Source organism: Bos grunniens, chromosome 5 (genome assembly GCF_055505025.1).
Source record: "Bos grunniens cultivar Pamir isolate PY7600 chromosome 5, Bosgru_T2T1.0, whole genome shotgun sequence".
NCBI classification, from domain to species: Eukaryota; Metazoa; Chordata; class Mammalia; order Artiodactyla; family Bovidae; genus Bos; species Bos grunniens.
Window position 1 is genome coordinate 104,764,649 of NC_141169.1, and position 61,087 is coordinate 104,825,735.

General features: G+C 47.5%; 3 protein-coding genes, 1 long non-coding RNA gene and 1 other non-coding gene across 10 annotated transcripts; 3 read left to right on the top strand and 2 right to left on the bottom strand.

Moving 5' to 3' along the window:
• Nucleotides 1-12,039: 12,039 nt before the first annotated feature.
• LPCAT3 (lysophosphatidylcholine acyltransferase 3) lies at nucleotides 12,040-48,059 on the top strand. Of its 2 annotated transcripts, XM_086402166.1 has the most exons (13): nucleotides 12,040-12,268; nucleotides 42,092-42,199; nucleotides 42,957-43,063; nucleotides 43,711-43,804; nucleotides 43,925-43,962; nucleotides 44,338-44,516; nucleotides 45,320-45,428; nucleotides 45,953-46,039; nucleotides 46,210-46,376; nucleotides 46,799-46,946; nucleotides 47,024-47,182; nucleotides 47,298-47,420; nucleotides 47,657-48,059. In XM_086402166.1, exons 1-12 carry the CDS (start codon nucleotides 12,124-12,126, stop codon nucleotides 47,412-47,414), a joined length of 1,458 nt encoding a protein of 485 aa, XP_086258292.1. In that variant the 5' UTR covers nucleotides 12,040-12,123; the 3' UTR covers nucleotides 47,415-47,420; nucleotides 47,657-48,059. The 2 variants fall into 2 exon arrangements, with proteins under 2 accessions (XP_086258292.1, XP_086258291.1); XM_086402165.1 differs by having other exon boundaries at nucleotides 43,711-43,962.
• Nucleotides 48,060-48,247: 188 nt separating this feature from the next.
• On the bottom strand, nucleotides 48,248-53,953 carry EMG1 (EMG1 N1-specific pseudouridine methyltransferase). 5 transcript variants are annotated; one of them, XR_015164339.1, is made up of 6 exons: nucleotides 53,642-53,953; nucleotides 49,702-49,803; nucleotides 49,447-49,588; nucleotides 49,058-49,111; nucleotides 48,826-48,975; nucleotides 48,248-48,513 (listed from the first exon to the last, which is right to left on the bottom strand). XR_015164339.1 is itself a non-coding variant. In XM_086402174.1 (6 exons), exons 1-6 carry the CDS (start codon nucleotides 53,807-53,809, stop codon nucleotides 48,400-48,402), a joined length of 735 nt encoding a protein of 244 aa, XP_086258300.1. In that variant the 5' UTR covers nucleotides 53,810-53,953; the 3' UTR covers nucleotides 48,248-48,399. The 5 variants fall into 5 exon arrangements, 4 of the variants coding, with proteins under 4 accessions (XP_086258300.1, XP_086258302.1, XP_086258299.1 ...); XM_086402174.1 differs by having other exon boundaries at nucleotides 49,058-49,116; XM_086402176.1 differs by lacking the exon at nucleotides 49,447-49,588.
• A 101-nt stretch (nucleotides 53,954-54,054) lies between these two features.
• On the top strand, nucleotides 54,055-58,668 carry PHB2 (prohibitin 2). Its single transcript, XM_086402185.1, has 9 exons — nucleotides 54,055-54,311; nucleotides 54,475-54,559; nucleotides 54,869-54,948; nucleotides 55,835-56,019; nucleotides 56,431-56,560; nucleotides 56,654-56,757; nucleotides 57,160-57,237; nucleotides 57,566-58,136; nucleotides 58,324-58,668. Exons 1-8 carry the CDS (start codon nucleotides 54,185-54,187, stop codon nucleotides 57,644-57,646), a joined length of 870 nt encoding a protein of 289 aa, XP_086258311.1. The 5' UTR covers nucleotides 54,055-54,184; the 3' UTR covers nucleotides 57,647-58,136; nucleotides 58,324-58,668.
• On the top strand, nucleotides 56,825-57,069 carry LOC147372869 (small nucleolar RNA U89). The gene has a single exon (XR_015164990.1). It is a non-coding gene; the product is annotated as a small nucleolar RNA U89 (small nucleolar RNA).
• On the bottom strand, nucleotides 58,638-60,746 carry LOC147372870 (uncharacterized). The gene is made up of 4 exons (XR_015164340.1): nucleotides 60,607-60,746; nucleotides 59,387-59,472; nucleotides 58,971-59,077; nucleotides 58,638-58,851 (listed from the first exon to the last, which is right to left on the bottom strand). It is a non-coding gene; the product is annotated as an uncharacterized LOC147372870 (long non-coding RNA).
• Between the last annotated feature and the right edge of the window lie 341 nt (nucleotides 60,747-61,087).

A 61,087-nucleotide genomic window follows, 5' to 3' on the forward strand; every position in this document is an offset into this window, starting at 1 on the left:
ACATGACCACAGGAAAAACCATAGCTTTGACTAGATGGACCTTTGTTGGCAAAGTAATGTTTCTGCTTTTCAATATGCTATCTAGGTTGGTCATAACTCTCCTTTCAAAAGAGAGATCAAGGAGAAGAGCAAACATCACTCAAGGACTTTACTTCTTCTTCTGGGGAAGGGGTTGGTTGCATTTTCAGTTGCACACAGGATGATTGTATCATGTTTGGTGGAATGATGACCTTGTTGTTATTTTTATTTGGAGAATAAGAATGGCTTCAGGAGATGCAAAAGAGTACAAGTTGACAGGGGTAGACCCGTGATGCTCAATTTTATGTGTCAATTACCTGGGGGCCATGTGGGCCCAGATAGTTGGCTAAATATTATTCTGGTTGTGTGCCTAAGAGTTTATCTGGATGAGATAAATATTGGAATATTAAGACTGAGAAAAGCAGATCACCCTCCTCAAATTGAGTGGGCTTCATCCAATCCTTTGAAGGCCTGAACAGAATCAAAGGTTGAGTAAGGGAGAATTTGTTCTCTGCCTGCCTTTGAGCAAGAATATTGGTCCCCTGCCTTTGGACTGGAACTTAGACTATTAATAAAAATCACTCCATCAGCTTGCCTGGTTGTCGGGCCTTCAGAATTAAACTGGAACTCAACTATTTTCTCTCCTGGGCTTCCAGTTTACCAAGTATGAATATTGGGACTTCTCAACCTCCATATTCACGAGGGCCAGTGCTTTAATATATATAATATATAGTTGACCCTTGAACAACATGGGGGTTAGGGGCATCCAACCTCTTAGGCGGTTGAAAATCTGTGTGTAACTATATAGTCGATGTTCCCTATTGGTGATTCCGCATCTACTAGTTCAACCACCTGTGGATCGTGTGGCACCACAGTATGTATACAGTAAAACAAAATCTGTATAGCCATGAACCCACACAGTTCAAACATCTGTTGTTCAAGGGTTATTTAAAGAACATGCTTAAGCTTCTGTATTAGTCTAGATATATATACACTTATTAGCTCTGTTTCTCAGCAGAAGGCAGACTAATACAGAAGCTTAAGCATGTTCTTTAAAGACATAAAGTCTTCCAAAAAATAGATTATCTAAAAGTTTTTTTGTTTGTTTTTGGTCATCAGCTTATGGGATGTGGGATCTTAGTTCTCCAACCAAGGACTGAACCCTGGCCTCTTGGCAGTGAGAGCACAGAGTCCTAACCAGTGGACCACCACAGAATTCCCTAAAAGTACTTTTCCTAAGTAGACCATTAGAGGAATATTTTTAAAACAAAGAGGGGACTTCCACGGCGGTGCAGTGGATAACAATCTGCCAGCCAATGCAGGTTCAGTCCCTCATCTGGAAAGACTCCACATGTTATGAGGCAACTAATTCTGAGCCCCATAACTATTGAGCCTGTGCTCTAGAGCCCAAGAGTCACAACTACTGAGCCCGAGACTAGAGCCCGTGCTCCATAATAAGAGAAGTCACCGCCATGAGAAGCCTGAGCACATCAAGGAAGAGAAGCCCTCCCTTGCTGAAACTAGACAAAGACCCAGCACAGCCAAAAATTTTAAAGCTAATAAATAATTATTTTTTAAAAAGAAAAAAAACTTTTTGAGGAAATTTTCTCATAAAGATGGCAGATCAACTTGCCTCTTGTGCCTAAAATCCCACTAAAACATAGTAAAAGTGAAGTGAAGTTGCTCAGTCATATCCAACTCTTTGCAACCCCATGGAGCCTGCCACGTTCCTCCATCCATGGGATTTTCCAGGCAAGAATACTGGAGTGGGTTGCCATTTCCTTCTAAGGAAGGTACAAATCTATAGGAACAAAGTGAATACAAGAAAAGCAGATGAAACATTTAAATGCAGTTTTGGAAAATGGAAAGAAGACAGGGGAGTAGTGATGAGACAACCCAGGGGAGGCAGCTGACCAAGAGCCCAAACGGGAGGACTGGCCCGAAAGCCTGGACTCCAAAAAGTTGGACCCCTCAACGCTTAAGACTCCATGCTTCCACCTCAGAGGGCATGGGTTCAAAACCTGGTCAGGGAGCTAAGACCCTCTATGCCAGAGGTACAGCCAAAAAAAGAAACAAAAAGTTGGACGCTCAAGCCCCCTCCCCACCACCAAGGCCAGGTAAGTACCCAACCCCACCACTACCAGACAGAGAATTATATTCACCCAGAAAATGGACAGCAAAAACTCCAGACTTAAAAACATTAGGCATTGCAAGGAACAAAGTATTCTTGCCTGGAAAATCCCATGGACAGAGGCACCTGGTGTGCTGCAGTCCATGGGGTCGCAAGGAGTCAGACACGACTGAGCAACTAACACTATTGCAAGGAATAAGGGAGAGATGTGGACCCAAAAACTGGATGTACATCCTCCAGGCAGGAGACCAGCAGCTTCGTCTCAGTTCAGTTCAGTTCAGTCACTCAGTTGTGTCTGACTCTGAGACCCCATGGACTGCAGCACACCAGGCCTCCCTGTCCATCACCAAATCACGGAGTTTACTCAAACTCATGTCCATGGAGTTGACGATGCCATCCAACTATCTCATCCTCTGCCGTCCCCTTCTTCTCCTGCCTTCAGCCTTTCCCAGCATCAGGGTATTTCCAATAAATCAGCTCTTCACATCAGGGGACCAAAGTATTGGAGTTTCAGGTTCAACATCAGTCCTTCCAATGAACACTCAGGACTGATCTCCTTTAGGATGGACTGGTTGGATCTCCTTGCAGTTCAAAGGAATCTCAAGAGTCTTCTCCAACACCACACTTCAAAAGCATCAATTCTTCGGCACTCAGCTTTCTTTATAGTCCAAACATCACATCCACACAACTACTGGAGAAACCATAGCCTTGACTAGACAGAAGTTTATTGGCAAAGTAATGTCTCTGATTTTTAATATGCTGTCTAGGTTGGTCATAACTTTCCTGCCTAGGAGTAAGTGTCTTTTAATTTCATGGCTGCAGTCACCATCTGCAGTGATTTTGGAGCCCCAAAAAATAAAGTCAGTCACTGTTTCCACTGTTTCCCGATCTATTTGCCATAAATGATGAGACTGGATGCCATGATCTTAGTTTTCTGAATGTTGAGCTTTAAGCCAACTTTTTCACTCTCCTCTTTCACTTTCATCAAGAGGCTCTTTAGTTCTTCTTCACTTTCTGCCATAAGGGTGGTGTCATCTGCATATCTGAGGTTATTGATATTTCTCCCAGAAATCTTGATTCCATCTTGTGCTTCATCCAGCCCAGTGTTTCTCATGATGTACTCTGCATATAAGTTAAATAAGCAGGGTGACAATATACAGCCTTGACGTACTCCTTTTCCTATTTGGAACCAGTCTACTGTTCCATGTCCAGTTCTAACTGTTGCTTCCTGACCTGTATACAGGTTTCTCAAGAGGCAGGTCAGGTGGTCTGATATTCCCATCTCTTTAAGAATTTTCCAGTTTATTGTGATCCACACAGCCAAAGGCTTTGGCATAGTCAATAAAGCAGAAGTAGATGTTTTTCTGGAACTCTCTTCCTTTTTCCATGATCCAGCAGATGTTGGCAATTTGATCTCTGGTTCCTCTGCCTTTTCTAAAACCAGCTTGAACATCTGGAAGTTCACAGTTCACGTGCTGTTGAAGTCTGGCTTAGAGAATTTTGAGCATTACTTTACTAGTGTGTGAAATGAGTGCAGTTTTACAGTAGTCTGAGCATTCTTTGGCATTGCCTTTCTTTGGGATTGGAATGAAAACTGACCTTTTGCAGTTCTGTGGCCACTGTTGAGTTTTCCAAATTTGCTGGTATATTGAGTACAGCACTTTCACCGCATCATCTTTTAGGATTTGAAATAGCTCAACTGAAATTCCATCGCCTCCACTAGCTTTGTTCATAGTGATACTTCCTAAGGCCCACTTGACTTCACATTCCAGGATGTCTGGCTCTAGGTGAGTGATCACACCATTGTGATTATCTGGGTAATGAAGATCTTTTTTGTATAGTTCTGTGTATTCTTGCCATCTCTTCTTAATATCTTCTGCTTCTGTTAGGTCCATACCATTTCTGTGCTTTATTGAGCCCATCTTTGCATGTAATGTTCCCTTGGTATCTCTAATTTTCTTGAAGAGATCTCTAGTCTTTCCCATTCTATTGTTTTCCTCTATTTCTTTGCACTGATCACTGAGGAAGACTTTCTTATCTCTCCTTGCTATTCTTTGGAACTCTGCATTCAAATGGGTATATCTTTCTTTTCTCCTTTGCTTTTTGCTTCTTTTCTTTTCACAGCTATTTGTAAGGCCTCTTCAGACAGCCATTTTGCTTTTTTCCATTTCTTTTTCTTGGGGATAGTCTTGATCCCTGTCTCCTGTACAATGTCACGAACCTCTGTCCATAGTTCATCAGGCACTCTATCAGATCTAGTCCCTTAAATCTATTTCTCACTTCCACTGTATAATCATAAGGGATTTGATTTAGGTCATACCTGAATGGTCTACTGGTTTTCCCTACTTTCTTCAATTTAAGTCTGAATTTGGCAACAAGCAGTTCACGATCTGAGCCACAGTCAGCTCCTGGTCTTGTTTTCACAGACTGTATAGAGCTTCTTCATCTTTAGCTGCAAAGAATGTCTGATTTCGGTGTTGACCATCTGGTGATGTCCATGTGTAGAGTCTTTTCTTGTGTTGCTGGAAGAGGGTGTTTGCTATGACCAGTGTGTCCTCTTGGCAAAACTCTTTTAGCCTTTGCCCTGCTTCATTCTGTACTCCAAGTCCAAATTTGCCTGTTACTCCAGGTGTTTCTTGACTTCCTACCTTTGATTCCAGTCCCCCATAATGAAAAGGACATCTTTTTTGGGTGTTAGTTCAAAAAGGTCTTGTAGGTCTTCATAGAACTGTCCAACTTCAGCTTCTTCAGCATTACTGGTCAGGGCATAGTCTTGAATTACTGTGATATTGAATGATTTGCCTTGGAAATGAACAGAGATCATTCTGTCGTTTTTGAGATTGCATCCAAGTACTGCATTTTGGACTCTTGTTGACTATGATGGCTACTCCATTTCTTCTAAGGGATTCTTGCCCACAGTAATAGATATAATGGTCATCTCAGTTAAATTCACCCATTTCAGTCCATTTTAGTTCACTGATTCCTAAAATAGCAACATTCACTCTTGCCAGCTCCTGTTTGACCACTTCCAATTTGCCTTGATTCATGGACCTAACATTCCAGGTTCCTATGCAATACTGCTCTTTACAGCATAAGACCTTGCTTCCATCACCAGTCACATCCACAACTGGGTGTTGTTTTTGTTTTGGCTCCATCTCTTCATTCTTTCTGGAGTTATTTCTCCACTGATCTCCAGTAGCATATTGGGCACCTACAGACCTGAAGAGTTCATCTTTCAGTGTCCTATCTTTTTGCCTTTTCATACTGTTCATGGGGTTCTCAAGGCAAGAATACTGAAGTGGTTTGCCATTCCCTTCTCCAGCAGACCACATTTTGTCAGAACTCTCTGCCATGACCCATCCGTCTTGGGTGGCCCTACACAGCATGGCTCATAGTTTCATTGAGTTAGATAAGGCTGTGGTCCAGGTGACTATATTGGTTAGTTCTCTGTGACTGTGGTTTTCAGTCTGTTTACCCTCTGATGGAGAAGGATAAGAGGCTTATGGAAGCTTCCTGATGGGAGAGACTGACTGAGGGGGAAACTGGGTTTTGTTCTGATGGGCAGAGCCATGCTCAGTAAATCTTTAATCCAATTTTCTATTGATGGGTGGAGCTGTGTTCCCTCCCTGCTATTTACCTGGGGCCAAACTATGGTGGAGGTAATGAAGATAATGGTGATCTCCTTCAAAAGATCCCATGCATATCCTGCTACACTCAGTGCCAACCCTGCAGCAGGCCACCATCGACCCACACCTCCACTGGAGACTTCTGGACACTCACAGGCCATTCTGGGTCAGTCTCTTGTGGGGTCACTGCTCCTTTCTCTTGGGTGCTGGTGCACAAGGTTCTGTTTGTACCCTCCAAGAGTCTATGTCCCAGTACTGTGTAAGTTCTGGCAGCTCTATGGTGGGGTTAATGACAACCTCCTCCAAGAGGGCTTATGCCATACCCAAGTTCCTCTCAGAAGAGGCTGAATAATCCTAGAGAATAAACCCTCCACCTACTGACATTCGGAAGTTTCTCAGTCAAAAGGGGAACTCCCAGCCCAATCAATTTCAGGGAAATTCACCAGGCAACAAGCCCTATTCACAGCCCATACATCCAAACAACTTTGTAATGCCTTGTTTGTATATGAAAGGATGACCAGCATCTTAAAACAAACAAAGTGAAAGAAAGTGAAAGTCACTCAGTCCTGTCCGACTCTTTCAGACCCCACGGACTATACAGTCCTTGGAATTCTCCAGGCCAGAATACTGGAGTGAGTGGCCTTTCCCTTCTCCAGGGGATCTTTCCAATCCAGGAATCGAATTCAGGTCTTCCGCATAGCAAGCAGATTCTTTACCAGCTGAGCCACAAGGGAAGCCTTAGAAGACCTAAAAGAGATAACAGAAAGCAAAAACCCAGAGGGAAAAGGAAAAATACTGAGAAGAAAAGAAGAAATATAAACATTTAAAAAATCCCCCCAAATCCCTAATTCATGTTCTCAGAAGGTTAATATAACAGAGTTCATCCATGAAATCAAGAATGCTGTTGGCGGGGGCGGGGGGGCAGGGAGGGAAGAATATGAGACAGGGAATTCCCAAGCAGTAAAATGGTTAGGACTCTGAGCTTTCACTGCCAAGGCCACGGGTTCAATCCCTGGTCAGGATTCTGAGATTACACATTGTTAGGTAGGTAGAATAGGGAAAAGGAGTCCAAAATGGCGGTGGCCAAAAGACAAGGAAGGTCTGAGGACCAGAGTGAAGACTTCAGGCAGAACAAACAGAACAAACAGCACTCCTGGCTAAGCCCAATTTGCATAGGGCAAGCCCAGGTGGAGGAAAAAAAAACATATAAAAGGAGGAGCCAAAGCGCTTTCTCATGGACTCTCTCTCCCACGTGCGTGTGCTCTTTTCTCTCTTTCTCTCTCTCTCTCTCTCTCTCTCACACACACACACACTCCTGCTATCTTCTAAATAAAATAGAGCTGTAACACTGATTTGCCTAAGAGCTGTAACATGGTTTGTCCAAGACCCAAGAGCTGTGATGCACCGAGGGCTTTAATGTCTGTTGCTCCAAATCTTTGTTGTGACGAGACAAAGAACCAAGGAACATACACTCGCGTGACAACATGATGTATGGCAAGGCCAAAAAATAAAAAAGTTATTTAAAAAATATGAGACAGAGAAGCTCGGCCTCTCTGTACATTGGTGCCAAATCAATCCTGGAGGCAGAGTTCTGGGTGAAATAGAAAAGGATAGCTTTATTGTTTGTCAGGCAAAGGGAGATACACTGGGGTTCTGCCTTGAAAAACCATGTGTCTCAACTCCAGAGAAGTTGAGGAAGCTTTTTATGAAAGTGGATCAAAGATGGGGTGTCTGATAAGATTAGAATGTGAGCAGGGCTTTCACTCCCTTAATCTCACCTCAGGTGGTGGGTCTCCTAATCCTGATGAGTTTCTCTGATCCCTTTGATCTGGCCTCAGGTGGTTTCCTTAATTGCTTCTCCCTCAATCAAGAAACTGTTTGAATCCACCTTTTGGAAATCAGGGAAGGTCATGGAGGTTAGGGTCTTGCCTCCAAGAGATGGGGGACAGAGCTTCTCTGGTGGCTCAGTGGGAAAGAATCTGCCTGCCACTGCGGAAGACCTTGGATTCGATCCCTGATCCGGCAGGATCCCACATACCGCAGAGCAACTAAGCCTGTGTGCCACAATTCTTGAACCTGTGCTCTAGAGCCCGGGAGCAACCAACTATTGAGCCCATGTGCCCTATAGCCTGTGCTCCACAGCAAAAGAAGCCACTGCAATGAAAAGCACGCACACTGCAACTGGACAGTAGCCCCTGCTTGTCGCAACTAGAGAAAAGTCCTGAAAGCAACAAAGACCCCGCACAACTGAAAATAAATAAATAAAATTATGTTTAAAAAAAGAAATGGGGGACAGAAAGGCCGCCACGCCATGCCCGGGAGCCCCACAAGGTCTGGCTCGGCCTCGGGGGGAAACGTACACGTAACTACTAAGGAATAGTGGGTCTTTGAGTGAATAGTTTCATAAAAGAACACCAAGTTCTAATGGGGATAAAGACTGGTGTACTAATTCCATGTATTAGTCCAGGCAAGTTAAAGCAATAACTTTAAATCTTCAGGCTTCACAGATATTTATTTTTCATTCAAGCTAAACATTGAGCAAGAAGCAGGTTGCGTGGCTTCTTCTGTCTTGGAACACTTGTCCTCCATACGTGTTACTATCAAAAGAGAGAAATTTCGGAGTCATCCTGATCCTTCACCTCCCTGACCAGGAAATGACACTTCATTTCTGCATACAGTCCATCAGCCATAACTAGTCACAGGGTCCCAAGCTTACTGCCAAGGGTTGAGAGGTTGTAAATCCATACCTGGATATTGAGTGAACTCCAAAAAAACAGGTTTTCCACAAGTAGGTAGGGAGGGAAAGGAAAAGAGGGTAGACACCTCAGGGAAAAGGAGAGTGTTTTAAGGTGGGAGGGCTTCCCTGGTAGCTCAGAGGAAGAATCTGCCTGCGATGTGAAAGACCCCGGTTTGATCCCTGGGTTGAGACTATCCCCTGGAGGAGGAAATGGCAACCCACTCCAGTAGTCTTGCCTGGAGAATCCCATGGATAGAGGGGCCTGGCGGGCTACAGTCCACGGGACCTCAAGAGTCGGACACGACTTAGCAACTAAACCACCACCAGTATTCTTGCCTGGAGAATCCCATGGACAGAGAAGCCTGGCAGGCTGTATATAGTCCATAGGGTCGCAAAGAGTCAGACACGACTGAGCCTGAGCGGCTAACTAACTTTAAGATGGGAAGCCTTGCAGATAGTAATAGATAATAGAGGTCAAGGAGCCAGAGGGAAGGGAGTAGAAGGAAATACTGAAATTGATTAAAAAAAAAAAAAGGGAAGGGGTGGGGGGGGTGGCGCAGGGAAAAGCAGTCATAAGAAATGAGGGATTTCACTAGTACACTGCTTATTTCTACACAAACACTTCCACTCTGGTTTCTAATTATCTTTCCATGTCGAGACACAGAACTTCCTGTGGGCAGGGGCTGTCTCAGCCATCTTTGCATCAAGGGATCAGCACAGAACCTGACTTACGTACGAAGCCTCCCACAAATGTGCTTAATTATAAAGAGGTCATAGAATCCCAATCTTCTCCCAATCAGCAGCTCATCAGCCAATGTAACTGGAGGAACAGGTGCTTCCTTAGAACAGTAGGAAGAATGAAGGGAATGTGGCCAATCAAGTACCTGAAGGGGAAGGTAAACAGGCACCTGTTGTGTCAAAGGAGACACAGCCTCCTGCCACACCGCCCCTTGCCTTGGAACACCAGAGGTGTGAAAAGGGGCAGACATATTACTGAGTTGGATATAAGGAAGAAACTGACTCCTGTTTTTACACAGGGTCTAGCTGACTGGATGCTTTAACAAATATCTTTTACGTATTCAGAAAATCAAAGGTTTTAAGGGTCTTAACATTTAGCCAAACACTTCAATTAGGCAAAACTAGTAAAATTGAAGGTGAGCAAATGTTACCACTCGTGATTCCTCTCCTGGTTATAAACCCTAGAGGGGTGTTTCTAACACTGAGAATCATGAACTACTAGCAAGTAATGATATCAAGTTGGTGGATCCTGATTATTTTTTTAATGAATTAGAACAGAAAGTATCAGAGAACATATACATAGCATGGCAGTGTGTGATGTGTGCATATAGTGTGAGTACTACACGTATATGTTATGTAGTGTATGAACACGTGTGCATACTGGATAGCAACATGTTTCCTACAGTAGTTGTTGTTTAGTTGCTAAGTTGTGTTTGACTCTTATGTGATCCCGCAGACTGCAGCACACCAGGTTCCTCTGTCCGTGGGATGTCCCAGGCAAGAATGCTGGAGTGCATTGTCATCTCCTTCTCCAGGAGATCTTCCCAGCCCAGGATCAAACCTGCATCTTCTGCATTAGCAGGTGGATTCTTTACCACTGAGCAACAGATCTCAGTTAAAAAAAAAAAAAAAACTTTGGAGTTACAGTCCGAGAGAAATTTTCACTGTTGCTTAAAGGAGAATGTCCACAGCAGCAATGTTTGTAATAAAAGAAATACATCAATAGGAAACAATCCAAGTGTTCCTCAACTTGATCATGAAAAAGTGGCACAATCATACAAGGCAATGTTAAATCACAATTAAAATGACTGTATTACAGCTACCTATAAAAACATGAATCTGCCTCAATAAAGATGTTAATCATAAAAACAAGTTTCAAAATGATACATTCTGCTGTAATTATAAAGTTTAAAAGCATGCAAAACTATATTACAATTGTTTCTGGATATATACATTGTATAAAGTATAAAAATAGGCATGGGATTGATAAGTACCAAAGGAGACAGCCTCTGAAGGACAGGAAGGAATACACCCAGACTCAGCCGTGCTTATGTTTCAGATTTTTTTGACTGCACTAGGTCTTTTTTGCTCGCAGGATCTTTCATTCTCGTTGGGACACACGGGACCTTTTAGTTGTGGCAGCCAGGATCTACCTCCCTGACTGGGGATGGAACCTGGGTCCTTTGCACTGGGAGGGCAGCGTCTTAGACACTGGACCACCAGAGAAGTCCCTCTAAGGGGGAAATTATATTATTCTTGACTTCTCCGATTTTTTTTTTCTTTTATTTTGTCTCCCCCTGAAGAGGAGAGAGGTGAACTTTAACACACCTAGGTTTCCATTCTGTCTCTGCCACTTACTGGGGAAGGATCTTAGCAGGTTGCTTAATTTCTCCAAGCCTCTGTGTCTGTAAATAACCGATTTCATAATCAACTAGGTGAAATAATATGACTATTTGTGTTGCATAAAGTGCAAAGTGCTACAGAAGTATAAGTTGCACTTGTGCAAGAATGCTCCACGAATTCCAGTGATCACTAAAAACTTGGTGTTTCTTTGTTACATATTCTCACATCACAGAACATTCTTCTTTTCCTTCAGAGCTCTTGCCTTCCCTTGCAATTAATTACAGGTCATTAACACCTTATATGTCCGTGCACCATCTCCACTCCATAGCTTTGGGCTCAGAGCCCAGCACAGGCCCTAGCACATTTTTGTTTGTCTGATCCGAACACTGGAAGTAAGAATGCGAAGCAAGGTGGGACGAAAGGACTTTTGTCTCCAATTTCTATCCTCTTTGCACTTTGATCTTGAACCTGTATTACTTAGTGACAAACTAGTTTAATTTTTAATGAAAAGCCTAACGGTTAAATCAGCGTAGCTTAATATCATCGCCTCTCGGAGGAAGGCAACGTTTTAATACAGGAAGTTACACGAAATCAAAGGAGCAGGTAGAGAGTGCTGAGGGCACCGGGGTGGTCCTCTAGATCTGGGAGGGAAGGCGGCGTGTCTAACGGTTCAAGAACAGCCGCGGCGCCGTTAGGGGGCGCTCGCGAGGCCGCCGCAGGAATTCGCGCCCTCCCGTTACATGCCCCAGTAACCCCGGCGCGCCTGCGACCGAGAGTAACCTCGCGGTCGGGTGACAGCCCCCCCCCGCCCCGACTCTCGCCTGCTCCGTCTCAGCCAATAGGGAGGCAGCGCACGAGCCGGCAGGACTCTCGCCCGCCCCGACTCCTCCCCCGAGCTGTTAGAACTGAGTTGTACAGTCCTCCGCCGCCGGCTTCTTACTTTTCCAATCGCGGATCTGGTTCCCGGTTCCAAGCCCCGCCCCCGGCCTGCCCCGCGTTCTTTCTCGGGCCGAGTCACCTTTGCCTTACAAATATGAGGCCCCGCCCCCGGCCTACCTTGCCGCGTGAGGCCCCGCCCCCGGCCCGGGCTGACCAATGACCGGCTGAGCCCGGAGCCTTTGGGCGGGTCCGCAGCCAATGCGCACGCCGTGGGCGGGCTCCGGGCCGGAATTGGGGGTGAAGCTCCAGCGCTGTGCCCACATTCGGGGCGCGCGGAGCAGAGGGGTCCCTGGGGGACGCCCGGAGCTAAGATGGCGTCCGCAGCCGAGGGGGACATGGAAGCGGAGCTGACGAGGGGGCTGCTGTGGGATTTCCAAGACCTGAGCCTTAACAAGTTGGCGACGTCCCTGGGCGCGTCAGAACAGGCGCTGCGGCTCATCATCTCCATCTTCCTAGGTAAGGACCCCTCGCGGAGTCCCCGGGGGACGGGGACATGACCTCGCCCTCTTCCCGGAGCCACGGGGAGGGCTTTTTGGGGTGCGGGTGTCAATCCTCACACATACCAACCAGCTGTGAAGAGGAAGATGACACTATTCTGGAGTCTGGGGGCACTGTACCTTCTTCACCTTTCCCTTCGACCCCTCTTGTACCCTTCTGGCCCCTCATTGGGCGCCACCACCCTCATCTTGTCATGCTCTGCCCTGTGTCCCTACGACCTGTCCTTATTTGTCTCTCTCTTGAGTTCTACTCTCTGTCCATGTGTACTGCTGTTATTAATATCAACCCTCAGACACGCGCGCTTCTCATTGGCAGGTATAGGCTCCCAAACTTAGATATTTTAGTCCTATGGACCCGCTCAGCCCCATACTCCATGCTTGCATATTCTGTGTCTCTTGTGTGCATTGCCAGCTTGTATTACACTCTCATCTTTTTGTCCCGTTTCTAATTTCTTCTTTTAACCATACTGCTTTTTCTTGTCCTTAGCCACCCACCTGTCATTTACCGTGGAATATTATTTTAGTACTGGGCTTGGAAAACAGGGCTGGCAACCCCTTAAAAACTATTCACGCTACCCCAAGCATGTTTTACACACGTAGTTCAAAGGATGTGGTGTATTTGCATTTATGTCACAACAAACCGTATTGTAACTGGTTTATGGGCTTTTTTAAATGCATCCTTCCTCTATGGTTTTTTTTTAATAGATGAAGCAGCATGGCACAGTAAGAAAAAAAAAGTGTGTGGACTTGGAGGGCAAACAAATCAGTCCTGCTGCTCACAAACTAAGATGCTGGGTGAACCACTTAACTTCTCTGGGGCCTTTAGTTTCCTTACTTATGAAATGAGATAATAATGCCTATCTGATAGGATTGCTATAAAGTCTGGTAGGAATTCAAAGGTCATAAGCTGATATTAAATATTTGAGTAGTTGGAAGGCTTTATGAAGGTTATGGGACTTTAGCTAGGAGAGTAGGAGTGGTGAAGAATTAAACAAGACTTGTTGGGGAGGGTGGGTGCAGGAGCAGGTCTGAACCACAAGAAATTTGAGATAAAGTTGGGCAGATGTGGAAAGCCTTAAATACTGGTAAGAAATTTGGAATTTATGGAATAGTCGGTAGAGACACTGATATGTAATATCACCTAAAGGGTGCTAATCTGATGTAGATAATGGGAAAGGCATTAATTCATATTTAAACAACCTTGGGTAATATCATTATCATTTGCCCATCACACATCAAGCCAAGATACTCTTTCTTTCTTCCAGATAAAGATCACTTTTACCCTCCCTTGTAGAATTACAAAATTTTAGACTTGTCAGGAACCTTAGATTGTGGAACTTACTTGCTGCCACCCAGATCTAACCCAAATTTATCAGTACTTCAATCTAGGGTTCTTTGCACCACATCAGCTTTGAACTTCCTACTTCTTCTCCCTTTTTCCAGGCCTAGTTATTTGTTGGGATTATAATTGACAATTAAGAGTGTTTACATTTCATTCATTAAGAAGCCAGCTGTTGATGTCTCAACTATAAATGGAGATTGTAACACAAGGAGCAACAAATTATAAGGGACAACCTGTTAAAGGGAGCTTCGGCTAGAATTAGGCTTGGAATCTGTCTTTTTAGTGATGACATAATTAAATACAGCCTGTGCACTTGTAGTGGGCTACTGTGTACTATCATGGGGCATACACCTGTCTAGAAAGTTGTTTTCTCCATAGCTTACCCCTCTAACCTCATCCTCTCATTACCACCAAGCATCAAGGTAATAAAAACTTGGTATAATACATCCATCACACTCTTGAACCCCCTTGCCCATCCTACCATGGCCCGCATCCCCTCTTCCTAGCCCACATGTGTCGTTGCCTTCAGTAACTCATAGTATATCTCATTTTTAGGTCAATTGGGGTTCACATTGACCCCTAAATTGATCAGGGCTAAGTTTCACACATGGATATATAGGATTGTATTTTCTAGGTTTAGGTTACATACATACACAGAAACATACATTGATAAGCTTGTTGACAAGTACATGGAAGAAAGGGTGCATTTTTCTGGTTGTAAATATGCTTCTCCTACAAAAGTATCATCACTTCTGTGTATTGTAACCTAGAAACCAGTAGCCTTTCAGCAATGGAGTTCCTGAACCACCTTTCCTGGGGAACTGGGATACTGGAGGAAATCCTTGCCTGAGGTACCGAAAGGCCTGTAGTTAGAAACAATTTCTGACTCACTTTCTACTAACGAGATTAATTTTGGTTAAAAGCACTGAAATGCAGGTCCCCTGAAGAGTTGGGTATATCAGACATTCACATCTTAAGGGGATAAAATATGAATGTCTCACTGTTTTAGTTAGATAGTCTCATTACTGGTTCCCTAACATCTTTCCCTGTTTGAGTTGTGTGTGGATCTTGGTCTCTCCAGCGTTAGCCTTCAAACCTTTTGAACTGGGGCCGGTGGTGAGAAATAACATTTTACATCATGACCCAGTAAACACACAGATGTATACTTGCATTGGAAACAGAAGTTTCAGGAAACATTACTCATCCTGAGTATAGGTAGTGTGCTTAGCTATTTTCTATTTTATTTTTTAGTATCATTTACAACCTACTAAATTGATTTCAAGACCCACTAATGGGTTACAGCAAGCAGTTTTAAAACTCCTGAGTTAGAGGCTGTAATTTTTTGATATTAGGTGCTGCAAGGAAAGGGTAAGTTTATGAGCACTTTTGCACTGAAGAATTTCAAACAGGCAGAGGACGCTGTCAAGAGGGGCATGTGTGTGTCTGTCTTGCGTCTGATTGCCAGGAGTTTGGTGGAAGATAAATTTTGCTGTGAGCTCTGGTGCTGGCAGATGCCACTGGAAAACATCTCCGGTTCAACAATTCAGGTATCCTCGTTCCTTAGCATAATTAGCAACATGAATTGTTCCAAATAAATTCAGCAAAATGTACCTGTTGTGGGTGAAGCACTGTGCTTGGCCCTGCAAAGGAAAGGGCAGTGGTACAGTATGAGTAATGGGGCTGGGCACCCGAAGGTATGACCTGTGGTCTGTTGGGGGCAGGGAACAGGCAGGTGATAAGTCCTCTCGTAACCAAAATAACAGGTGGCACTCTAAGTGCCGGCAGAGATTCCCAGAGCTTTATGAGGTTTAACGACTGGACCTTTAATGAACTTTGAAAGTTGAATAGGGTTTCAGCAGACTGAGATGGTGAGGAATAGGGACCAAGGCAAGGACGTGTGGTGACACATTCCAGGAACAGGAAGTGGTCCAGTTGGACTGAAGCAGGACCTAAGTAGAGAAGTAGTAGAAAATAGGACTGGAAGGGACTTCCCTGTTGGTCTAGTGGTTAAGACTCCGCACTTCCAGTGCAAGAGGTGCGGGCTCAATCCCTGGTCAGCAAACTAAGATCCCACGTGCCCCATGGCACGGCCAAGAAAATTCAAAAAAAAAAAAAAAAAAAAGACTGGAAATGTAGGTTGTGGATCCTTGAAAGCTAGGGGAAGAAGTGTGTGCTTACTGAAGCAGGTGATCAGGAGCCATCGCAGATACTTGAAAGGAGAGGGATGGGCCAGCACTGTCCTGGGAGCGGATCCAGGAGTACAGAGTAGTTTGGAAGATAGATTCTGTGACTACTTTTCATCTACACAGCTGCACGCACCAGAAACCCAGGAACCAGCCTTATCACCTCCCCCTCTCACTCTGCTCTCACCCCAGTCACCGAGTTCTATCAGCACCACCTCTAAATTGTGCCTCAGATACACTCCTTCCCTCCATCATCACAGCCACTGACCATCTGTCACCAGAACTGCCCGAATAGCCCCTGGACAGATCTCTCTAGTTTCTTCCTGTCCACTCAGTCCGTTCTCCCCGGCGCAGCCAGGGTGACCCAACCCCATGCCTCTCTTGGCTCAGCCCCCACCAGAGGTTCCATACATCCCTGGGAATCTCCCACTCCAGCCTTGACCTGAGCAAGTTCACAGCCTTGTGGCCAAGTCCTGATGCCATCAGAAAAGGCATCAGGCCCTTCCCTCCTGAGCCATGGTACCTGCTGATCCGACTGTCAAGAGTGCTCTGTGCTCATTACCCACCTCACCGAGCCTTTTGCTCTTTCGGGCCTTGGTTCAGATTGCCACTTCCTCACAGAGTCCTCCTTTCCTGCCTCTCATTTTAAGTTAGTGCCATGTTGTACTTTCTCCTCTGGACTGAAATCCCCTTCCGAATGAGTACCCATGCCAAAGCGTGATTATATATGTGCAGATGAGGGCAGCAATCGTTTTAAGTTCTGTTCATCAGTTGAATACAGTACCTGGCTTGTGGAAGTAAAGTAGAAGTAAAGTAAGAGTAAAGTAAATGTCGCTCAGTCATGTCCGACTCTTTGCAACCCCATGGACTGTAGCCTACGAGGTTCCTCCGTCCATGGGATTTTCCAGGCAAGAATACTGGAGTGGGTTGCCATTTCCTTCTCCAGGAGATCTTCCCAACCCAGGGATCGAACCAAGGTCTCCCGTGTTGTAAGCAGACGCTTTACCGTCTGAGCCACCAGGGAAGATTTGTGGAAAGGGCCCAATAAATATTTACTGAATAAGTGAAAGTGTGGATGAATGACTTGGCAACTGATTGCCTGAGAGAGAAAGAAGTATAATAGTTGAGGGGTGGAAAAAAAAACAAGCTCAGGCCTTCTGCCAGGGGAGCTGAAAAGGTGATGGTGACTTTCACAAATGTGGAGAGGTCAAGTGAGGGTTAGATGTTGTTCAGTGCCAGGGAATGACCTAGTTTTGGGACTGGCTTTAGGTTCCAAGGGCACCTCCAGCTTGTCTTGTGAAGCCTAGTCTTGAGTTTGAAAACAGTTGATAACGATTGATAATAGCTGGTAACAGTTGATAAAGATAATGGTTTTAGAAGTCAATACTGGAGAAGGGAATGGCTACCCACTCCAGCATCCTTGCCTGGAGAATCACATGGACAGAGGAGCCTAGGGGGCTACAGTCCATGGAGTCACAAAGAGTCAGACACAACCCTGCTAACATTTTCACTTTTCAGTGGTATCATAACTGAATCAGGGAGGGACTGAAATGCCAGAGAGAATCTAGAGTGTAGTAATAATGGCATTGGTAGCTGACATTTATAAAGCGCTCAACAATACCACGCCTGGCTTGCCAATTACCCCTAAGTTATATACAGTCCTTTTATTAGCTTCCTTGTGCAGATAGGAAGCTGAGACCTCCAGCTCATACCCGTTTCTGCCCACCTCTGAAACCCCTGCTCTTTACCACCTTGGGACTGGGAGGAGCGTGTGGGATGGGAAAGACAAAGGCCCTTGGTATCATCTACTCTTTACATGACTGAACCAAGATGTAATCAGCATGTTAGGTACCTCTCAACAGCCAAAGATGGCATCAGCCAAATGGAGCAGATGGTCACCCCACCTAGTGCAAGCTCCTCCTTCAGGCTTGGCCACGACTGCGGCTTGGCTGGTAGACTCATCTAAAGTGGCACTTGCAGGTGAGGACTCATTCCTTGGAGCTTCAGAATCAGCACCACTATGGTTAGCGACCTTTAAAATCAAAGGAGGTCCCACAGTTCAGCTCCCTTTGGACCAGAGTCAGGCCTGGCCCTTCACAACTAAATCCATCATTCAGGGCAAAAAGCTTTTTTTTTTCAAGTAGCAAAATGAAGAGCCCTCAGCTAGGCACGGTGGAAACTAAGCAGCATTAATGAGACAAATGAGACTTCTGACCATAATACAAAGCATGGTCCAAAAATCCTATGACTGTGAAGTAAGGAGATTGTCCTAAAGACTTTCAAGGTCTCATCTCGTCCCAAAAGGCTAGGTCCATTCTTCATTTTAGACTTTTATCTTTATTCTAATTCATAGCCACAAATTTTATCATAACTTAAAGCTTCCTGTTGGGGATTTCTTTTAAATATATTTTTCCAACTTTTTAATCTACACTCCAATATCTTATATTGCACAAAACTTCATGTTTGAATGCCAATATAACTTTAATGTCAAACAGAACCATTTTTTTGCAGTGTGCATGAGTGCTCAGTCACTCAGTCGTGTCCAACTCTTTGCGACCCCACAGACTGTAGCCCACCAGGCTCTTCTGTCCATAGAATTTTTCAGGCAAGAATATTGAAGTCGGTTGCCATTTCCAACTCCAGGGAATCTTCCTGACCCAGGGATTGAACCTGCGTCTCTTGTGTCTCCTGCACTGGCAGGTAGATTCTTTACTCCTACACCACCTGGGAAGCCCATTTCTTTGCAGAGACGTGTAAAACAGGGCCCATGAGATTCTATCCACAGGGTAATTTAACAAAGCAATTACATGCCCACTGACATGAAATCTGTCTGGGCAGCCATGGGAATTCACTGAAGGAGTTCCATCCAGCAGCCTTTTAAAAATGGGGTTCGGTCTTGAAAAAGGAAATGGCATTTCAGCTAGACCTTAAAAGGCACGGAAGATTCTAGTCAGGTGGAGATGGAAAGGGGAACTTTTCAACAACAAAGGATAATGAGCATGTATGTGGAGAGCAGGAAAAGTGAGGAAGACCTGAGGAACAGCAGGCAGTCCAGCTTGGCTGGGACACCAGAGGTTCCATAAAGGAGCTGCAGAGGAAAGCATGATTGAGTCTTCAGGGGGCGGGGAATGGGCTGGGGGCGGGGGGATGTGGTGAGGGGGGTGCTGTGTGACAGAGTGAGCTGGCAGGACAAGCATCTTTACAGACCTGCAGGCCTAGATGCAGATTTCTAAAATTAATTAAGATTAAATTGGGGGATTTCCCTGTGCCGGGGTCCAGCCCTGGCTGATCCAGGGTATTCGAAGGAGAGACGGCATAGGCGACTTATTTATTTAAATATTTATCAAAGATATAAAGAGTAATAGAATGAGGATAGCTCAGTGAGGAAATTCAGTGGAGAAAAGAGGCTGAGTAGCTTGGTTTATGAGGGAGACCAATAAAACTTCAAGACAAGAAGTTTGCACCACTTACGTAGGCCACAGGCGTCCTTCCGTTCTCCCGAAGGAGAGGAGACACTGAGGCCTCCCCGGTCGGATCTTAGAAGCCCAGGCGTAATTAGTAAGCATGGTGGGTTCTGCGCTCCAGATGGAGATTCAGCCAGAGTGAGAGAGAGAGTGACATGGGGAGACCAAGTTTCGGTGAACAAGGCCCGCACTTTATTTTCCAAAGTATTTTTTATACCTTAAGTTGTGCATAGAGGATAATGGGGGAAGGGGTGGAGTCATGCAAGGACAGCAGTTCCTGGTTCTAATCGAAGCCAGGCTTTCAAACTTATCATATGCAAAAGTTCAGGTGATTTACATCATCTTCTGGCCAGGAGGCCTGTTAACATTTTAAGAAACTTATTTTTCTCTAAAGGTGATTATTCCAAAGTCAGGAGCCACCCTCCAAAAGCATTAGATAAAGTTGCATTCCTATAGGGTAAAGGTGTGGTGGGCTCAATCAAGAAAAGAATTAACTCAAGGGTCCAAGGTTACAAACATTAAAGCTACTACTTACACCAATTATATTAATCAATACACTGCCAGGGACACAGCAGGTAAGGGATATGGAGACTTAGCAGCAAACATTGGCCCAACAAGTGAAAAACCCTTCACCAATACAATTTCTAATCAATCTTTTAACTGCTCAAAGGACTCTGTATTTAGACAGTTTAGAACATCTCATGCCTCTCACAGTTGGGAGGCTCTGAGTGATCACATGTGGCCAGAAAAACCTATTCAGGCAGGCTAGAGGACTTCCAAAGGAGTTTGTAGGTTGAAACACTATCACACCCAGGAACTTTATTAACTGGAGCTATAAGTTAACTCTTTTTTCAGAGAGAGGTAGTGGGGGGCTCCCCCTCCCCCCCTGCCAGTAAAGTCAGAGGTGTAGGTGAGAGCACAAAGCAGAAAGTAGGCAGACTCTGGTTTTGGGGTAGATGCTCGAGAATTTCCAGGAGGACGCCTGAGGCTCGATCCCGCATTTGCGTATGCCGAGCCTCCTTCCTCATGACCTTTGCCACGGGCGGAGTTCCTCATGCTGGCTCCTGGCAGTGATAGAATTCTAGTTGAGCTATTCCAGATCCTGAAAGATGATGCTGTGGAAAGTGCTGCACTCAATATGCAATATGCACTCAATATGCAATATGCTGGCTCCCGGCATCCCTGGCCATCCAGTGATTAAGCACACATGCACAAAAATAATTGCAGCCACAAAATAATTACAATAAGATTAAATATGTGCCAACTCTTTCACCATCGACCAGTTACTGAGCTTCAGCCATCCTTTTCCTCATGTTCCCAAAGGCCAATTTGACTAAAGAATTGAGGTTAAGAGTTAAGCGCTGTGTCTGATACATATTTTTAAATTATATTTAATTAATAACAAGCAGCAATATTTTGAAACAATGCAAAGTCGACCTGCATTTTTTAAAATGATATAGTCATCGAAGAGCTTGCCTGTTTCTAGAGAACTGCCTAGGCAGACCCTTCGCTCTCATTCTGCTCTGGCCAAGTGTGAGAAAGAAGCGTTGTTCTGGGGAAGCTCTGAGGACCAGGTGAAATAGACTGTATCGATCCTTGGCCAAGCCTGACCCAGGATAGTTTTAAATAATTGTTCTCTCCCTTCCCTCAGTAGATATTCATCTCCTTCCTTTCTAAGGAGACTCCAAGTGTGGTCTTGGGACCAGCAGCATCAGACCTGCTAGGAACCTGTTAGGCAGTCAGGTTCTCAGAGGGACTAAACGAGAGACTCTCAGGATGAGGCCCAGTGATCCGTGTTTTAACAGCTGTCCATGTTATATGCTTCCCCGCATGTCTGAGGACTGCAGGCTTAATGTGTGGCTTCAGGTCCCTTTTTTGTAACAGTTGATGTCAAACTTGTATCCTGCGATCTTTGGAATAAACAAAATGCTCTCAGATTCTTTATAGCTTTCAGTTCAGTTCAGTTCAGTCGCTCAGTCATGTCCGACTCTTTGCAACCCCACAAACCGGAGCACACCAGGCCTCCCTGTCCGTCGCCAACTCCTGGAGTTCACCCAAACCCATGTCCATTGGGTCAGTGATTCCATCCAACCATCTCATCCTCTGTTGTCCTCTTCTACTCTGGCCCTCAATCTTTCCCAGCATCAGGGTCTTTTCAAATGAGTCAGCTCTCCGCATCAGGTGGCCAAAGTATTGGAGTTTCAGCTTCAACATCAGACCCTCCAGTGAACACCCAGGACTGATCTCCTTTAGGATGGACTCGTTGGGTCTCCTTGCAGTCCAAGGGACTCTCAAGAGTTTTCTCCAACACCACAGTTCAAAAGCATCAATTCTTCGGCACTCAGCTTTCTTTATAGACCAACTCACACATCCATACATGACTACTGGAAAAACCATAGCCTTGACTAGACAGACCTTTGTTGGCTTAGGTTTCCCCATTTGCTAACATCTCCAAATATTATTACTGAATCATAGGGTTAATGTGCTAATGGCATTATTATATCATTATCATCTCTTGTCAGATAGATAAGCTCAGATTTCTTATCAAATAAGAAAGCTCTTTGATGACTATATTATTTTTTAAAATGCAGTTAAATTTTGTATTGTTTCAAACTATTGCCACTTGTTATGAGTTAAATATAATTTTAAAATTTATCAGATACAGTGCTAACCTCATCTTTAATAAAATTGGTCTTTGGGAACATAAGATATCTGATAATCTATTATCAGATAGATAATAGAGATGATAATCTCTCCAGGCCTTCTGTTGTGACCTGTAGCTCTAACAAAAATTAGATGCCCTCATGCAGTTCTAGGTGAATTGTTCTCCTCAAGCAGAGAGTTTTTAAGGTAGGGGCTGAAGGGTGTTGACATTTTCCCTGAAGTTACTGAAGACAAGGGCAAGGAGACTTAGGGCCCACCTAAAGTTCTCTTGGTGAAGCAGTAATAGCTTCCTAGAGACCTCAAAGCTTAAGATCTGTGTATCCCAAAAGATGCTGTATACATCTTTATTTCTCCCTGTTTTCAAAGCTAGAATGGGGAAGGTGGCAAGTAAGAAACTAAAATTAAGGATGAGTAGTTTCTGGATAAGGATTTCCTTTTGGCTTAAAACAGATGGCTTTTTATTTTATTTATTTTTTGGCTGCATTGTGTGGCATGTGGAGCATGTGGGATCTTAGTTACCCAACCAGGGATTGAATCCACACCCCCTACATTGGGAGCATGGAGTCTTAACCACTGGACCACCAGGGAAGTCCCTGGATTGCTTTTAAAATCTAAGTTCCTCCCTGTTCAAGGAGTGGCTTTGAACATAAGTGAGATTCGTGAAACTCCGGACCCCCTGAACAAAGGATTCCATCTGAGAACCTCATGTACCATAATTGTTAGCGATAGAGACTTCTGATGGAAATGTCATTGCATTCTAATTGTAGGGACCGTTTGTCAGAAAGCAGAGAGAAGTTCAGGCCAAAAGTGGTAAGACTCAGGTTTTGTTCTTGATTCGCATGAAGTCGAGTGGACAGTTTAAATACCCCACACTAAGCACAGGCTAAGTTTAAATTAACAATAAAAAGCTTTTGTCAATTAAAGATGCTTTCAGTATCAAGTATCTATCATATTGCTATGGCATTTCGATAAGAAAAGCATACATGGTCATACCTGCTACACAAAATTATAAGTGGTAAGATAGTAATTTTGTAGACAACTAAGCTCACTATAAAAAAAAAGAAAGAACTCATGTGAGTACGTTGTGTGCAAATCTGAGGAGGATATGAGCTCCCAGAAGGCTGAGCTCTGGTCGCTGTGTATTTGTATTGCTGTAATAAGAAGTGGCTTCCATGTAGACGTGCTCAATGGCTTATAGCCCTTGAGGTTTCCAGTTTCTGCTGTGATAGCGATTCTAAACTCAGATGGGCTTGGACACCATTCTGGATTACTGTCCACAAATATAATACTTCTGTTTGCCAGCCAGCAAGCAGAGGCCAGCTGGAACAGCGCCCTTTAAGGCTCCCGTGGTGTATACCTCAGACTCTGGTGGAAAAGATTGATTATAGTTGGAATACAACATACATGGCCCCAATTAAAAATAGTGAACCAGAAGGGCTACTAGGAACCCTCAGTCTTTAGCTAAAGAATAATTTGAACCCATGTTTTAGTTCTTCTTTAGTTCTTCTGATAGAAGGAAACAAAAGTAAAGCCTAAGAATTCCTATGTAGCATGCGTGCTAAGTCACTTCAGTGTTCGACTCTGTGCAACCTTATGGACTGTAGCCCCTCAGGCTCCTCTGTCAATGGAGATTCTCCAAGCACGAATACTGGAGTGAGTATACCATGCCCTCCTCTGGGAGACCTTTCTGACCCAAGGATCGAACCCGCGTCTCCTGTGTTTCCTGCATTGGAGGCAGATTCGTTACCTCTGAGCCACCTGGGAAGCCCACCTAGACAGCATGCACTTGTATTATTTATTCTAAGAGCCTAACAGTAATTATAGGGAGCCAGGTCATCATCTCACCAGAAGCTTCAAACTTCTTCAAGTCTTAATCTCGTTTTATATTTTTAAGGTATATATGCTTTTATTATATTCTAAAATACCTAACTTGGGGACTTTGCCTTGGCGGTCCAGGGTTAAGACTCCATACGTCCAATGCAGGGAGTGTGGGTTTGATCCCTGGTTGGGGAACTAAGATCCTGGCATGCCGCAGGGTGCGGCCAGAATAAATAAATAAAATACAAAATTTTAAATAGTTTTTAAAGTTCTTCCCAAATCTTCACGTAATACTGAGATGCTGATAAAGAAATTGGATTTTTTTCAGCATGGATGGTCAGGGATAATGTGAACTTCATCAGAATTTTAAACTTTTTTGCATGAAAGGATACTATAAAGCAAGTGAAAAGAAGTGAGAAACAGAAAAGAAAAAGAGAGAGACAGAAAATACTTGTAAATCATTTATCTGGTAAGGGTCTAGTATCCAGAATATATCAAGAATTCTTATAACTGAACAATGAAAAGACAACTCAGTTTAAAAATGGGCAAAGAATACGAATAGACATTTGTCTAAAGAAGACATGCAAATGGCCAATAAGCACATGGAAAGATGTTCAGCATCTTTAGTCTTTGGAAATGGAGATCAAAGTCATAAGGACATACCACTTCACACCCACCAGGATGGCTGTAACCAAAAAAAGGAGTAAACAAATGTTGGTGAAGATATGGGGAAATTGGAATCCTCATGGGTGGTTGGTGGGTACATCAAACAGCACAGCCCCTGAAGAAAGCAGTTTGGCAGTTTCTCAAAGTTAAGCACGTATTATAGTAGGACCCAGCAGTTCCGCCCCTAATTATGTTACCAAAAGAGTTGATGTATATGTTCACACAAAAACCTGTACACACATATTCATCACATTATTATCATTGACAAACAATGGATGACCCAACTGACAAATGGATAAACAAAATATTAATATTCATAAAATGGAATATTCAGCCATAAAAAGGAATGAAGTACTGATACTTCCTATAGCGTGGATGAACTTTGAAAACATGGTGCTGAGCGAAAGAAGCCAGACACAAATGGCCACGTAACGTCTGCTCCCGTTTATGTGAGATGCCCAGAAGAGGCAAATCCATAAAGACAGAAAGTAGATTGGTGGCTGGTGGGGATGAGAGGAGGGTTGAATTGGGGGTGACGGCTGAGAGGTGTGGGGTTTCTGGTTAGCGTGATGGAGGTATTGGGGCGTTAGTAGTGGGTGTGGTTGCACAACATTGTGAATGTACTAAAATTCACCAAATCCGCAGACTTGAAGAATAAAGAGTGAGTAGGTATGCTCACAAAGGTAGAGAAACAGAACCCAACAAATATCCACAGCCGCTCGGATTCATAGGTTCAGTTAGAGGGTGTGATGCCATTGTCTTTTCTCCTGTTAGAATCCCAGCTGGTTCAGGAAGAGTTTATTGTTTCATTTGCTGGAATACTTGTTGCGAAAAAGAAGTCTCACCTGCTTTGTTTGTACTTACAAGCCTAGATTTGGCAACTCTTCACAGGAGGGAGGGAGGAAAATTACCAAGACAAGTTATTCGAAAGGGTTGTTAAAGCTAATTAGCCACTTGGCAGCCTTGGGGCAACCCCTGGCCAGATCAAGTCACAACAGGAATGAAGAACTCCAGTTTCTCCACTGAAAACCAGCGCCAGGAATCAAAAGGGGAAAAAACTCAGGCTGCCGCACACTAATTCAAGATTTTTGAGAGAGAACCATGAAGTGTAAAAGCTGAGAAGCGGGGAATAGAAGACTTCAGGCCGTTATAACAGGGAAAGAAGAGGAGGAAGCAGTAACACAAGACACGAAAGATAAGAAGTAAGAGGAGGGGCAGACTGGACAGAGCAGAGAAGATGAGGCTGGGAACTCTGCAGGCCTGGCCAGCCCTCCGCCTCTCTCTCTGACCTGTGCTGAGCCTGTGCTCCCAGCTGATAGACCTCTCTGGTAGGTGACTTCAGCACTCCTTCCCTTCCTGGACTTAAACAGGCTTCCTGGGTCTGAAATACTGAGTTGGCTCGAATGTTCATTCAGGACTTTTTGTAAGATCTTATGGCAGAGGATGAGATAATCGGACGGCATCACAGACTCAATGGGCATGAATTTGAACAAACTCCAGGAGATGGTGAAGGACAGGGAACCCTGGCGTGCTGCAGCCCATGGGGTTGCAAAGAGTCAGACACCACTTAGCAACTAACTGACAATGACAACAAATGCCTAGTTTTGTTGTAGTGGCTGATTTTTTTTTTTTTTTTAATAATCCAGGGTTTGTAGAACCTGAAAATTCTATAATCTTGGTGACTTTCTTTAAGAAAAAGAATATAAAAATATCTTACATGTTTTATAACAATGTATGACCACATGAGCATGTTGCTAGTTCCCACCTCCACACCTACACACACATACACACCCAGGCCTCAAACAGACCCTTGCAGAGGAAGGGCCTCAGACTGAATGAAGCTGGGTGAACTTAGTGGCAAATCGCCTTCTTCCTGGGAGTTCTGGGGGCAACTCAGAGCTTTATTTTTGAAACTTGCTATAGACTTAATTTAGTTAAAATAGGATCAAGATGGGCAAAGGCCAAAATTTCCCACCCCTAGCTCAAGGCTAGAGGCTTGAGCCCGAGAGTGTATGTCTTAAAACTGGTTAAAAGAGCTTACTCAGATTTTAAGAAGTTAAGTATAGATAGGCTTGTATAAAATATTTGCTCAAAAAAAAAAATAAAATAAAATATTTGCTCATATGTAAATATTTCTTAAGTGGCCTCAAGGAAGTACATGTTTGATGCTTTTTTATGGATATTTTCTCTTATAATCTGCACAACAGCCTGCAAGATGGCTAGTATTTTGCCTCTTGACTAAAAGAAAAACACACAACCTAGAAATGGCAAGTGCAGTTTTATTCAGGGCCTTAACTGAGGAACATAGCCTGGAAGACCGCCTCTCGGGTGGCTCTGAGGAAGGCTCCAAAGAGATCAGGGACGTATTAATATGTGAATGTTTCTTGCTTGGAAAAAAGCATGTAGTTGAGCCTCAGAGAGGCTTCCCTGGTGACTCAGACAGTAAAGAATCTGCCTGCAGTGCAGGAGACCGGATTCAACCCCTGGGTCAGGAAGATTCCTCTGGAGAATGCCATGGGCAGGGCAGCCTGTAGGCTGCAGTAGGTAGAGTCACAAAGAGGTGAACACGACTAAGTAGCTAACACATACTTTGAGCATCAAAAGATTACTGCCAGTCACAAAGAGCAGACGTCTCAAGTTAATGATTTTAGTGCCTTTCTGTGTATGTGAAGACGCAAGAATCTGGACTCATTGCATCTGTCCCTTAGATATACATCTGAACTATCTAGGCCAGTATCCAAAGCACAGAAGCCTTCAAGTTTTTCTCCATCCTGAATTCCCCGCTAGGTACACCGTTGGTGGGCAGCTGCAGTGGCTGCTGGCATGGTCCTTGAAAAACTGGAATGGGGGGGGGGGCGTGCCTTTCTTTACATCCCTACCTTAGACGTGAAGAAATCAAGGTACAAAGAATCTTAAGTGATTTGCCCAAGCGGCAAAGCTGAATTTCTCAACCAGATTACTCTTCATTCCTGAGTCTAGCTCCAATCAGATAATCTGGCTAGAAGTTGCCATCAAGTGGTTCGCTAATTTACAAAGATTTATAATATGATTTAAAAAACCACTCTCTGAATGTAAGCCTCAGGCTGGTATCTGCTAGGAAAGGCGTTTCGGTGTGTTCAAGTGCCTGAGGGTCGGCCAACATCTGTTGTCCTGTTCCACTAGTCAGCAGTGACTAGCAACTAGCCTGCGAGTCAACAGCCTTAACAGTCTTTCAGTCTATAAATTTTTGTCATAACAAAAGAACTATGTGACCATTTGCACAATCTGTAATAGTACAGAAAAGACTGTAATTGTGCAGACAAACATTCACAAATAGTTCTGAGCATCTGATCAGGCTTGAGATAGTCCTGAGGGCTGGCCCCTGACCCAGGATGGTGGGGTAGGGTGGTGGGGTGCTGACTTTTCCTAGGCTCAGAAGCCAGTGAGTATCTCTTCCCGGTGGGGTCATACAAGGGAACGTGGCTTCAGGGTCAGTCTGTTGTCTCATCATAACATCATAACTTCTCAGCCTTAGCACCAGTTTGCACACACGATTGCCAGCTTGTATCGTTGGCGCTAATCTTAACATGGCCTTGCCTGTTAACTGCTAAGAGCCCCTGGCTTGAGTGCAACAATAAAAAACTGACTTTTGATGGGACTTTGGGTGCAGTTCAGGTTTAGGTTGTTTGGGTTAAGTGACTAAAAAAACTAATATTTCCTTTTTTTTTTTTTTTGGTCACACCATTCCACTCGGCTTATGAGATTTTAGTTCCCCAGCCAAGGTTTGAACTTGGGTCTCAACATTGAGAGCACCAAGTCCTAACCACTGGACCTCCAGGGAATTCCCATTAAAAGAAAAAAAAACTTTGCAACCTTCATAAGAGCCTTTTTCCTTTCTCACAGATAACAGCCATTTACTAGTTTACCCTTAAAACGCCCCCTCTGTTCTTATTCTGAGGACATTTTCATCATTTATCCCTGAATTCTATTCTACAGTCATCAAAACGTTCAAGATACTCAGCTGGAGGTCCCTTTCAGAAATGAATTGCACCCTAAGAAGATAGGCAGGGAGCATCCCCAAGAACTGATGAAGAAAGAAAGAACAAGGAGTACCTAAATTTAGCAGAGATGAAGTTTTCAAATGGTTTTAGATAGGATGATAAGCAGACGTGGGCATGCATGTGTCTGTGAACAGATAATCAGAGATTAACATAGCCATAGCTTTAAAAGTGCACAGCTAGTGACCAGTGAGGCTTCCCTGGTGGCTCAGTGGTAACAAATCCACCCGCAATGCAGGAGATGCAGGTTCAGTCCCTGGGTCGGGCAGATCCCCTGGAAAAGGAAATGGCAATCCATTCCAGTGTTCTTGTCTGGAGAATTCCGTGACAGAAGGGCCTAGCGGGCTACAGCCCATGGGGTCAAAACAAGTCGGACATGACTGAGTGACTGAACAACAGCAGTGACTAGTGATGTATTTGCTGGCCTCCGCCAGGTGCCAAAGCATGAGACAGGAGTATCAGCATAGAAATCAAGTGATATGGGTTCTAACTGGGGCTCTGCTCTATTAACCTGAAGCAAGCCAGTTAGTCCCTTTGGGCTTTGCTTTCTTCTATCTCTAATAAAGGGTTTGGAGTCAGTGATTTATAAGGTTTCATGGGTTCAAAGAATCTGAATCCTATGAATAACCATTCAGCATGTGACTCAGCCTGAGCCATAGAGGACTGTTGGAGTGGGGCAGGTGTGTTATCACCTTGGCCATACCATCAATAAGGCTTAATCTGCTGAATAGAGACAGGACCATTGTGAACAAATTCCAGAGGTGAGCGTCACCCCACCTCCAGGTCCATAATGTCCCAGTGTTCCCCCGTCTGACAGTGTGGTCAGTAACCAATCAGTTACCTATCACCACAAAGAGCCAGAGTCACACAGGGCTTCACTCTCCTTCCTATCTCCATCCGTCTTGCTTTCCTCTGTATAGTTCTTCAGTATGAGGAATCTCCACTTTGGTGAAAGAAAACAAATGTGAATGGCAGTTCTTCACAGTGGAAATAATCATGATAAAGCTAGCATGTGGAAATATGTGATAAAAAATAAACTGTCAATACCAAATAAGCCGTTAGATGGCCACTTCCCTGGCCATCTAGTGGTTAAGACTCTGCACTTCCAATTAAGGGAGCGCGGGCACTATCCCTGGTTGGGGAGGTAAGATCCCACATGCCACGTGGCCAAAGATAAATAATACAAATAAGCCATGTTCAAAAGCAGTCCTGTTTTATATTCTAGTCTGTGATTCTTAGGAAAATTGAACTGAAACTTGATCCTGAAAGTGGCCTTCCATTGTGCAAAGCAAAATACCCATTATCTGTGGGAACATTACATGATTTAGGAAAATTTCAGCATCCAGATGATATAAGGCTGACACAGGTTTTTTCATCCATCTTTTTCAGCTAGAAATTCCAGAGTTGCCATAATTTTGTCAGTGAACTATCCCTAAGAGCAGTGATGGACAGACATAGCCTTTTGGGGGGGATCCGCTGTCTCCTATCCCTTTACCTCCGACAATAAGCATGAATTTTGAGTTTGAGATCAGTTTCAGTCATTTGACTCTAAGGAGCCCATTGACCCTGTGAACCAGATCTTCTTACAAGAGGTGAGGGTGAGTTGGCCTGGGCTGGGGGTATGTTACCCCATTGCTGAGGGCCAAGGCAGAAATGAGTAGACCGGAAACAGAGGTGATGAGCTCAGTTTATTTTTGGCTGCATTGGGTCTTCATTGCTGCATGGGCTTTTCTCTCATTGCAGTGAGCGGGGGCTACTCTCTAGTTGCATTTCTCAGTTTCTCACTGCAGTGGCTTCTTTTGTGCAGAGCTTGGGTTCTGGGGCTTTCAGGCTTCAGGAGTTGTGACACATAGACGCAGGAGTTGTGGCTCCAGGGCTCTAGAGCACAGGCTCAGTAGTTGTGGCCCATGGGCTTAGTTGCTCCATAGCATGTGGGATCTTCCTAGCCCAGGAATCAAACCCATATTTCCTGCATTGGCACAGGCAGATTCTTTACCTCTGAGCCACCAGGGAAGTCCAATCCTCTTGATTTTTTTTCCCTATTATATAAAATTCTGACTCTGTCTGGTTTTCCAAACCTTCCTGCCCCGTCTTGTAGTCAGCCCGGTCTTGTGACATGACTGCTCCATGCCCTCTCCTACCTCTGGGTCTTTAGTACATAATTCTGCCTTGGAACTCCCTTCCCTTGTTTCTTCTCTGCTCATCCTGACTTATCTGTTCATTACTGACCTCTTGTCTTCTCCGACCTCTACAACATTGCCATTTCCATCACTTAGCATTTACACAACATCATTACTTGGTATTCTTTTCTCTCTAAAATGCTCCTTCAGAGTCTGAAAGCATCTCTTACAACTCTACCATAGTCTCCTTTTGCCTAATGCATTGCTGACCACATAATGGATGCTCAATACATATTTTATTCACTCCCTAGGATACAGAGTATTTGTTCATTCATTCTTTTATTCTCTCATCCAGTCAACAAATATTTTTGAGAACTTTTTTGTACCAGGAACTCTACAAGGCACTTGCGGTACAGTGAGGTGGGGGGAAGAGACAAAAATCTTGCCTTCAAAGACCAATAAGTAGAATATACAGCATGTGGAAAAGTAGTAAGTGCCAAGGGAAAATAGGAAAGATAAGATAGGAAAGAAAAACAGGAAGTGTGTGTTGGTGACATACAGGGTGGGGCAACGTGTGCAATCTCAAGATACCATGGTCAGGGAAGGCCCCACCGATAAGGTGACATTTCAGTAAAAACCTGAAGCGCTGGAGGTACTTGAGCTCATGGGTGAAAGAGCATCCCAGGCCAGGAACATGTTAATGTGAAGGCTCTAAGGTTTGCACAAGTCTGCCATTCCAGGAAGGGCGGCCCAGAGTCAGAGATGAGTCAGAGAGCAGTGGGGGAGGGGTGAGCAGCTCAGTTTGGCATTCTGGTTGGACTTCAGCTCCTGCTGAGCAGAGCGTGACTGAATGCACTGGGGGAGATGAGTCAGGAGATGACAATTATAACACAAGCCACGGATGGTGCCAACATGGACCAGGGGCAGAAGTGGTCAGATTCTGGGTTCACTTTGCAGATAGAATAAACAGGGTTTGCTGACAGATAGGGTTGCCTGGGGGAGGGGTGGGGGTTAGGAGCAGGGGAAGGTGGCAGGGCCTCAGCCTTGTGTGAGCAGAAGGGCTGAGCAGAAGGCTTTGCTAAAATGAGGAAGCCAGGGGAGGAGCAGGCTAGCTGAGAGAAGGACATCAGCAGTTGAGTTTGGGGCCTGTTACGTCTGAGGTGTCCCGTTAGGCGGGTACCCACTCCACATGGCACACGAGTGTGAAGTTCAGGGGAGAGCCTCAATGGGAGGTGGACGTGCAAGAGCCGTCGGCATTCACAGTGTTAGAAGCCAGTCGGTTGAGGTTGCTGGGCAGGCCTCTGTTAAAGGAGAGGTTGATGCCATCTCACGCTCACTGAGCATCTGATATGGACCAGGTTGAAATATGAGCCAGGACCTAGATACTCTACTAGTGAAACTGAGGACCAAAAGCAGTAACTCATCAACCAGCCTAAGGGGACAGCTAGTAAGTAGCAGAACTGGGATTCAGGCTGTCAAATCTCATCTTAACCTCAGAGTTGGTGTGCTTCTAACCATCCAGTGCTTTAATTTAACCGTACGTTGCATTTTAGAAAAAGTGCTCTTGGCAAGCCAGAGTCAGTATCTTTAAAATAAATACACAATGACTCTTCTTTTAAAGTTAAGATGGGAAGAAAATCCCTCAGTCATTTGATTGTCACGTGGAAAGAAGATTAGATTTGGAACCCCTGATACCACTTGCATCAGAATTTCTCAGATAAGACCTAGTTTACAGACTCCCTCTATGTGAATCTGCATGTGTGTGTGTGAGACTTTGTGACTGCTTACAATATGTTAGGCTGTGCTGACTATTTTATATGCATTATCCCCTTTCAGTTCAGTTCAGTCACTCAGTCGTGTCCAACTCTGCGACCCCATGAATTGCAGCACTCCAGGCCTCCCTGTCCATCACCAACTCCCGGAGTTCACTCAGACTCATGTCCATCGAGTCAGTGATGCCATCCAGCCATCTCATCCTCTGTCGTCCCCTTCTCCTCCTGCCCCCAATCCCTCCCAGCATCAGAGTCTTTTCCAATGAGTCAACTCTTCACATGAGGTGGCCAAAGTACTGGAGTTTCAGCTTTAGCATCATTTCTTCCAAAGAACACCCAGGACCGATCTCCTTTAGAATGGACTGGTTGGATCTCCTTGCAGTCCCAGGGACTCTCAAGAGTCTTCTCCAACACCACAGTTCAAAAGCATCAATTCTTTGGCGCTCAGCTTTCTTCACAATCCAAGTCTCACATCCATACATGACCACTGGAAAAACCATAGCCTTGACTAAACCGACCTTTGTCGGCAAAGTAATGTCTCTGCTTTTGAATATGCTATCTAGGTTGGTCATAACTTTCCTTCCAAGGAGTAAGCGTCTTTTAATTTCATGGCTGCAGTCACCATCTGCAGTGATTTTGGAACCCAAAAAAATAAAGTCTGACACTGTTTCCCCATCCCCTTTAGCCCTTACAATAATCACTGGAGCAGGTCCTGTCCCCATTTTACAGATGAGGAAACTGACACTCAAACCACTATTAAGTGTCAATTACTGTAGGTCAACCCATCAGAAAATGAAGTATGCAGGGATAGCATGCTATGGGAGATCCAAAGACACAGAAGAACTTTAGGAAAGGAGATTGTGAACTTGTGATAGTTTTAATACAGAACACTAGTGTAAGGAATGGCAACTTGTATTACATAATGATTTTTCCAAATAAGTCTTTGTCCTAAGCACCATGTATTTAAGGCAGGAGTCCATAATGTGCAGGGTCATGAATTAATTGTGGTCTATAGTAACCCTAAAGAAGGAGACACTTGAACTGAGTGTTTTTCAAGAATGGGTAGGACTTCACTTGGTTAGAGGGGCAGTTGAAGAAGATCCCACCCAAAGGGACCGGCGTGAGTGAAGGTCTAGAGATTAAAGACATAAGACATGTTTTGTTTGGATTTGGGGGGAGGGGGGCATTGTTGTGGTTTGTGTGTTTGGTTGGGTTTTTCTTTTTTTGGCCACACCACATTCCATGTGGAATCTTAGTTCCCTGACCAGGGATTGAACCCTGAAGGGCCCTTGGCAGTGAGCGCGCAGAGTCCTAACCTGTGGACCACCATGGAATTCCCGACACAAGGCATGCTTGAGAAGAAACTAGCATAGCAGTTAGCTAGAGGAGGAGGGTGGAGGCTTTGCCCAGAAATGTAGTTTAGAAGGTAGACCTTGAATCTTGGACTTGGGGGCTGATGCTGTGTGGAGTGGTCAGGTAGAGTCACTGATGGCTTCTGAGCAGGAATGGCAGGGAGAGCCCCCTGGTGGAGGATGTCAGGGGATGCAGCTACAGGCAGAGATGAGGTTGTGGCAAGACTTGAAGGGGGAGCATTTGAGGGCCTTCCCTGCAGATGTAGCATGGGAAAGAAGGGGATGCGATGGTGGCGCGAGACATTGGAAAGGAGGGATGGACAGGATTTGGTGGGGGAAATCCCTGGCGGTCCTTATGGCTGAGAACTCTGGACTTCCACTGCAGGGAGCATGGGTTCAGTCCCTAGTTGGGGAACTAAGATCCTGCAAGCCTTGTGGTGTGGCCAAAACAAAAACAAACCAGGATTTGGTGACTAGATATGGGCACTGAGGAAAAAGGGAAGAGGCGGAGACAACTTAAAGCCTTTGAATGTCGCTGTGTGGCCCGGAGTGCAGTAACATCATTAATCAACCAAAGAAGCTGAGAGAAGCCTGATTCAGGGGAAAGCCCATGTCTTATTTACACAGAGTTAGAGATGGTGCAAGATATCAAACTGAAAATGCCCCACCAGGAAGTAGGAAATGTGGAACTGAAACCTGAGAGGTCAGGATTAAAGATGTGAGGTTGTCTTTGGCATAAAGATCACGTTAAATTACATGAGAGTAGATGGGGTTTCCAACGAGACGGTGTGGACAGCATAGCAGAGGGTCGGGACTGACTCTGGAGGTCAGCCATGTTTAGGAGTCAGAAGAAAAAGCCTTCAGTGAAAGAGGCAAAGGAGAGGTTGGTGCAATTTGTCACCACCCTTTGCCAAGTCAAAGCTCAAAGCGAGCGGAGAGTAAGAGTGAACATTTAGGGATTTTCACAGGAGTTCCATAGTGCCACATCATCCAAGCCCAGGACTTTGTACTTTACTGAAGTATGGTCCACGGCAGATGGGAAATTTTAAAAACTGATCTGCACCACCAACTGAGAAGTGCTGCTCAGCCAGTAAGTGAGCCAAACAGTCTGCTCCGAGGTACATACCCAAGAGAACGGAAAACATACGCCTCGGGAATGTTCACAGCAGCCTTCTTCTTAATACCCCCAAAGTGGAAACAACCAAGATGTCCATCAACTGATGGTTGAATAAATGACGTATGATCTGTCCAAACGAAGGAATGTTATTCAGCCATAAAAAAATAACGGAGTGCTGCTACATGGTACAACATAAACGAGCCTCAAAAACATGACACTCAGTGAAAGAAGCTAGATACAAAAGTCCACATGCGGCATGACTCCGTTTTTATGAAATAGCCAGAACAGGCAAATCTGTAGAGTCAGAAAGTGACTTTGTCACCAGGGCCTGGAGAGTGACCACTAACACAGATAGGGTTTCTTGGTGGGGGGGGGCGGGCGGGGGATAAAAACATGCTGGAATTATAGACACTCCAGTGGGGACATTATACAACCTTATGAATATACTAAAAACCACTGCATCCTACACTCTGATGAATTTGATGGTATGTGAAATACATCTCAATAGAATAAGAAAAAAAGAGGGAAACTGATATCTCAAAACCAAGGACAGAGAAACTTTCCAAAACAGAAAAAGAATATATACAAGGAGGGACTTCCCTAGTGGTCCAGTGGCTGAGACTCGCCCTCCTGGTCAGGGGGCCCGGGTTCAATCCCTTGTCAGGGAACTAGATCCCACATGTTGAAACTGAGACTCAGTGCCACCAAATAAATAAATTAAAAAAAAAAAAATACAGAAGGAGCAGTTGAGGAAAGGAGGGAGGAAGAAAAGCCTGTTGATTTAGAGTGCTTTAACCAGGAAAATTAAGCCAAAACACCATTCTGTGTCAGCATTTCTCCAAGTGTAGTCCATGAACTCCTATGGGTCCCTGAGAACTTTAAAGTTATTTTTCAGAATAAAATTAAAATGTTATTTGCTTTTGTCATTGGCACTTGACAGGGCAGAAGCGATGGTAAAAACTCTGCTGGTCCCCAAGCATGAGTGAAGGTGTGGACACCAAACTGAACCAGCATACCCTACATTCTTCACCATGCAGTCGGTCAAGAAAGGGCAGAGCCAGGACTTCCCTGGCAATGCAGTGGTTAAGAATCCGCCTTCCAGTGCAGGGCACATGGGCTTGATCTCTGGTCCGGAAACTGAGATCCCACATGCCTGGGGGCAGCTAAGCCCATGTGCCGCAAGCAGAGAAGGACTCGAGCCCCAACTACTAAGTCCAAGTGCCACAGCACAGATCCAACGCTGCCAAAAAATAAATGCTAAAAAAAACAAGGCGGGGGGTGCACAGATCCATCCACTGCCCACTCATTGGAAAAGACCCTGATGCTGGGAAAGATTGAGGGCAGGAGGAGAAGGGGGGCAACAGAGGATGAGATGGTTGGACGGCATCACTGACTCAATGGACATGACTTTGAACAAACTCCAGAAGATAGTGAAGGACAGGGAAGCCTGGCGTGCTGCAGTCCATGGGGTCACCAAGAGTCAGCTACGACTGAGCAACTGAACGACAACCGAAGAGTGTCCTGGATGAAACATAAAATCTCAACCCTGAGTACATGTCTTTTTAACATTCTGTTTGAAGAAATGAGACACATGCATGGAACACCCTCTGTCCCAAAGCAGAAGTGTGTCAAGGCAAAGCACCTGTGCACTGGCTCAAACTGCACAATGAGCTGACAGCTTCTCTTTCACAGAACACCATTTTCACGTGAAAGAACGACTGACAGACATGCTGGTTATTTAGACCGGGCATTTGGCAGAGAGTTTCTTGGAAATGCGCAAAGTAAGCCTGTCACTTCAAGGAACATAACTGACAGTGTTTGTAATCAATGATAAATTTCAAGCTTTCAAGTGAAAATTTGAATTTTCCAAAACTTGTGTTTGCTACCATGAGCTAGACAACTTCCCATTTTATAAAGACTTCTCTGCTGAAAATCAATGGTAATACTAAGAAATGTGATTTTTTTTTTATATTATATTATAAGGATGTCTCAAGATTGAAAGATCTCCCTAACTCAGTGAACCAATATTTTACCAATGACCAATGCACACTGTTAAAAAACCAGACCTGGCTAAAAGATCTATTCATAGTTCACGAGAAACCTGTGGATTTTAATGTAACAGTGTGAAAAGCTCATTGATAGGATTTCAAATTCCATATTACAACTAGCCTTTAAGAAACTACTTATTTGCTGAGTTTTGATTTTCTGTATGTTATCAAAGACGGAATATCCAAAATTATCTGAAAAGGCTATTAAGATTCTCTTTCCAGCTGTATATCTTTGTGAAGCCAGATTTTTTTTTTCATATATTTTGGCCTAAATGACATATTACAACAAACTGAATTCAGAAGCAGTTTTGAGCATCCAGCCTTCTTCTATTTGGCAAATGCCAGATATCTGTTTAAAAAAAAAAAAAAATCCCATTCTTTTCATTAAATGGTTTTGTTTTTATGTAAATGGTTGACTTAGAAAATATAGCTGTTTTCATTAACAGTACATTATTTGTATTAACATGTAATAGGTTTATTTTTTTTTTCATGAATTAATAATTTTAAAACTTTTAATTTTCTTTTCTTTTGCCTGTGCCTCATGGCATATGGGATCTTAGTTCCCCAAACAGGGATCAAACCTATGGCCCCTGCAGCAGAAGGCTTTTAAGAGTGTAAAGTGATGCTAATTAACAAGGACCACCTGTATAGCACAGGAAGATATATTTAATGTCTTACATTAATAATAACCTATAATGGGAAAGAATCTAAAAAAGAATATATACACACACACACACACACACACACATATAACTGAATCAGTTTGTGTATACCTGAAGCTAACACAACATTGTAAATTAACTCTATTTCAGTTTTTTTTTTTTTTTCCATGATTTTTAAAACAGCAGTGCTGAGACCAAAACGTTTGGCAGCGGCTACTGTATATATGCTGAGGGTGTTCTCTGAACTCTTGGTGTGGTGTTGGAGGTGGTTGTCATCTTTTTGGTACAAACCAGTGTCAATGCCTGGCTAAGACAACACGTAGCAGTTCTAGTTCTGTCTTCTTCCTCACACCTGCCAAAACATGCTCTGTTTTCTGTTCATCAAGGTCACATGAACCATTGCCTGATCAAACAGGGTCGTATCATATTCCCAGAGAGCCCAGAAATAGCAAAACAGGATGAGAGGCAAAGAAATTCATCAGACATGAATGAAAGCAGTCCATTTCTATTTCTTCACGTGGAACTTCAGGACCTTTTAGGATTAATGAGTAATTTCACAACTCTTAGATCTCAGAGAGGGAGGAACTCCACTAGCGATCTCAGTTAATAGATCCGAGTTTCTGACTCAGACGGCAGTGGGGCCTGAGGAGACGACCGGCGACAAGCTGGGGAGGCCAGCTGGGTACATAGGTTCCATATACCGGGATCCTTGAAGCCAGCGGTCCCCAACTTTTTTGACACCAGGGAGCAGTTTCGTGGAAGACAGTTTTCTCCAAAGACCAAGGCAGTAAGGGGTAGAGGGTGGTTTCAGGCTGACTCAAGCACATTTATTGTGTGTTTTATTTCTATTAATATTATTATTACATCAGCTACACCTCAGATCATTGGATCCCGGACGTTGGGGACCCCTGCCTGAAGGGGCCAAGTTCAGTGCCTCCCAGCAGTCTGCTGTAGGGTCACAGCATAGTGAGTGCCTTCCAGTCTGCTCTTGGCATGTACCCATTCTAGTTTGGGAATCCCGAGTTCAGGGTGCAGATTTTATCTTCAACCTTCGTCTGCTAATAAGTTTCTGCAGGGTCCTCCTTTATTATTTTTTTTATATTTATTTCTTTATTTGGCTGTGCTGGGTTTTAGTCGTGGCATGCAGTCTCTTAGTTGCTGCTTGTGGAATCTAGTTCCCTAACCAGGGATCAAACCCGGGCCCCCTGAATTGGGAGCACAGAGTCTGAGCCACTGGACCACCAGGGAAGTCCCCAGGGTCCCCCTTTAAACAAACAATCAAATAGAAGAAACTGTTCCAGTGTGGGGGCCACACAATCTCTAAAAAGCCTCCATACCGGGTTTAGAGAGCAAACTTCTGCCTGTTGGGTGCCATTCAGGGAAAACAGCAGCCCCCAGTCATCGAGCTCAGGGTTTTCTCCCCAGGACCTGCCCTGCACGAGGGTTTAGGAAGGCAGAGCTTCTCAGCCCTGGCTGCCCATTAGGGCCACCCAGACCTACTGCATCAGACTGACAGGCGGGTGGGCGGGTGAGAGCTGCTTCTGTTGGTTTCTTTCAGCAATTCTTTAGGTGACTGTAGCCACTGTATCAAGCATCGGCTCCCACACAGCAGCACTGAGACTCAGAAGCAGCTTGTAGGATGACACCCTCCCCCCAAACAGCACATCCCCGATGGGATGAATGGCAGCCAGGCTCCGAAGCTTGCTGAGCTGAGCAGCAGCGGGGAGCAGGGTACCGTGTTGACAACCAGCTCCAGGTTGTCACAGCAACTCGCCCAGCACAGCTCCTTCCTCCCCTTAGTGGCTTCCAGAGCCTGGAGGCGCCACTGTTCTCTCTGATGATCTTCCTGTCCTTGGTAACCTGGACTGCTGCACTCTTCTTCTTTTTCTCCCAATTACTCCATCTCCTTATTGATGCATTTCCTGGTGTGCAATTAGACTTCACCTGCATGGAACTCCTCACCCAACTCAACGCCCCACAGATACACCCAAAAATAGGAGACAGCGAAAGGGCCTTGAATGCCAGAACAGCTGTTACGAGAGCTGGGCACTAAGTCTGCAAGGAAGACACCAAGGCCTTTGTTCTTGTCTTAGGTCTTGTCTGTCTGTTTTGCACCTTTAAAACAAAGTTAAGACTTCTAAGGCCTGCTGGAAATTAAGTAGGAAGAGCGATTATTCTCAGCACTGAAAGATCAAGAAGTGACTATAGATCCCTGAATAGCAAAGAAAGGGGCAGAAAAGTACGGCAAATGGACGTAAGGACTCAGAATGCAGGACAGTGTGCGCGCACCTGGTAGGTCCTAAAGCCATTGTGCTTTTAGAACAGTTATGACCCAGACCACCAGGGAAATGTCCAGTTATATTCAGTTTAAGGAGGCAGAGTAATGCGTGTTGTGTTTTTTAATTTCAAGCATCCCAAATGATGAAGGGTTTCAGTGATTTCAATTGGTTAAAGGTTTTTAACCCTTTAAGTGCTTTAAAGGGTAAACTCTTAGCTGTCTGGAACTTTTTTATGAGTACTCTAGGTAATTAAGATCCACCCTATTTGTTGTTTTTGTTCATTTATGCCCCTATTCCTAAAACATTAAAAATAAAAGACAAAAGATGTAAGGCATTTGGGTGTTTATATATACTTTCTAGTACCTGGGTCTGGTTCTTAGCAATTCTTGCTGCTCAGTCCCACAAAATTTCTGCCCACGCGGTACGTATGAGGCTTGTCATATTCCTTTACTCATTCATCTGACTGTGAAAGGGTCACAGTTGCCTCCCTCCCCTCGACTAGCAGCCCTACATCACTTCACCTTAGGTGGCTAGAACATAAACCATTCCATGCCACCCGCTCCCTCATTCTGTGCTCCATAAACAGGATGCTTGGCGTGTAGTGGGCACATAATAAGCATCTGTTGGATTAATGAATGAGCAAAGGAGCCAGTCATCACAGAATTATCTACAGAGTCAACTGTTTGCATGAAGCTATATATTTGATAAAGAGCCTAGCCCATTATGAGAGCAGCATCCGAAGGACACCAGTAGATCCTGCCACCGAGAAGAAGATAAATGTCTGATACACTGCTGTGTGAAAAAACTAGGGTACATAAGTATACAGGTTGTGATCAGAAGTTGTTTTATTATTATTATTATTTATTTATTTATTTGGCTGTGCTGGATCTTAATTCCAGCACATAGCATCTTTAGTTGCGGCATGTGGGATCTAGTTCCTTGACCAGGGATCGAACCTGGGCCCCCTACATTTGGAACACAGAGTTTTAGCCACTGGACCACCAGAGAAGTCCCTGTGGTCATAAGTATTTAAAAAAAAAAAAAAAAGGTCATGGGAAAAATAATTAGGAGAACATCAGCTAATGTATAACATGATTATCCATTTACTCATTCACTTAATTCAACACTTTATGTATGACACTCATCTAAGCCTTGCAGTTAAGCAAACTCACAACTATATCACCAGTGATAAATTACCTGCAACTTACAATTGAAAAGTTAAGAATTGCAGGGACTTCCCTGGCAGTCCAGTGGTTAGAACTCCAAGCTTCCACTGCTGGGGGCCTGGCTTCAACCTCTGGTCTGGGAACTAAGATCCCACAAGGCCCAAGGTACAGCCCAAAATGCAAGAATTGCAGCAGCTATAAACCATGACTAACTCAAGAACACTAATTATGCAATGACAGACTGGGTAAAGCATCCTTCCAAACAAAAGGAGGGACCCCAGCTCTCTACTCATGCACTACAGGAGGAAGGTTGCCAAGCCCGTCAGCCAGGTTTCATGATGTGATGTGAGGAACACTGGCTGTGAGTCTGCAGTAAAACAAGGCAACGCGTTAATTTTAGTTTAGGACTACCCAGTGTTGTTGACCCTGTTCGCTAAGCAACCCTTGGCTGTGCATCCTCAGTTCACGGCCATCAAGAGATCCCCTGTAGTTCAGTCGTAACCCTGGGACCATACCTTGAATCGTGGCTTCAGAAGATATTTTTCCAGCATACCTAAATGGATTTACTAGCTTGGGCAGTGCCCAGACCTCAAGTGTGTGAAGAGTACCCACCTACTAACTGCTGTGCAGCTGTGTATGCCAACAGCAACCCCATCTGTAGCCAGGGACCATTTGTATTTATCCTCTTAATAATGTGACTGACAGTACTCTGCTAGTAATGGAATTATAATAGATCATCAAGGTATAAAATGGCATTTCTGGGCACAGTTGGGCACTCTCAGCCCCTTATATCATCTAAGAAAAATGCAAGAGAAAGTTCCTAGCAATGTTTAATAAGCGGTAAAGGAAATGTGGTCATAGGACCCAGTTTGTATTGCCTCAATATAAAATTAATATCTCCCATGTTAAATTTGTATTTACAAAGAGGCTTCTTTTGATAATTAGGGGTGCTGTTGCTGTCTTTGTAGACATCCTTAGTTTGCATGTTTTCGTTCCTCTCTGGGCTGGGTGTTATGCCAGATCAACTTCCAGAACAAACCCGGGAGGGCACCAGGCACGAGTAACCCTCTATTGCTCTTTCTCCCCATCCAGGTTACCCCTTCGCTTTATTTTATCGGCGTTACCTTTTCTACAAGGACAGCTACCTCATCCACCTTTTCCACACCTTTACGGGCCTCTCAATCGCTTATTATAATTTTGGTGAGTGAACCTAGTTAGCACCACAATTACAGGGAGCCTGAGAAGGAACAGACCCAGACAAAACGTCCTGGAGGGAATCTAATGGAGAGGGAAGTTGTGATGCTCTGTGAGCAAAGAGAGGGTTTTATGGGCAGGAACACAGCTTAGCTTCTCCCTTCATGTACATTTCTCTCCCAGATAAAAGCATTTTGAGAATGGTTACCCTTACCAGAGGGACTTCCCTGGTGGCTCAGCGGTAAAGAACCCACCTGCCATTGCAGGGGACAAGGGTTCCATCCCTGGGTCAGGAAGATCCCCTGGAGAAGGAAATGGCAACCCACTCCAGTATTCTTGCCTGGGAAGTCCCATGGACAGAGCCTGGCGGGCTACACTCCATAGGGTTAGTCGCAAGAGTCGGACACGACTTAGTGACGAAAACAACAAAGCAACCCTTACGAGTCGCCATCCACAGAGAGGCACCGGTTGTCTCTGCTGGGGCTAGAACTGGCCAACAGACCCAAGCAGTTCCGCCAGGAGCATCCCTTAGGCCCAACATCCAGAAATACAAGCGCTCCCTGGCAGTCCTGTATTTTTATACAGTTAATTTCCTTCTCTTCCTCCAAATCAGGAGACTCCTTAAAAAGAAGAAAGATCCAAATACCAAAGGTTTTTTTTTTTTTCTGTATATATTCTTGTGTTCAGAAGTGTCAGGAAGGGTGGAAATGCAAGGGGGGTGGGGGGAAAACAGGCAACAGTGTGCTTTCTGCTCCACACCCAGGAACCCAGCTCTACCATTCCCTGCTCTGCATCGTGCTGCAGTTCCTCATCCTCCGGCTGATGGGCCGAACCATCACCGCCGTGCTCACCACCTTCTGCGTCCAGATGGTAAACGTGTCTCTCCCAGGGCAGCTCAGCTCACAGCCGGCTGGGCTGGGGGCGGGGGAAGGACAGGGGCTGGGGTGGAGAAGAAGCCGTGGACCAGGAGATCCACAGCGACCCTCAGCAGCGAGGCTCTGGGTCAGTGTCCAGAGGCCCTGGGAGCGTCCCTTGCAGGCCAGCCCTCTTGACCCCGTCGTCAGGGCTCTTGAGCCTGTCGGGATTAGCGCAGCCATCTGTCCACGAGGGGAGTCCCTCAAAGTCAAAGCGGGAGACCCACTTGGAATGAGCTGCAGAATGTGAGCATCTACATTGTCAGTTTGGGGAAGTGCCCGGTGGTCCCGTGGTTGGGGCTCTGAGTTCTCACTGCTGAGGGCCCTGGGGCCAGGGTTCAATCCCTGGTCAGGGAGCTGGGATCCCACAGGCCATGCGGTGAGGCAGGAAAAAAAAAAAAATTAAAAAAAAATTTTTTTAATCCTTTAAATACTCAGTTTAGCCCTCACTTTGCTGAGAAACCTTGAGGACATCCCTTCCCCTTTACAGGTTCAGTTTCTAGAGCAAGAGAAAGGAAAAGTGAAAGAATACCTTGGATTTCAGAGCAGTGGGAGATGCACTGTAGTGATGGCGGAATAAATAAATACTTGCCCCTCTCCTAGGGCTACCTTCTGGCCGGATATTACAACACAGCCACCGGCACCTACGACATCAAGTGGACAATGCCACACTGTGTCCTGACCTTGAAGCTGATCGGTGAGTGGCAGGTCCCCTCTGGCACCCACGCCCCTCCCATCCTCCCACCCACCCTCAGTCCACTGGCCGAATCCTGTGCCCCCTCCCTCTGCTCCACCCACACCTTCTCTCTCTGCTCAGGTCTGGCCATCGACTACTATGACGGAGGGAAGGATCAGGTAAGTACCCTGCCTCCGCGGAGAGGTGAAGGAGTTTAACCCAAAGGGAGGAGGATGGCTGTTATCATCAGGGGCGGGGCCTCCCCTCCCGCCCTCGGGCCGGGTGGTGTGATCACCATTTCTGACTGCCTGAGTCCAGCTCTTGCTCACAGCCCAGAGATCCGGCCAGGGAGGCCCTCAGAAGGGGGCAGCAGCCGGCCATGGCTGAACTTACCCCACACACACCTACTTCCCCCTGAAGCACCAACTCCTCTCCATATTGTCATCCCCTCAAAGAGGTTCTGTTTGAAGAACCCAGTTCAGTGGGGCCCCAGGGCGGGGAGCCCTCACACTGGCTCTGAACACACTGAACTCTTCGTTCTCTTCTCGGCGCAGAAATCCCTGACCTCCGAGCAGCAGATATACGCTATACGGGGTGTCCCCTCCCTGCTGGAAATCTCCGGCTTCTCCTACTTCTATGGAGCCTTCCTGGTGGGGCCCCAGTTCTCCATGAACCACTACATGAAGCTGGTGCGGGGAGAGCTGACTGATGTCCCAGGGAAGATACCAAACAGGTAATCGCCCCCTTCATCAAGACCTCCGTCCAGGCCTCTCACCCAACAAAGCCGCTTCTGAAGTGACCTCCCAAAGGCCGGCCGCATTCTCTGCCGTGAGTCAGGCTCTCGCCCTGTGACCGGCAGCACTCCGTGCCTACTCACTGCAGGGAGTGGGCACTTGTCAGCTTGGGTCACTTCCCACCATCCCTCCCGACCCTGTGGTACAAACGTCAAAATACACTTTTATGCCATAGGATTTTGCCTGAAGCAGTCATGTCCCTGCCTTTAAAACCCACCTTCCCAGTTTAAAAAATGTTGATAAATACATCAAAATCTATGTATTTCACAGTCCCGTGGACTGTAGCTGGCCAGGCTCCTCAGTCCATGGGATTCTCCAGGCAGGAACACTGGAGTGGGTTGTATTTCCTTCTCCAGGGGATCTTCCCCACCCAGAGATCGAACCTGGGTCTCCTACGTTTCAGGCAGATTCTTTACCATCTGAGCCACCAGGAATCAGGAAACTGATCAAGTTACCAGGCAGATCCCTTTGCTGAGAACTTTGGCCAGCCTGTCTGAGCATTGATCCAGCCAGGAGAGAAGGGAGCAGATCCAAAGCTGGGCTCTGCATCGGGCTTTCAGTCCCCACATAGCCCAAGCACACCGGGGAGACCCAGAGGTCCGCTGGACCTGAGGGGAAGCACCCAGACTCAGGGTTTGCATGCTCCATCCTCCTGCCCAGCTGAGGCAGTGCTCACCCTCTAGAAGGCCAGAGGGAGGGGCCTCTGCCATCACCCGCCGTGACCCTGCTTGTCCCTTTCCAGCACCATACCTGCTCTGCGGCGCCTGGCCCTGGGCCTGGTCTACCTAGTGGGCTACACCCTACTCAGCCCCCACATCACCGAAGACTATCTCCTCAGCGACGACTACGAAGTGAGTGCTTTGTCAGCAGCAGCGGCACAACAGCACCAGAGATATTCAGTGGCCAGGCCAGGACCCCCGTAGATAGCTGAGAGGTGGGAGCACCACCCACAGTTGCCTGTTGGTTTTGCTGTAGACCTGAGAGTTGGCGTCCATCAGCCAGCACTGCACAGCCTTGCGGGCACAGGGCCATGCCAGGTGCGTATTAGCACCTCAACCTCCCCCTGCAGCTCAGCTTGGGCTCATTTAACAGCCAGGCGACCCGGCCAAGCCCCTCTGGCCCTGGGCAGACGGGCATTAGGAGCTCAGGACCCGGGGAGAGATGCTGGCTTGGCTCCATCTCCTTAAAGCCCCCAGCGCCTGTGGCCCAAGTGCCCCCACTCTAGGAAAGGAGGTGAGGCCCCGCTGTCTCGGGGCGTCTCCGAGGGGTTCCCCTTGGCCTATTGCAGAGTAGTCAGCCGCACATGTGAGGGAGAGCAAAGCAGGGCTCCTGGCCTGGCGGCGTTCCTAACCCACCCACGTTCTCTTCTCTCAAGAACGGCAGCTTCTGGTTCCGCTGCATGTACATGCTGATCTGGGGCAAGTTTGTGCTGTACAAATATGTCACCTGTTGGCTGGTCACGGTGAGGAGAGAGGGGTGGGGTCACAGGGGACCACCTGCCAGGGGTGAGGGGTAGAGGGGGTGAGGTCACAGGGGATGAACGTGTTGGGGGATAGAGGGGCGGGATCACAGACCACCTGCCAGGAGTGGGAGCCAGGTGGCGGTGCGACACCCATGGCCTGGCTCCCTCAGGAAGGCGTGTGCATTCTGACGGGGCTGGGCTTCAATGGCTTGGACGAGTATGGGACAGCCAAGTGGGATGCCTGCGCCAACATGAAGGTGTGGCTCTTTGAAACCACCCCCCGCTTCACGGGCACCATTGCTTCTTTCAACATCAACACCAACGCCTGGGTGGCTCGGTAAGCACCCGGGGCAGGGATGCATCATCACTTCTTCACCTTTCCCCACTTCAGACGGACCCCTCCAGGCACTCTGACACCCCCAGCCATGCCCACTCTTGTCCCCAACTCAACGCCCCCAAAACCATTCCTGTTATGTTTCAAAAACAGAAACAAGGTAGTTAGCGGCCTGGGTACAGGGCTGGCCCACCCCACTCTCCGCTGCAGCCTCGCCACCAGGCAGGCCATCCGTCATCATCCATTGTACCAAGCAGGGCCCCCAGCTGAGCCTTCGTTCAATCTGTTCTCTGTCTAAACTGTGACTCATCAGCTTGGCTGCCTTTCATTCTAAAGTGACCAGAGCACACTGCCTTCCTGCCCCACTGGGGGCGCCAGGAGGCAGGATGGATCTGAGGCTCATCCTCTCTCACCCTTCTCTCTAGCTACTTCTTCAAACGACTCAAGTTCCTCGGAAATAAAGTTCTATCCCAGGGTCTCTCGTTGCTATTCTTGGCGCTCTGGCATGGCCTCCACTCAGGGTACCTGGTCTGCTTCCAGATGGAGTTCCTCATTGTTATTGTGGAGAGACAGGTGAGCCTTCAGGATGGCGGGCAGAGGGGGCCTGAGCAGAGGAGCAAGGTTGAGTGAGCCCGTTCCCTCCTCCCCAGGCTGCCAGCTTGATTCGAGACAGCCCAGTCCTGAGCAGGTTGGCCTCCATCACCGTCCTGCAGCCCCTCTACTATCTGGCGCAGCAGACCATCCACTGGCTCTTCATGGGTTACTCGATGACCGCTTTCTGCCTCTTCACGTGGGACAAGTGGATGAAGGTAGCCAGGGGCCTACCCGCCAGGAGGGGAAGGGACTGCTGAGAGGTCAGACAGGCGGCGGGGACGGGGACAGTTCCAGGCTGTCATCTACCGCGGAGGCTGCGTGTCCCCACAGGTGTACAAGTCCATCTATTTCCTTGGCCACGTCTTCTTCTTGAGTCTACTATTCATATTGCCTTACGTCCGTAAAGTGATGGTGCCGAGGAAAGAGAAGTTAAAGAAAATGGAGTAATTCCTGGTAAGTACACCTCCCTACAACTGAGCGTCAACTATCAGGTCACAGAAGACAGCCACAGAGTGGGGTAGGGCGGGGGACGGGTAGTCCTGGGAAGATGGGGTGAACCTCACAGGGCCTGGCTTCCAGAAACACAGTATGGGGCACTGACTGCTCTGAGAGGTGCCCGGAGGGAGCTGGAAGGGCTGGGGCCCGGAGACCAGGAAGTGATGCCAACGCCTCCCGCTTTCTCCCCACAGGTGGCCCACCGCAGGACTGGCACACCAACAACCCGCCTCCCTTCGCAGCACTCCTCCGCCCTGGAGCACAGAGAACCAGAAGCCCGGGTGTGGGAAGACGGGGCTCCCCAGCTGTGCCTCTGCCGCCGGCCACGTCTCCATTTGGGGCCAAAGGGGAAACTCTCGTGGGAGGAGCAGAGGGGCCCACGTCCCTCCTCTGGGCTCCCCCATGCACGTTGCCTTATCTCTTCCCCCTCTAGCCAGGAACTTGTGTTTTTCTTCTGCCAATTTACTATGATTGTATCCAAGCCGCTGCCTCCGCCCCCCCATGGGGGGAAGGGAGGGGCAAGGCCCCGCCTGCTCCACTTTTCTACCTTGGACTGACTGTACCACATAAAATCACTTCAGTTTGTTTGTTTTTTCACGGCTGGCGCCCCGGCTACTTTCTTTCAAACGCCCTCCAGGCGTGCCATGGCTGAAACAATCAGGGCTCCCTCGTTTAGGGCACCAGACTGCAAACACCGTAACCTCAAGGGTCTTCCTGAGGTCTGAGGGATTACACCAGGTCACAGCATTGCTGCCAAGTTTAGGAACTCTCAGAGGACAACCAGGTTTACAAGAACAACGTTTATAAAATAAACAGCAGGCTACAGCCTGGACTTCCGCAGACCCCGGTCTGGGTGCAGGGAGGGGGTCTTCCAGCAGTCGACTGAGGACGGGCGGGAAGCAATGTTCGCAGTGTCTGTTGGGACCAGGCTCTGCTGTCAGATGACCCCCCACGCTTCTTCAAAGGCAGTGGTGACTTTTGCACAGGTGAGGGCGGCAGAGAGCGGGTAGTTGCTGATGGACACCATCTTCTCTGTGTACTCCACGTCCACCTGAGGAAACAGCATCCGTCAGCGGCTCGGTCGCTCCGTCACAGGTTCAGCCCTTCTTTAGGGCAGAAAAACTGCCATCTCATAGCGCTGTTTACCACCAGTGTGGGCAAAGGATGGAGAAGGACTAGTTCCATAATGCACACCCCAGCGTTCCTCACAGGATGCGCCGGGGGCAGGAGGTGCAACCCCCTCAGCTTTTTCCTTACCCTCTACCTCCCAACTCCTAAGGATCATCAAAGATGCTGAGTGCTCTCGGGATTTTGTGCTAAACTTCAGCTCCGTGAAGAATCTGAGAGTTGAGCCCAGCCTTACCTTGCCATGGGCAAAGGCCCCCACCACAAAGACAATGGGGTCACTGCTGGGCGCCAGCTCTCGCACATCACTGACGACCGGGACAGAAAAAGAAGTGCCAATTTTCATACACCCAACTGGGAAGTGGTCTGACACTGGATTCTTAATCACCTAAAGAAAATAAATAAATAAAAATCAGCCCCAGAAACATTCCCAGAACACCACCTCCAACCAGTAGGTAACAATACCTCACCTTCAAGAGCTTCTGGGGGCCATCAGCCGCTCGAACGCTGAGTTTGTGTAAAAGCTGAACTAGGACAGAAAAACAGAGTTCAGAGCTAGGTGGAGACGCAGCTTCTCATGCCAGAAAACCAGAAAACCCTTAGGTGAGCTGGGTTCCACGTGTTCCGTGCATCCACACAAATGAGATGTTCTCAACAAGTAGCTGCCAAGCACGAGGCTGGTTGTGCAGTGACAGGCCCCCCTCCCTTCTCTGCAGCCGGGAACCCACGCACATGGGAAGAAAGTGCAGACCCCTGGTTCTGGAGTCACTCACGTGACCCCTCCCCCACCTAAAAAACTCCACACTTTATTCCCCTTCCTCTTCCTCCCTCCATCAATTCTGCCAAGTTTCTCTCTCACCCATAAGGCCACAAAAGCGGTCAAAGGTTCTGGGAATTCGAGTCTGGGGGTTCACTTCAATCAGCACATTCTTCTGCGTGTGGATGTAAACCTGGAGCAAGCCCGCCCGGTTCAGGGGACTGTCCATCAGCATCAGTAAACTCTGAGGGAGGTGGGGTGGAGACCAGGGCACAGTCAGGACAGAAAAGAAGCCCTACAGCTGCCTTACCTTCTGTCCAGAGGCCCCAGGGCCTGAGCTCCGCCCCCTGGAGTTACCTGGTGAGCTATGTCCGGCCTCACGTCCCCAGGGTCCCGGCCATTCTTCAACAACATGGACTTGTGCTTGTCACAGTTGAGCAGCTCATATGTCTTCCCCACCTGAGAACAGGGAACAAGAGCTGCATAAGCTGCTTTTCCCTGGAATGCCGGTTCTCAAAGAGGGGTCCCCAAACCAGCAGCATCTGAAAACTTGCTCAACAGTCAGATTCTCAGGCCCACCCCAGATCTATACATAAGACACTTGGGGTGGGGCGCCCAAATCCTGCAGGGGATCCTCTTGCCCACATCTTCCCCACGCCTACCCCCATCACTGATCTTGGAGGGAAGAGGGAGGAAGAGGGCAGCCTATGATTCCACACACTCTAAACTGGATCTAATTTTAAAACCTATGGGTATCAAGCAAAGCCAGTGAGGGGTTCTGGAACCAGGCAAAAGTTAGGTTAGTGAGCAAAAGCATTACATGCACACTGGGCAAAACATACATGGTCACTACCCTCAGTCTGCTTAAAACAAGCATGCACAATGTGAAGAGCTGTAAATCTGAACAGGAAGAAGTGTGAAAACTCTAATGAGGCCAAAGGTAGTGTAACCAAGGAACATTCTCAGAAGTAAAAGAAAAGGGGATGGTTCCAGGTTTAAGCTGTGTGAGCAACAGCTAAAAGAAAGAATTACAAATTGGAGCCCTGAGGAGCATTAGGGTGGTCAGTAAAAAGTTTTAAGTACAAATATAGTTTTGAAAGGCTAAGTTTTTATGTATCAATACAACATTTGTATGTCTGGCAACATTTTGAGCTATGACTCCAAAAGGTTTAGGGGAAGAGGCATATAGATTTTGAAATTAACTGAGTAAGTGACATAAAAATGTCACAGAGAACAAAAACAAAGGGCCAAGAGTTAGGTCCACGGAACACTCTTCTATGCATGTGCGTGCTCAGTTGTGTCCAACTCTGTGACCCCATGGACTGTAACCACCAGGCTCCTCTGTCCGTGGGGCTTCCTAGGCAAGTATATTGGTGTGGGTTGCCATTTCCTATTCCAAGGACAGAAAAGAACCTCTTGAATAGATGAATCTAGTTTTGACTCATTAGTAAGTTATAACCAAGGTTTTGTTCTTTTAATGGAATAGAACAGAAGACATCAGAGTAATTCAAATGCAGTCATGGTAGATAAAGGACTATGAAACTTTCTCCTTCATATAGCTGAGTGTGCACACTGGCTCACCATGTAATTTTTTTCTTTTTATTGTGGGCTGTGGTTAATCTTGTAAACCACTAATTAGAATAATCAAAGAATGAATACCATGTGTATTCTGTAGTAGGTACTGGAGATATAAGAATTTTAAAAAACCTTATTCTCTGTCCTTATTATAGCCTTGTAGTGGAAAAGACAACCAACCACATGAATATTTAATTCAAATTGTGATAAACATGAAGGAAAACTAAATGGTTCACTAAAGGATTATGAGGACCTGATTTATACCAGGAAGGGAATCATTTCTATGAGAGAGTAACACTTAATAATTGAAGAATGAGTAACATAATAGACTCAATAATTGTCCAATGAATAAACATTAAGTAGGAATAATGAGGCAAAGAGCTGAGTAAAGGGTGCTTGCAGTTACACAACATTATCTGCAATGGCCTTACGGTCTAAGAGAACTTAGTGTTTTCAAAGAGCTTAGAGGAGGCCAGTGAGGCTGGAGTACAAAGAACAAATGGAGAGGGGACTTCCCTGGTGGCCCAGTGACTAAGACTCTACACTCTACACTAAGGCCCAGATTAGATCCCTGCTGGGGGAACTAGATCCGGCATGCCACAGTGAAGAGCTCATGTGTCACAACTATGACCAAGCACGGCCAAATAAATATTCTTTAAAAAAAAGAAGAAACAGAGCAGGCTGATGAGGCTGGCAGAAGCACGAGGGACCAGCACAAGGGAGCAAAAGCTAACAGTACAGAAGACTTCCACCTTCAGCTTCAACTTCCGCAATGGGTTTTATCACCCTTGGAGTATCATTAATGACAACTGGCCTAATTTACTCTGGAGTATGTTCTAGAAACTTTAAGTTACCTACAACCTTTTCAGCTTCTTAATAAGTAACCTGAATCAGTAACAACTAATTCCAAGTGACAAAAGATTATTCTAAATCCTTTACACACATTAACTCCTTTAATCCTCCCAACAATCCAGTAAAATAGGTACAAATACCATCATCCCCACAGAACATACCAGGAAACAAGTGGTTAAGTGAATCTGAGAACTAACAGGCTGGAGGGATGAATATGTGAACCTATAATTAGGTTAGAAATATCAATTATAGAAGAAAATGAAACCTGATTAGCTGGTCATTTAAAAAGTTTTCTAAACTGCAACCTTAATAAAGTGCCATGGTGGCTGAGGAAAGAAAGGTGGAAAAGAACTGCACCTAGATTACTATGGAAATGTACTACTTTTAAAGCACTTTCATTACAATCCCCCTGCAAACTATTAACTGAGTTCTACAAACTGACTACAAACTTTTCTCAAGAATCAGACGCTTAAAATAAGTGTAAGACCCTGGGTTAAAATTAAAGTCTGACTTCCCAACTTGTGCTATTTCTTCTGGCTCTACTCAATGAACAAGTTTAGCTCTAAAGTGCAAGAGAAACAATGTCAAAAGGAATGAGAACACTGCACAAAGATTTAAGACAGGGAACTGCCGGATTTATTTGGGAGAAGAGCCAAATGATAGGTAAAAATAAAGACGTATTGATAACCTGATCCACACAGTGTTTTGAAATGTATAGTAGTAATAAAGGAGAATCAAAACACTAAGTCCTTACAAATAAAAGGGTGGGCCGACTGAGCTAAAGGGCCTCTTGATGAAAGTGAAAGAGGAGAGTGAAAAAGTTGGCTTAAAGCTCAACATTCAGAAAACTAAGATCATGGCATCTGGTCCCATCACTTCATGGCACATAGATGGAGAAACAGTGGAAACAGCAGCTGACTTTATTTTTCTGGGATCCAAAATCACTGCAGATGGTGATTGCAGCCATGAAATTAAAAGACGCTTACTCCTTGGAAAGAAAGTTATGACCAACCTAGATAGCATATTGAAAAGCAGAGTCATTACTTTGTCAACAAAGGTCCGTCCAGTCAAGGCTATGGTTTTTCCAGTACTCATGTATGGATGTGAGAGGTGGACTATAAAGAAAGCTGAGCACCAAAGAATCGATGCTTTTGAACTGTGGTGTTGGAGAAGACTCTTGAGAGTTCCTTGGACTGCTAGGAAATCCAACCAGTCCATCCTAAAGGAGATCAGTCCTGGGTGTTCACTGGAAGGACTGCTGTTGAAGCTGAAACTCCAATACTTTGGCCACCCGATGCGAAGAGCTGACTCATTGGAAAAGACCCTGATGCTGGGAAAGATTGAGGGCAGGAGAAGGGGACGACAGAAGTGAGATGTTGGATGGCATCACCGACACAATGGACATGGGTTTGGGTGGACTCCATGAGTTGGTGATGGACAGGGAGGCTGGCGTGCTGCGGTTCATGGGGTCGCAAAGAGTCGGACACGACTGAGCCACTTAACTGACTGAGCTACAGTAATTACCTTTCCCCTTTGCCCAGTAAATTTGTCTTAGGATGAACCGAGGAACGACGCGAGGGACGTAACCTCTCCTCTAAGACGACTTTTGGGGTTAGGGTTATCACAGAATCCTGGTAAATCAATCGGAAGCAAGGATGTGAGCGGCACAGAGATTCAAGAGCAAAGAAAACGAGTACTGCCAACCCAGGATGTTAAACGAAGAGGCAGTCGATTAGGCCACTCCTTCTCCAAAAGCATGTTTCACCCGTCTCTGCTTTCTCCATCCATCACCCCCTGAGCCCACCACCCTCACCACACCGGATCCCATCCTATCGATCCACTAGCTCTCCATCTCCTAGTCCGAGTGTACCTTGACTGTCTCCAGACTGGCTCCTTCCAGCACCACAATGAGCCTACGGCCTCCGATCTTGCTTCCCGCCCCAAGTCGGGGCCGCTTAGGCGCCACGGCATCCCAGTCCTCTTCCTGCTCCGCAGCCCGGCGCTCACGAGGTTGGAATGCACCACTGGGCGCAGCCATCTTGCATCCGGATCGGAAATTGTGTAACGTCCTTAAACCGGCCTCAAGCTCGCCCCAATCGCCAGCTTCCTTCCGTCTGCCATTTCGAAAGTGGGCGCTCAGAAATGGCGACGACTCCGCGTCTAGCGCTTGCGAAGCCTCTCTGGGAGGGCAGGGTTCCAGAAAGGGGCTAGACTTCCGTATACGTACTTCCTGTGCGCCAGCTCCGGTCCGCCGTGGGCTGCGGGGAGGGTTTAGAAAGGAGCACACTTCCGGTGCCCTTTCTCCCGCGAGCACCTGGGGCCCGGACCCTCGTGTGAAGGGTGCCATCCCTAAGCGGGAGCGCGGTAGAGACGGACCGGCACCCCCTTCTTACCGCCGGCCTCAGGACCGAACATGGCCCAGAACTTGAAGGACTTAGCCGGACGGCTGCCCTCCGGGCCCCGGGGCATGGGCACGGCGCTGAAGCTACTGCTGGGGGCCGGCGCCGTGGCCTACGGCATCCGCGAATCCGTGTTCACCGGTGAGCAACCTACGCCCGCTCTCCGGACTCCCGCCAACCTTCCCTGGACCCCTTCCCAGCCCCACCGGGGCCCCGCGCTCACCCAGCCCCTCACCCCGCCCCACCAGAAGCTGGCACGTACTCTGAGCCCGGCCTGGACTGACCCCCACCCCTCTCCCTGCAGTGGAAGGAGGGCACAGAGCCATTTTCTTTAATCGGATCGGAGGGGTGCAGCAGGACACCATTCTGGCCGAGGGCCTTCACTTCAGGTAATGGCGGGCAGAGCTGACTGACCCTGACCCATCACCCTTGAACGTCGACCCACCAGTACCTGTAGTTAAGACTGACAGCGAGATTCAGCGCTGCCCTTTCCCCTTCTCACCCCATCTCCCCGAACAGTGGTGCTGCCCAAATCTCCAGCAGCACATACTGTTGTTTTCCGAAGGGAGAAGAAAATTTCTCCTTGACCGTGGTCATTAAGAGGAGGAGCAGGTCAAGAAACACGTGGTGAAGGAAATCCGGGCAGAACTAGTGAAATCGCAGCTTCCTAACCCCTATCCCTGTTCCCTCCCCTCCAGGATCCCCTGGTTCCAGTACCCCATCATCTATGACATTCGGGCCAGACCCCGAAAAATTTCCTCCCCCACAGGCTCCAAAGGTAGGTCTGGGCACTGGGGCGTCCCTGACAGTAAACACGGGAGCCTGGTCAGAGACTGGGGAAGATGGTTGTGTCAGATCTCTTGGGCTTTGGCTTCCACTTCTGCAAACAAGGTGCAATAAAAGCACCTGCTCCAGGGATTAAAGCAATACATTCTGGACATGCTGTGCATTTGCTCGTTTTCAACTGTTCCTCCCCCCTAGTGTAAACTGAGTAAGAGCATTATTTGTCTTTTGTCTTATTCACTACCTAGGTCAAAGCCTCGCTTTAAAACTTTTCTTTAGCTGTTTGATTTATTAATCTACTGGTACATTCTGTTCTGGGGAAACTTGGTCCCACCTATCCCCTAGGGCACCTATTCCCTCCTAGACCATTCACAGATGTTGTGCCTTTGAGATTCCCCAGATCAACTCTTACACAGACACACACACACACAATGAGGCAAGTAGCTCACCTGTAATGTACTTTTTTGCATTATCTTCAGTGAAGATTTCTTAAATTCCCAAAACCCTAGGCCTTAAAAATGAAGGATTCACAAAACAGTCTTTGTTCTCAAGTCCTTACTGTCTAGTTCAGGAGACCGGTGGTAACGATACAGTGTAACAACTTTCAGTGAAGCATCAAAAAAAAAAAAGTCAGCGTTTCTGGAGGAGGGGCCATGGGTAGAGAAGATTTGACCATGGACAGGTATGCACTTGGCCTGTGCTGAGTCACCTCTCATCAGCCTCCTCACTCTCCTCCGCCCAAGGCCATTCTGGGCCACAGGGCATTGCCCTAGGTAGCCAGGGAAGCACGCACAGGAGAAAATGCCTAGGGAGGGTGACTTTGCCGAGAGGCCAGGTGAGCCCCCATAGCCTCGCCCAGCCACTTCTGACCTCTTTCTTAGACCTGCAGATGGTGAACATCTCCCTGCGGGTGCTGTCCCGACCCAATGCCATGGAGCTGCCCAGCATGTACCAGCGCCTGGGGCTGGACTACGAGGAGCGAGTGCTGCCGTCCATTGTCAACGAGGTGCTCAAGAGCGTGGTGGCCAAGTTCAACGCCTCCCAGCTGATCACTCAACGGGCCCAGGTCTGACTCCAGCTACCCTTCCCTCCCACAGCATCAGCATTTCCCTCCGAAGCCCCGCGGATGAGCTTTTAGGAAAGGCAGCCCATTAGGAAAGGACTGTAACCTGAGGTCCCATCCACCCAAAAAGCCGTGCTGATGGCCCGTGTGGGGAACGAGGGCCGGGCCTGGTTAGTGTCAGGCAGGGAGGGAGAACCGTGGTCTAGACCCGCACACACGGTTTTGGAAAGAGTGGAGGTTAGGAGTCTGACCGAGGCCTCTCCAGCTCGGCGGGCCCAGTGAGGAACTCTGAGAGCATCAGTGTGCCCCTGCGGTGTTCCAGAGATCTGGGATTCCCGTGGTCACGGCAGCACGCCTTCCTTTCAGTTCTCCGGCCCCCTCAACGCCCCTCTCCTGTCCGCCCCCGCCCCCCAGGTGTCCTTGCTAATCCGACGGGAGCTGACCGAGAGGGCCAAGGACTTCAGCCTCATCTTGGACGACGTAGCCATCACTGAGCTGAGCTTCAGCCGCGAGTACACGGCCGCTGTGGAAGCCAAACAAGTGGGTGAGTCAGGCGAGGGCGTCCGAGGAAGCAGGCAGGCGCGACTGGGTTCCCACCGCCTCACATCCCTGTGACCCCGATTCTCTCCCGCCACAGCCCAGCAGGAGGCCCAGCGCGCCCAGTTCCTGGTGGAGAAGGCAAAGCAGGAACAGCGGCAGAAGATCGTGCAGGCGGAGGGTGAGGCCGAGGCGGCGCGGATGATATCCTTCCCCAGAAGCGCCGCCAGCGCAGCTCTGGCGCACACCGCTCTGCCTCCCCCGCTGTAGGCTGGCTGATGAGACTTAAGGCGAATGCGACCCGTGCCCTTCGACCCCTGGGGGCGGGGGTTCCGAGTGGGATCTGAGAGCTTGGTGGGGCACCTGAGGGCTGGCTCCCCGCCATGAGGCAGATCAACAGCGCAGCTGGCCTTGCCTCCACGTCCACTGCTGCCTCCAGTTCCCGGCAGCTGCCTGCAGGGAGGCCGACAGGTGGGGCTGGGCACGAGCCACGTGAGCGCAACTTTGGATCTGACAGCCCAGGGGAGGGCCGAGCAGAGGGAGTAGGCAGAACCGGACCCGATTGAGATCTGGCCTCGTGTGGCCCCTTAACTGCATCCTGCTCACTTGGGAGAGGCCCTGAGCAAGAACCCAGGTTATATCAAGCTACGCAAGATCCGGGCAGCCCAGAACATCTCCAAGACGGTGAGTGTGCACACGTTGAAGGGAGGGAAGTAGAATCTTCCTTGTTCAGATTTCTGTTCAAATTGGCTTATCTGACACTCTTCCTCTCATCAAAAATTAGTCCTCTGGGCTCCCCTGACCTTCTGTTCATGCCTCTTGTGGACCTAACCCGTCACCGTTGCTCGTTGCTTTGGTTCCCTGAGTGAGCACAGAAACCAGGGCGCTCATCCCGGCATCCCTATTCTAACCCCCAGGTGTTCCGTCAGTGGTTATTGAATTGCAGGGGTAGGATTCAAGGTCTTTTTTGCAAGACCTTGTGCAAACATTTGTCTCATTTCCTGCCCTGTAGATTGCCACCTCACAGAATCGTATCTATCTCACTGCTGACAACCTCGTGCTCAACCTACAGGATGAAAGTTTCACCCGGTGAGAGACAGGGCCTTCCCCTGGGTCCTCCACACAGATCAGGGGCCGGAGTCTGGCTGCTCGGGTTCTAGAACCTGTTCTAGCCTACTCATATGACCCTGGAAAACACCATTTCTCTGGATCAAAGTTAGAAAAGTGGGTGGTTGATAATTCCGACCTTGAGTCTCACAGGATTTTATGAGATCAAATAGGATTGTGTAAAGCGCTTTTCACCGAAAAGCAGTGAAAGATGATATTCAGTCCTTGTCCTGGGGAGCTGCTCTGGGGCACCGAAGCATGCTAGGAAGACAGAGATGAGACCTGGCAGTGGCTGAGGGAGCAAGTCTCTTCCTTCCCAGAGCCCGAGACTCCGGCTTCCAGCAGGCTTGCCTTTTTCTCGGGATGGAAGAGGGGGTTAGAGCTGGGTGGGGCCTGAAACTTGTCAATCACATGTACCTTTCTTTTGTCTTTCTGTGTTTCCTGTTCATGTGGTGACCTGGTGTTCTCAGGGGAAGGTAAGTAGTGGACAAAACCTTGTTGCTTGTGGGTTTTATCTCCCAGTACCTGCCTTTCCCCCACCAGCTCACCTTTCTCACCATCCCACCCACACACCCGTGGCTGGGGAGGAGTGGGTGGCCTGAGATGCTCTGCCTCTCACAAGTGTGTTCCCTAATCATGTCACCATCTGTCTCATTTCCACAGTGACAGCCTCATCAAGGGTAAGAAATGAGCCTGGTGACCAAGAACTCTGCCTCCAGGGAGGAAGTAGATCTGTTTCTGCCCTGGTGTTTGAGGAGTCACTTGGGGCCCACCCCACCCCCACCCTGCTATCATGAGATGGTCCCTCTGCATCGCTCCTCCCAACCCTTCTGATGAACAAAGACTGACCACTTCTGGGACAATGACTTTCCTCCCTGTGTTGGCCAGGGGTTTGGGGACAGTGTGATTTCTCAGTGATTTGCTACGGTGTTGATTCCTCCCTCGTGGTCCGGAGGCGATAACCACCACCCCAGGAATTCTCAATAAATTTTTATTACTGAAGCTGAAGTCAAAGCCTCCCGGTGTTTGTTTGAGTGAGGTGTTTGAGTGTGGCCGGGCAGGCACGCATGGGGAAGCAAACATGCGCACGCGCACACCGCGCACTCCCGGGTCCTTCTCCGTCTCTGCCAGCAGGGGGCGCGAGGATGCTGGCGGGGGCAGGTCGGGAGAGCCAGGCCAGCTGCTCTCAACCTATAAGCCCGCAGAGCCGGATCCAAAACAGGACCAGGGTGGGAACCGCGGGCCTTGGGGTCCGGGCCCAGCTGCACTCCCCGCCCCGCCCTCCTAAACCGCATCTCCCCTTTGTTTACCAACATCTCCTTTTCTAAGGCCGGAGCAGCTGTGGCTTTGCTGAGCTAGACCAAAAATCTGATGATCCCAACAGGAGCTGCTTCCTTGGTAACAAGGCTCCACGCAACTATGGAGAGACCACTTGATCTCACCAGAGGGCTTACGTGCTCAAACCCCCGCCCTAAGGATCATGTCACCTGCCCAGGCTGCCCGCACTTCTCAGCCAGGGCTTGCCCTCTGGAGGTGGGCTTCACTCCCACAGCCCGGCCCCCACCCCCACCTCGCAGACCAGGCGCCTCCTTCCTCCTCGATGCTGCCCTCACTGAGTGAGCAGAGAAAGGAGCCCACTGGCTGTGCCCACGTGCCACCTCACCCGTGTCCCATCCATTGTATTAAGGGAGACAGGGAAGAGTGGGAACCGGAGGATGGTTGGCACCTGGGGCAGAAGTGTGTGCACAAGTCAGGGAGGTCCTGGTGACCGGGTTAGAGAGCCGGGGCTCTCCTTCAGCTGCTTCGCGGCTTCTGAAGAAATTAGATTAATTGCCCCCTGCTCACTGTCATGAAAGGGACAAGGAGACAGGGAAACAAAGCCCTAAGGAGCTGGGAGTTCCAGGGGAGAGGTGAATGAGCCAGAGTCCGGTCCACGCTTTCATTTCCCTCACATCCCCGAGGCAGGAAGGGGATGGAGGTGCCTGGAGTGTCCAATCCCCTGGGGCTCTGAGGCAGCCATTTTGATTCCTCCTATTGTTTCCCTTTCCTAGTGACTTCCCCCATCTCCCCAAGGGTAAAGGTCAGAGGTTGCTGGTCCGGAGGCCTCCATAGTCTTCAGGCCTCCCTGAAGGTCATTGCCGAGGGCACCAGCCGGGGGCCATCTTTACCAGACAGTGTTAGGAGCTTCACCATTAGACCATCCAACACTGTGCTGGAAGATGGACCCAGAGCCGGTCACAGACATCCACGCTGGAGCTGGCCAGTCTCTCCAGGGACCCTGGCCTCGGGCCAGCTGAGGTCTCTTGAAGGTCTACCAGCCAATCCTAAACTCCAGGTCAGCTGTGGGTCCTAGATCCTCCAGATGACAAATCTCTCTGGGTTCGGGGAGGGGCTGGGGCCACTGTGTCCCTTCTGTGGGCAACCAGCCAGCCAAGAGCCGCCTCTCTCAAGCCACCCTCCGCTCAAGAAGAAGGGGCCTCCAGGGCTGGGGGTGGGGGGAGATTTGGGAGTGGGGACGCCAGCAGCTGTGCGCAGGGAGCCCCTGAGGCGGTGGACGTCGCTGGCACTGAGACAGGGGCCTCCATCATTACCCGGCAGTATTAGAGACTCCCAACCAGCACCCAAACACTGCTGGGTAAGACGGGGGCCCCCACCCCGCCACCCATCCAGAGCCAGTCCTAGGCCCAGGCCCCCATCCCCCACCACCCGCGTCCCTGGGGACACTTCCGGGTGAGCCTGCAGCGGCCACCAGCCCCACCCTGGGTTGTTGATCCACTGAGGCCCGAGCAGAACTTCGGAAGCCCCCTCACCATCTCTTCTCCACCCGGAGCCCCTTCCCCACCACCCCCAAAGCCAGTCTCTGCCCCCACACACCAGCTCCCCACCCTCAAACCCCCTCAGCAGTCCCTAGCCTGGCCCCAGGACCCCTCTCCCAGTGGTCTTTACCTGTCACCAGGCCGCCTGGCCCCCAGAGAGCATGGGCCACGGAGAGCAAGGGGAATCAAGGCCCAGGATTCAAGGCCTCGGAGCCGCCCTGGCCTCCACTCTTCCTTCTTCCTTCTCTCCTGTCGGGCAGCGCAGGCTCCTCACCTGGGCCCCGCCCGCCGCCCCTGCGCACAGGTGTGTCCGCCGGCCATAGGCTGCACCCCGCTGCCTTAACCCCTTCCCTCCCAGTGCCAGCCACAGGCACCTCCTCCGAGGCCTAGTCACCCCACCGGAGGCCCCCAGCTTTTGCCACAGTCTCTCCTCTGATTCCTGCCTCCTTGGATCCGCGGCCTAGGCCAGGGAGGCCTTGTCGCCAGAACAAAGGACAGGGCTGCCTTTGAGCCCCTTCGCCTTCCTCCTTGGGCCTCACCCCACAGCCGCTCCTGCCCCCCAGCCAATCCTTTCCCCTGAGTCCTCTGCCAGAGATCCTGAGGTCAGAGGG

Bases quoted from the DNA above. Each gene is read 5' to 3' on its own strand.
- EMG1 (XM_086402173.1), bottom strand. From the start codon at position 53,809: ATGGCTGCGCCCAGTGGTGCATTCCAACCTCGTGAGCGCCGGGCTGCG. The intron at 49,589-49,701 runs GTAACTCCAGGG...CACCTCCCTCAG, and splicing joins GGCCGGACATAGCTCACCAG to AGTTTACTGATGCTGATGGA. The intron at 49,117-49,446 runs GTGAGAGAGAAA...TTTCTGTCCTAG, and splicing joins CCGCTTTTGTGGCCTTATGG to TTCAGCTTTTACACAAACTC.
- LPCAT3 (XM_086402165.1), top strand. From the start codon at position 12,124: ATGGCGTCCGCAGCCGAGGGGGACATGGAAGCGGAGCTGACGAGGGGG. The intron at 42,200-42,956 runs GTGAGTGAACCT...CTCCACACCCAG, and splicing joins AATCGCTTATTATAATTTTG to GAACCCAGCTCTACCATTCC. The intron at 47,183-47,297 runs GTAGCCAGGGGC...GTGTCCCCACAG, and splicing joins CGTGGGACAAGTGGATGAAG to GTGTACAAGTCCATCTATTT.
- PHB2 (XM_086402185.1), top strand. From the start codon at position 54,185: ATGGCCCAGAACTTGAAGGACTTAGCCGGACGGCTGCCCTCCGGGCCC. The intron at 54,949-55,834 runs GTAGGTCTGGGC...CCTCTTTCTTAG, and splicing joins CTCCCCCACAGGCTCCAAAG to ACCTGCAGATGGTGAACATC. The intron at 56,758-57,159 runs ATATCCTTCCCC...CATCCTGCTCAC, and splicing joins AGGCCGAGGCGGCGCGGATG to TTGGGAGAGGCCCTGAGCAA.